Consider the following 72,089-nt stretch of genomic DNA (forward strand, 5'->3'; position numbering starts at 1 on the left):
CACTCTAAAATTCTCTTTCTTGGTCCAAGTTTTGGAGATTTGATGGTTTCATTGAAAAAATGCTGATGAAATCCCATTATGGTCTAACTGGTTTCTTATTATTTCCTCCAAAATTAAGCACCAAATGTTGCATAATAGTCTTGCTTATAGGACTCTATCCTTTCATTAAAGTCCCTAAACAAGAAAACGACACTACCTTACTAGAGGACAAAAATAAACATTTAAATTAATTGAGAGAAATAATATTTTAATGGATCGAGGGATTCAAACCTATTTCTTTGTTTTAATGAACATTAAGTGTTGCCTAACATTCCCTGAGGTAAACCTTGATTTTTGAGATTCGGATTGGTTAATATTTAGTTAATAACAATTAATTTATTCATTTACTGAACAATAAGCTTCTAGCAGAAAAAAATTCACAGTCCATTATAGCCAAATAAAAGTTTAAGACCAAGATGCATAAAATAATTTCAGGAATTGTGTGTATTGGAAAAGTGAGCAGATATTTGATTTCAAAAGACCACTAAAGCATTTTATTTAGTAAGAGAAAATAACCATATACAGAGACAAATTGCTTATATATGTGTTATATAAAGATAACTCCAGTTGCAGGGAAGTTTGCTTTAGTGAAGTAAATACTACAGAATTGAATCTAAGCAAGAAGATCATGTAATGCTACCAGAAGGTCCAACTGCAACATAGATAGATTAAAGATTTAAGTTGAAAAAATGTCAAAAGTCATGGGTAGGAATATTCAGGGAGTGAGAAGGGACATGAAGATAATTGATAGGCAAAAGATAGATGATGAAAGATGATAGATGATAGATAAATAGATGATAGATGATAGGTACACAGATACATAGATGATAGATACAGGTAGATGATAGATGTTACATAGATAGATGATAGATAGATGATGAAAGATGATAGATGATAGATGATAGATAGATGATAGATGATACACAGATACATAGATGATAGATACAGGTAGATGATAGATGATACATAGATGATAGATGATAGATAGATGATGATTGATATAGATAGATGATAGATGATAGATAGATAGATAGATAGATAGATAGATAGATGATAGATAGATAGATAGATAGATAGATGATAGATAGATATAGATAGATGATAGATAGATGATAGATAGATGATAGATGATAGAGAACAGATGATAAAAAGATAAATACACAGATACACATATACATAGACACATAGATGATAGGTATAGGTGGGTAGATAATATGTATTTGTATATTTTAACTTGGGATAACTCAGGAAAAAATTTAGAAAGAGAATGGGAGATCTGTAAATCACAGGAGATAAATCCATGGAAAAATATATGACAAACAAATGAAAACCTGAGACATAACATAGGAAATATCAGTATCTAGGATGTGATTGTGTAAGAAAAAGTTAGAAAAAGTGGGATAGAATGAAAAACAGGAGAGTTTTATCCAGAGTAAAGTAAGTAAAAAATTCCAGGGAGTTTTTATTTTATTTCACCATTAATATCATACTTAATGAAAATAGACTGAATCGTTTCCTCCTAAGATTTGAAAAAGACAAAGATATCTCTTCTCACCTATCCAACATTGTACCTGAGATGCTAACCAGGGTAATTCAGCAATGAAAAATAAATGAAAGGTATCCTAATTGCAAAAGAAGAGCATCGACTACCTTTATTGAAGATAACATAATCTTAAACATAGAAAATTACAAAAGGTTCAATAAAAAGCTAATAAATAATTTAAACAAGTTTGCAAAATACAAAATCAGTATATATAAACCAATAATTTCCAAACACTAATAGAAACACAACTTTGAAATAAAAATTAAGTGTGCAATATTTAAATAAAAAGTGTAGAAATAAATTTCACAAAAGATGTTTTGATGACAACTTGAAAACTGAACTATATAAAACATTGCAAAATGAAATTAAAGAAAACCTAAAAGCAAAAGGCTATTCAATGTTCATGGATAGAAAGAGTTAACGTTGTTAAATGGCAATATTTCCCAGAGCAATCTACAAAATCAACATAATCCCATCTGGCTTTTTAAGGGAATTGAAATAAATAAAATTTAAAATTTATTTGGAAATGAATACTACCCAAAGTAGCCAAACAATTTCATAAAAGAACAATCCCTGATTCCAAAAAATACTTCAAAGGTATAGTAGTTAAGAAAAAAAAAAAGATGTGATTCTGTCATAAGAATAGATATAAGGATCAATGAAACATAATTGCAAGTGTAGAAATAATCCCAAACATTTACGGTCAACTGACCTTTGGGTGAATAAAGCAATGAAAATTCAGTGGAACAAAGTATAGTTTTTTCAATAAAACAGTTGGGAAAACTAGGTTACAAATAAAAAATGATGAATTTAGAACTCCACCTCACTCTATAAAAATTGACATAAATTGGATCATATGTAAGATATTAAACAATAAAAATTTTAGAAGAAATATAGTAATGAATTTTCTAACTCTGGTGTGATGGTTAATTTTATCTGTCAACTTGATTGGGCCACAGTGCCCTAATTTGTATTTAAACATTGTTCTGGATGTTTCTGTGAAGGTGATTTTAGCTTAGATAAACATTTATATTGGGGAATTTTGAGAAAAGCAGATTATCCTTCCAAATGGTTGGACCTCATCCAATCATACATATCCATATACATGCATCTTGTTGATTATGTTTCTCTGAAGAAATATCTGCCCTGAAAGAGCCCCTTAACTACTGTATTTGGTGAACTGAGATTGCTGAAAACCAAGCTCAGAATCTCATTTATATGAATGGACAAATTATAACACAAGCTGAACTTCCAATGTTACATGAGCCTACTGTTAAATTGTGGACATTAATTAGGAAGAAATGATATCCTGAAAACTGCAATGAAGACATATGGGAAGACTCTGATGAAGCTCGGGTTCAGTGAGCCCCTAAATTCTGATGAATCTTCTTTGCCAGTAGAAGTAACCTTTCCATCCCTGTATAAGATTAACCCTGTCTTTCTTGAGGAAAAAGTAATGGCCTCTCTGAGGCAGTTGTTTTCAAAGATGTTGGTGATTCTCCCCAGGACTTTAGATATGTATCTTCAATATTTATGTGAATTGCATTTGTGTTAATTATATCAAAATTTTGACATAATAAATATGGAGAAAGAAGTGCATCTGCAGACAGTGAAGATCTAGATTACAAGAAAACATGCTACTAACAGTGGAAAATGCCAGCTTGGAGTTCTAAAAAATTGAATGACTCATTTTAAGGCTTACAATAGAAGTCATGATGTTTCTGGCACATCTATCTATCTACTATAATGTTATGTAAATAATTTGTACATTAGAAAAATACATCGATTATATATTTGCTTGGTAATAATCATATATTTTACTCAATCACCTACCTCTATACTTTGTATTTTATAGGGCATTTCTCTTGATTCAATATCCTTCTCAGCATATAAAGAAACACCTTTGTTCTTGTGTTTTACTTGGTAAATCACATGTTCAAAACCAATTGAAGGTTCCAAGGGCTCAATACCATAACTTACATTTTCAAACTGTAGTAAGCCCCTACAAATTTCAAAACATAAGTAAAAAAATAAGATAATGCATTTTAAAAGTCAATACAATAAATAAGAAAATGACACTGAATGAGTTTATTTTTAAATTGTGTGCAGATTATTTTGAGCGTTAGTCTGAGATGGTAATGTAGGAAAAAGTTACTGAATATCCACAGGCTTACAGAGTGGCACAGAATACTAACATTATTAGTATTCACTTAGCAATTCGTATTTCATAGTCTACAAATATATCAAAAATCTTAATTCAATATTGGGTAGGAGACATTACAAGAATTTGCATTCTATGCTTTTCCACCGAGAGTTTCCCACAATAAGTCATGCCTCACTTTAGAACTCCTGAATATAATTTTAAGAATACAAAAATTTCTGGGGTGTCTGAGTGGCTCAGTTGGTTAAGCAACCAACTCTTGGTTTTTGGCTCAGCTCATGATTTCAGGGTCATGAGATCAAGTCCTGTGTCAGGCTCCACTCTGAGCATGGAGCCTGCTTAGGATTCTTTCTCTTTCTCCCTCTGCCCCTTCCCACTTGTGCTCTCTTTCTCTCTCTCTCTCTCAAAAAAAAATTAATTAAAAAATTTCTAAAACACTATTCTACTTTGTAATCATAAAACGATTAACCTGAGTCCAGTACATGTGCTAACGATCACCATAGAAATTGGATAACCTTCAATATACCCTTGTTAGTGGCAAAAATTCTGAAAAATAAAGATAAATACATGTATCTCTATTAGAATAATTCATTAAAATAATTCATGTTAAAGAAACTATTTTCAAATATTTAAAACATATATCTTTATTTGTGTGTATGTGTCAAATGTTCATTGTTTCCAAAATAGATTTATAAGATTATTAAATGAACATTTGGCTCAATTCTCCAAAAATTTCCCTGAAGCGTCAAAAAGCATTATGTACTGATTTTGAAAACTTCAAAATTGCTCCCAAGTACCCTATTTTCAAAGGGTAATCATAAAATGTTAACTCTTGGTATTCAGAGAATGAAAACCTTTAAGTATTAAAAAAGAAAAGAATTATGTACATTTTCATATTTTTTCCTGTTAAAAACTAAAGATGACATTTGCATTCATTCAGATCAAAGTAAAAATCATTAACTTTTTTTTTTCCTCACACTCTCTTCACTTAATTTTGTAAGATAGAGGTTAAAAAAATGAATCCAGAAGAGAATTTTTTCTTCTCAGAAATACCTGAGTGTAATGGCAGAGTAGCTTGCGTTAACTCTCTCACTGATAACAAATATAAACTCTGGAAAAATAATTTTTAAACTATCACTACAAAGGCAGGAAAAGTAAAGCAGGGGGCAGGGAATCCAAACTAGAAGAAGAAAACTGCATTTTCTGGATTTGCATTTGTAATGGTTTTCACCTGAGGGCACTAAGGCAACTAATGTTCCAACAACAACAACAAAAAACAAAATTACTGAGTGTCTAGAAATTGAGATGCCATAGGAAAGGAGGAGGCACAAAGAGAGGCCTTAAAAATGGGTGCTATTAACTCAGGCGTAGGTTCTGTACTTACATCTACATTGAGACTATATGAAAGAAATCTCCAGTAGTTCAGCAGAAACTAAGACAAGAAAAACTGGAAGAACTAAGGAGAGATTTTGGGCTGTCTCCAAACACAAGAGAGTAGAATTTAGAAACTGGTTCCAGTCAAGTTAATTGTCTGCAGTAGTAAGAATAAAAACAGTTACAAGGTCCAATGTATCATTGAATATGGCCAGTATATGATTTTAAAATATTGTGTATATGAATAAAAGAAAAATGTGGCCCATAGTCAAGAGAAAAATCCAAAAGAGAACTGATCCTGAAACAACTCAGGATTTTGGAATTAGTAAAGAATAAAAAAGGCATTAAAACAGATATTAAAAATGTGATCAATAATATAAAGGAAAATTTGAGCACAATAGGAAAATTTAGCAGAGAAATAAAGGTTATAAAAAATGTCAACTCTAGGGATGCCTGGGTGGCTAAGTTGGTTTAGTGTCTGCCTTTGGCTCAGGTCATGATCCCAGGGTCCTGGGATCCAGTCCCCTATTGGGTTCCTTGCTCAGCAGGAAGCTACTTCTCCCTCTGCCTGCTACTCCCCCTGCTTGTGCTCTCTTTGTGTCTCTCTCTTACACACATAAATAAATTAAATATTTTTTAAAAATTAAAAAAAAATAAAATGAATATAATGGATAGGTCTTACTGCACATTAGAGAAGGTAATAGAAAGGGTTAAAAAAAGTGCCTAGAGTATGAACCTACAGATATCAAATCTGAAAGAAAGCTGAGAAAAAAAAAGAGTCTTTAAAAATTAAATATAGTTGCAGGATGTCTGGGTGGCTCAGTCAGTTAAGTGTCTGCCTTCAGTTCAGATCATGATCCCAGAGTCCTGGGATCAAGTCCCACATTGGGCTCCCTGTTCAGCAGGGAGTCTGCTTCTCCCTCTCCCTCTGCTGCTCTCTCCGTCAAATAAATAAACAAAACCTTTTAAAAAAATTAAATACAGTTGCAGCAATCAGTGAGACAGTGTTGTCTAATATATGTTTAATTGGAGTCTCAGAGAAATGGAACTCTCTTTGTTTCTTATATGTATACATTTGTATTTATTTGTATATACTAACCTTTTTCTTTTTCCTTCTTCCTGTTATTAGTTTTCCTACAAGTTGTTGGAAGTTAACTTCACAATTTACTCTCTAGTTAACATAGTATTAATTAATGGACACGATGGCTCTTGTGATTGTGTGTCTCCTCAATTGAGGGGAAGGGTGGGAATTTCTTCCCTTGTAAAAAGGGTAGCTGAATCTTGTTAAATAGAAATACAGGGTAATTATGTTGTTTTACCAGAGTTCAAATGTGTGCAAATGAAAGCTGACTAGTCAAAGTTGTAGACTTTATCGATTATTGATGTCTTGGCACTCAGCTCCTAATAAATCTTTTACCTGCTTTGTGAAAATAAATCTGGGCCCCTAAATTATTTTTTCCTTTGCCAAGTGGCTCTGAAGTCTTGCCAGTAGAGGGTGTTGAAGAGTGTGAGGCCAGAGCTTTGTTTCCTGGTTCCAGTGTGCTAGTTTGGAAGGCTCCTTTAATTGTTCTGCTCATTGCACCACCAGGATCCCTCAGTGCTTGACGTTTCTCCAGTACACAGATCCTTTAGTGTATCATGGTTACTAGCACCCATCAGCCAGCAGGTTCCTCCCATAATTCTGGTCTCTCTCCTTTTGTAGCAGAGTAGCTTTGTGAGATCCCTCTTCCTGAACAGCTTTCCTGACTACCCTAAACAGATTTCTGAGAAGTTCCAAAGGGAAACTCTATGGCTATACCTATTGGTACAGCACCATTGTGACTTCCTACTATTCAGAGATTCACAGCTGTGCCCCTTCTAACAAGGTTTGCATCTCAATCCTGGGATAATGAGATTGGCTTTTTCATTTCAGTCCTAGGATTGCTGGCTGCTTCTTGTATCCGGTATTCCTATGTTTTTTAGAGTTCTCTTTACTTATTTTTTATTCTAGTCACTGTTACAGCTAATAATTCTTTATATTACACTTTCCCTGTTCAAGTTGCTATATGGTTTCTTTATATTGATTAAACAAACTAAAACAGTATCTAGTCTTATTTTTTTTAATATTTCATTGGCATACCATCAATGAATTACTTTGTATTTTCTTTTTTTTGTGGGCCCATGTAGAGTTTCTGCTGTATGAATCATACTTTATAAGATCAAGATAAAATACCTGGACCTTTCCACCAGCTTTTGTCTACTTCCTTCCAAATGTGGTTTCTATTATTCAGATTGATAACATTTCAAATTCTTTGGAATAATCAATAAGTTATATCAGCATTATAAATAATGGAAAAAGTTGTAAATCAGTAAGCAAAAAATCATTTTTAAGTAAGCATAGGATAAAATTTTCATGGAGGAATCCAAAAGCTCATCATTATTATTATTAATCAATTTCCTTCTTTGGTTTTTCCTGTTCTTATCATTTCCATTTCTTGCACTGTTTTTCTCTATTACATCTTGTTCAATATTCTCCTTGCACTAAAAAGAATGCATATACTGTTGCTACTGTGTGTTATCTCCTATAAATGTTGATTAGATGAAGTGGATTGATAGTTCCACTCGAGGTCCAACAGATTTGCTGAGTTTCTTTCTACTTCATCTATCAGTTATTGAGAAAAGAATATTTAAATCTTCAGTTGTCTTAATAATTTATCTAGTTCTCTTTTCATTTCTGTCCATTTCTGCCTCTTACAATTTGAGGCCTGTTTTTATGTGCATACACATTTTGAATTATTATGCTGTCCTGGTGATTTTGCCTTTTAATCATGATGAATATTTATTTTTTTCTAGAGAGGTTGTAAAGTCCATGACAATAATGAACGGCTTATACTTGTCAGCTCTAGGGACTGGGAACAAATTCTTTCTATGTCTGGAGGGCTGATTTGTTCCTTTGTAGAGAAGTCTGTATTTACCAAGATAATATGACTTTAAAGGATAAAAGGATAATATGACTTTAAAGGATAAAAATAGATTGTAGACTTCATTAAAAACAAATTTACCTAGTTTTAATCTAATTTAATAACCTTCCTGATTTTTCCTGCACTGGAAGTAGGCTTGCAGCTTTGCAAATGTAAGTTACCTATATGGCACCATATACTGGCAGTTGAAGCCAACGTTAACAACCTACTTCATTCAGGTTATCAATAAAGCATTCTTTGCTTTAACAAAGCACATAACAAAGCACATAAAGATGTGCTTATTTTTTCTAAATTCATCAGCTGGCATGGGATTAAGTTTGGCTAATTACAATTATATTCCAAGTCCTAACAACATTCTGATATAATGCGTTAAGTAATTTTCTTTTACTTATCACTATTCTTTCCATCCTAAAATTCATGATGTTCTCTTCAAATATAGCTGAATATGAGGAATTCAAAAACAAGACATATTTATGTTTTGATAAAGATTAAAAAATAACAAAATTCATCTTTCATGAAATCCATGGATAAACAAATAAAAATCTGGTGCTACTGAGAAGGAGAAAGATGGGAGTATACACTACAGGTTCAACGTCTAGATATTTATTATATAGAGTTAAAGTTTTTTAAGGCATAAAATAAGAGACAAATGAATAGCCAGTAACTAGGAGAATCTAAAAATGCAAAATAATTACATTCTGGATTAATTATAAACAATAATGAGATCAAATACAGGTGATAGAATAATGTAGGTCGCCTACTTTTGCATCAGGTTCACCGTGTATGTTTTTCCTTCAATCATAATGTTGTAGGACACCTGGAAGAAGAGTATATTAAAAAGGCAAAGAAAAGTGAGAAGAATGTTAGAAAGGAAAACTATCTTTTTCTATTAATGATAATTACATTCAAAGCACATGAATACAATAAAAAGAGGAAAATTTATAATTTAATGTTGATTTATTTCAATGAAACTTGATATTTAAATATTGGCTTTCATAATAAAGATGGGTGGAAGAATATGATTTGTGTCATTTACTTGGTAATTTTCAAATATTAATAAAACTAATAACTAAAAGCTAATAAAACTTTTGAATCTGAAAAAGTGGTTTTCATCCAGTAACTACATTAGCTTAATAAAGACTGACGGCCACTTCAAAACTTATGCTTAAAAGGAAAGAGTATAAATTATTCAATACAAAATTCATATAGTAGAGCAAAGATTTAACAGCACATAATGTATATTTGCACATTTTATAAAATTCATTCCAAGTTTGTATCAAAACCCATCGATCTATTTTATTAATAGTAAGATTAAGAAATGAGGTCTCACAAATGGGCAATTTAGTCTTTAGAGATCAATTTGGGTAGTTTTGACGTCTTTACATTATTGGGCCTTCCAATCCAATAGCATGGAATATACTCCGTTTATTTTTATTTATACTCCTTTAATTCCTCTCATCTTGTTTTACTGTCTTCAGAGAGGAGGTTTGCTTATCTTTGTTAGATTTATTCAGATTTTGATTTTGAAGTAGTGTAAAATTTTTTAAAGTTTCATTTTATACTTTTGTTTTGCAGAATAGAAATACAATTGATTTTTATGTTTTGAACTTGTTTCTTTTTGTTTTGTTGTGTATTGATCTTGACTCTAAAGAATTTACTAAATTGTTATGTTATTTCTAATTTTCTCTAGATTTTTTTGGATTTTATTTTATATACAATCATTTAACCTATAAATAATGTTAGCATTATTTTTTCCAATTTGTATGGCTATTTTTAATTTTTGTTGTTTTCCTTTCTTATTGCGGTGGCTAATATTCCCAGGCAAGGATAAATAGAAAAGGTAATAGTGGACATCCTTATCTTTTTCTTGATCTCAGGAGAAAAGCTTTCAATATTTCAACTTTATGCATGATGTTTTTTCAAAGGCATTTGATCTTCTCTATATGCTATGATTATTTTTTTTAATGATTACATATTTTGACATATAAACATTACAACAAATTATATAAAATGCCTTGTTGCCAATGTCTTTGTTAAAAAATAAAAACATTACAAGTATTTGAAAACAATTTTAAGTACTCTCTCATCCCATGATAATACCCTCTCTTACACTGCAGCTAACCAACATCCGTAGTTTTGTGTTTATCATTCCCATATTTTTATATTTATACTAATTATGGATGTTTAAGTATTTTTTTGCATAAATTTTAGCTTTGCATAAATGTAATACTTCTACAAGTTATATATTTCATTGCTGATTACATCTCTGCTTGAAACACTATCTCATATAATAAAGCGCTATGCAAACATTTCCGATCATCATCATCATCAATACATGTAGCTTTATAATTTATTCTTTTTGATGGTAAGGTATCCCATTTCCTGAATATAGCACATTTGATTCATCTATGCTGTCAATGGATGTTTAGTTTTGTTTCACTATTTTAAGCAATGCCCCAATAAATAATCTTAGACATTTCCCTTTCTGCATATTTGTTAGATGTGTTAAACTAAACCTATGAGTGAACGAACTTCTTTTATTAAAAAGTACTTTGCAACTTCACTTCAAGTTTATTTATTTATTTATTTATTTATTTATTTTTTTTATGATTTTATTTATTTATTCGACAGGATAGAGACAGCCAGCGAGAGAGGGAACACAAGCAGGGGGAGTGGGAGAGGAAGAAGCAGGCTCATAGCGGAGGAGCCTGATGTGGGGCTCAATCCCATAACGCCGGGATCACGCCCTGAGCCGAAGGCAGACGCTTAACCGCTGTGCCACCCAGGCGCTCCTCACTTCAAGTTTAAAATTAATCTGCGGCTTTGTTGTACCAAGGTAGACATTCACAAAAAGTAAATAATATTATCCTTTTATCCATCTCCTCTAATTGCATTTTGTTTTGTTAGATTTAACTTTTGCCATTGATGTTGTGAAATAGTAACCTATTGTGTTTGCTTGGCAGTTCCCTATAAATATCCTGATTTGTATATATGTTTGATAATTATTATCCTTTCAAGTTTAACCGTTGTCATTCATAACTTTGTACATTTCTATTTTTTTTTATCTTATTGACTTGTATGAATTCTTGATATATTCGGGCTACCTTTTGTGTTTTACATGGTTTGCAAATATCTTCTGTGAGCCTGGAATATTTTTCACTTTGATTATGGTAGCTATTTATTTTTATCTTTAAATCTAGATATTTCTAAATCCTTCGCTTAAGAATTTGTGCTCCTTTTTCTATTTGGTATAATTCTTCCCTATTATAAGGTCTGAGAAATAATCTATCTTGTCTTCCAGATTTTTAGTATTTTACTCTCAGATGTATACATTTAAATGATCTTGAATCAATTTTGGTGTCTCAAGTAACATTAATATATACTTTATCATTATTCCCTATCATTAATCAACTGTGCCTTCACCATTTATTAACCAGTACATTCTTTATCCAATGATTTCATTGCCACCACTGAATTGAAAAAATTCATATGTGCATTGGTCTTTGGGAGGCTTCTACTCTGTTCTATTAATTTGTCTTTTAAAATACCACATTATATTAATTACTAAACTTTAAAATAGGTTTTGAAATGAAATAAGTGAATCACTGTTTTGTTCTTCAAAGTTAACAATTTTTTATGTTTTACCATTCCATATATATTTTAGAATCAATCTGCTAATTTCCATGAAATTTCTTATTGGAACAGCAGTCAATCTATAGATTTGGTGAAAACTGACCTAAGAAAATACTGAGTATTCTTGACTGCCAACATGATCTAGTTTTTATTTTTCCACTTTATTAGTGGTTGTAGTATGTTGTTTCTTTTTAAGATTTATGTATGTATGTATGTATGTATGTATGTACTTATTTATTTATTTATTTTAGAAAGAGACAGGGAGAGCACAAGCAGGAGGGGCCAGAGAGAGAGGGAAAGAGAATCTAATGTCTTTCAACAAAGATTGACTATATCCTAAAAAGTTTTTACCTTTTAAATAATACTATTAAGTAACTCATATTTTTGGCCTTAGTGTGAGTGTGTGTGTGTGTTGTACATATATGTGTGTGTATATATACTATAGACATATGTGTACAATACACACACTTTATCAAAGACATGCTATTAGCAATAATTATTAAATATATGTGTACATATATATGTGTGTGTTTTCCCTTATTTTTTATTCTATATTTCTACTTAATTTTAATATTTGAGCCTTATTCTTTATTCTTATTTTACTCCTATTTTATAATATCCACTAGAATGGAATTCTGATTTTGCTATGTCAAGGTGTTGTTAATACTGATTTTTATTTATTCTGTGTTGTCATACTTGCAACTGAAGATTCTCTTTTTTCTATAATTTGTCAGTTTTTATATGTCTAATATAGCCTCTTCCCCAGGTTTTTCCCGCCTTTCAGGAATTTCAGTTATTATATACTTAAGCATCTAATCCTATCTTCTTTCTCCCATAGTCATTTATATGTTGCATCTATCTCTTTAGCTGTGGTCTACCGTTAATTCTTGATTTTTTCCCCACTTTCATTATACTTTTCACATGTAGACATGCCGATCAGTATTTTTTAGAACTTCTAATTGAATATTCTCTTCTTATAATCTATATCGTTTATTTATTAATTATAACAGTTGTAAACATACACTATGTTATATTATGTTTACAGCATTTGTTAAACCAATAAGTACCACATAGCCTCACTGGTTCAAAAAATACTATGTATTCAGCACTATTCTCAACATGGGGGATAGAGACATTAACAAAGTAGTCAAACTTTTTCCCTCATGAATTTGACAGTTGAGGACAGGTGATTTTTTTGTACTTCTCTTATGAGAATTACTACCATAGAAGGTGGTGATGCCTGGTTGAAGATATTTCCTTCAAAGTAGATTCTGTATATATTTTCAAATATGAGCAAGCAATTCCATATTCATTTTGCATTAAAAACTAAAACTCTTTCAAAATACTGTTAAATACCTCACTTTTTTCTATTTAAATTATTTTAAGTTTTCATAAATATGCATTCCTTTTAAAATGATATATTGAAATTTTTAAGCTTGTAAATTAGGGTGACAAGTGGGTAGTTGCTAAGGAAATATTTGCACTCAAATTACCACAACATTTACTACCCAACCAAAAAGAAAATTAAGGTGTGATGTTTGAAAAAACACATTTCATATCTTGGAAATTATTCTAGAAATTAGTAAAAAAAACATTTTTCTTTCAAATTCAAAGAAAAGAAAACCTAATACCCTGGACCAAGATGAACTAAGATGGCATGAAAAAAAATCTTAATGATTAACATATTTGCAATCAAAATTACTCATATAAAACTTCATTAAATGAAATGATCATTATACAGTATAAGGAAGCCATAGGCTTACTTAACAAGGACAAAAAAACCCTCCAAAGATAGCCTAGTAAGCAAGTAAGAAGAGAGTCTCTAGATGAATCAGGTCAATGATTATTCAAAGACACTCAAGAGGAAAACAGATTTAAAACATGGGACTTGGGACTTTGACAATAAGCATCACTGCACCGTATTTCTATGGACTTTGACAATAAGCATCACTGCACCGTATCTCTATGAAGCACGGTTTATCTTGGTTCGTTGCCAAAAGGGCTTTTCCACTTAAGGAAAACTGGACATAAATATAAAATCCACCAAGTTTGCATGGATGAAAAGTCCAAGTTTACTTCTTATTAAAAAAATCCCCCTTATTTTAGAATGTGAAAAATGTTAGTGAGAATTACATGTGACTCAACTCCTCCACTTAATATTGACCGTATTTTCTCTGGTATTGTAATTTGCACACGTAGTCTTTCAGAATCTGCAAGGTACAAATGTTTTATTAGAGTAACACCATCACCTCATAGCTTCCTCCATTATTTCCTCATCTAAATTTGTAATCTTTCAAACGCCACCTTTTTTAAAACTGTCTTTTCAAATACACTCCATTTCCACCTCTTTCTAAGAATTACAAGACTTTAAAGAGAAATTCAGTACAAATAAAGTCAGGTCTTTTGGTTTTTCCAACTACAGACTCCACAGGTTGAAAACGCAGAGCAATATACGAAACTCTAACCTTGAGGTATTCACTCAACCATGGCATCTCTCATCTTTCATACCGCACCAAGACGAGGGGGAAAGTCCCCTCACATCCAGTGTGGATTTTGGTTGGGGAAGGTGATGCAGTTGTGGTCTCTGGCTTACAGAGTCGGAGCCCCTACAAGAAAGCCCTTTCCCAGGGATACCTGACCTCTCAGAAGAAAACGGAGACGAGACCTGACATTCCCAAAAGGTCAGAGGAAAGGTTTTTATACTTACTCCTGTCTGTCTGGACCCCGACGAGCCCAATGAGAAGAAGTAGTAAGCACAACATGGCTTCACGTCCTAGATGCCAGCCGGAATAACGGCAGTTGGCTTGCCGACAGGGCAGTTGGGAGCGCGAGGAGACCCCTCCTGGCCACGCACCTGGCAAGAGGCAGTTGGTTGTGAGAGCAGAGGTGGCTCGAGAGGGTGGATGCTGTGCACTGTTGAACGTAGGCTATCTTGGCCCCTAAGTCTGTGCAGACTTCGAGAATCAGTTTGACGCCACTTTGAGGCTAAAAAAAGCAGAATCACTTCCAAAACGCAGGGCTGAAGAAACAATGAACAGGAAGATTCATTCACACTTCTTACAGCACTTTTCATTGAAGATATCTATATATCTATATAGATACATTCTATAAACCATAGGCTAACAGTTCAATTAATATTCAAGTGAACAACCCAGTGTAATTAACACCTAGATTCAGATCAAGAAATAAAACATAGAACCACCAAACCCCCCAGAATGCCCCATGACAGTCATTACCGCCACCATCATAGATTAGTTTTGTCTGTTTTTGAACTTTATATAAATGGAACAAATCACCATGTACTCTTTTACATGTCAGTTTTTTTAATGTAATGATTACGAGACCCATCCATCCATCCATCCATCCATCCATCCATCCATCCTGTGAATAATGGATTTTTTCTTATTCTATGTTTTTTTCTATTTTATTGATTTTTGCTTTTGTGCTCCTTTTTTTACTTTGGGTGTAATTTTTCTACTTTTTCTGGCTTCTAAGAATGGAAGGTTATCTTGCTCATTTTAAACCATTCTTTTTATTATATATATTTAAAACTATAAATGTTCATCTATCATCACTTTAAATTTATCACCCAATTTATATGTATTATACTCAATACATTATATGTTGATATGCTTTATTTCCATTAATATTCATTTCAAAATATTTTCTAATTCACATCATGGTTTCCTCTTTGCCTCAATGTGCTATTTAAATTCCGTAAGTTTGAGGATTTTCCACTTACAGTTTTCTTATTAATATCTAATTTAATTGTGGTCACAGATCATACTCTGAATCATTTTTAGCCATTTTAATTCACTGAGATAAGATTCATTGTCCATTAGATGGTTCATTATGGATAGATGGCTCCATGTAAACTTCAAAAGAGTATGGATTATTCACTTGTGAGCTATATTATTCTATAAATGTCAATTAGGTTAACTTAGATGATAGAGTTTCCAACACTTCACAGCTTTGCTCATTCTTTTGCTTGCTTGTTTTTTTAGTATACTCAACTAAGATAGTAGATATTTCGATTACTCTTTTGTGTTCTATCAATTTTTTTATTCTTATATTTTCAAGACATGTTATTTTATACATGCCCATTTATGGATGTTTTGTCTTCTTGATGAATAGCCTTTAATTTTGAATATTACTCTTTACCTATTGTAATACTCCTAGTCATTTTCTATTTTGTCCCACACTTCCATACTCAGATTTTATTTTTTTCATGATTAGAATTTGTATGGAATATTTTTAAAAATTCTTTTCCTTTATAAGTGTGTCCTTATATTTACAGCGACGGGTAAACAGCACTGTGAATATACAAATAGCAATATCCAGACCAGGAGAAACTACAAGAAACTACAATTCAAACACTTGGGGCTTTTAACAAATAAATTATAAGGGGATAAAGTGAAAGGGATTGAGAGGTCCAAATTTCCAATTATTAAATTTTTTGAAAAAGTTAGAAGGGAAAGAGAGGATGGAGGGGAAACCTGCAAATTAAAAGAGACTTAATGTATTATGAATTGTTGAAAATGCAAAGGACGAGATTAAATCATAATGCCCAGGGATGCTTTTTGGCCAAAAGAACTATAAAGACATACAGATATAATTCTTATGAAATCAGTTGGAAGTCATTTTGGTGGGGGAGGCAGGTGTGACTGAGGGGAGCACAGGAAGGAGCTGCTGGGTGACAGGGATAGTTCTATTTTTTCATCCTCATGGTGGTTACAGGAATGGCATCTCATAAAATGCATTCATATGTTGGTTTTCTGTTTCTATGGGGTTTTTTTACATTAAAAGCAATTTCAAAATATTTTTAAAAGTGTATCCTTATTTTTAAAGTGTGTATGTATATTCATAAATAGCATATAGTTTTCTTTTAACTCTAGATTGACAATATTTAGCTTTAATTAAAGCAATATGTCTATTCCATTTACTGTTTATACAGGTTTGTTAAGTTTACTTCTTTCATCGTGCTAGAGGTTTTCTATTTTTTCCTGTTTTTTGTCTTTTCTTTCTTTCTTTTTTTTTTTTTTTTAAGATTTATTTATTTTAGAGAGAGAGAGAGAGAGCCGGGGGAAGGGCAAAGGGAGAGGGAATGAGAATTCAAGCAGACCCCCTTCTGAGTGCAGAGCCCAATGCAGGGCTTGATCCCATGATGCTGAGATCATGACCTGAGATGTAATCAAGAGTCAGATGCTTAAGTGACTGAACCACCCAGATGCCCTTTGTCTTTTTACTTGTTTACCCTTTTGAAAAATTGTTGTGAAGAGCACTTGATATTGTATGGAAGTGTCTAATCATTATATTGCACACCTGAAACTAATATTACACTGTAGGTTAACTAATTGGAATTTAAATAAGAACTAAAAAATAAATAAATAAATAAAATAACTATTACCTCCTCTCTGGTAACCATCACTTTCTTCTCTATAGTTTAGAGTCTGTTTCTTGGTTAGTTTCTCTCTTTCTTTTTTTCCCCCTTTGCTCCTTTGTTTTGTTTCTTCAATTCCACATATGAGTGAAATCATAAAGCATTTGTCTTTCTCTGACTGACTTATTTATATTAGCATAATACATTCTAGCTCCATCTACATCATTGCAAATGGCAAGATTTTATTATTCTTTATGGCTGAGTAATATTCTATTGGGTATATGTACTACCTCTTCTTGGTCCATTTATCAGTCAGCAGACACTTGGGTTACTTCCATGATTTGGCTATTGTACATTATGCAGCTATAAATACAGGGGGTGCCTGCCCTTTGAATTAGTATTTTCATATGCTTTGGGTAAATAGCTAGGAATACAATTGCTGAGTCATTGGGTTGTTTCTATTTTTAACTTTTTGAGGAAATTCCATACTGTTTTTCCCAGTGGCTGTACCAGTTTGCATTCCCACCAACAGGGCACCAGGTTCCCCTTTCTCCACATCCTCACCAACACCTGTTATTTCTTGTGTTGTTGATTTTAGCTATTCTCACAGGTGTGAGCACTTTTGATTTGTATTTCCCTGATGATGAGTGATATGGAGCATCTTTTCATGTGTCTGCTGGCCATCTGTATGTCTTGTATGGAAGAATGGTATTCATGTCTTCTCCCCTTTTTTTGATTGGATTCCTCATTTTTGGGGTGTGGAGAGGTATGAACTCTTTACAGATTTTGGATACTGACCTTTTATCAGATATGTAATTTGCAAATATCTTCTCCCATTTCATAGGTTGCCTTTTACTTTTGTTGTTTGTTTCCTTTGCTGTGCAGAAGCATTGTATTCTGATGAAGTCCCAATAGTTTATTTTTGCTTCTGTTTCCCTTGCCTCAGGCAACATAACTACAAAGAACTTGCTATGGCTGCGTTCAGAGGTTACTGTCTGTTACTGTTCTCCTCTAGGATTTTTATGGTTTCAGGTCTCACACGTAGGTCTTTCATCCTTTTTGAGTTTATTTTTGTATATGATGTAAGAAAGTGGTTCAGTTTCATTCTTTTGCATGTTGCTGTCCAGCTTTCCCAACACCATTTGGTGAAAAGAGTATCTTTTTCCCATTGGATATGCTATCCTGCTTTCTCAAATATTAATTGCCATATAATTGTGGGTTCATTTCTGGGTTTTCTGTTCTGTTCCATTGTTCAGTGTGTCTGTTTTTGTGCCAGCACCGTAATGTTCTGATTACTATAGCTTTGTAATATTACTTGAATTCTAGAATTATGATGCCAACAGCTTTGCTTTTCTTTTTCAAGATTGCTTTGGCCGTTTGGGGTCTTTCGTGATTCCATACAAATTTTAGAATTGTTTGTTCTACGTCTGTGAAAAATGCTGTTGGTGTTTTGATAGGGATTGCATTGAATATGTAGATTGCTTTGGGTCGTATAGACATTTTAACAATATTTGTTTTTTTCAATTCATGAACATGGAATATCTTTCCATTTCTTTGTGTCATCTTCTGTTTCTTTCATCAGTATCTTATAGTTTTCAGAGTACAGGTCTTTCACATCTTTGGTTAGGTTTATTCCTAGGTGTCTTATAGTTTTGGTGCAATTGTAGATGGGCTTGATTCCTTAATTTCTCTTTCTCCTGCTTCCTTATTGGTGTACAAGAATGCAGTAGATTTCCGTACATTGATATTGTATTCTGCGACTTCACTGAATTCATTTATCAGTTCTAGCAGTTTTTTGGTGGGCTGTTTTGGGTTTTCTATATAGAGTATCATATCATCTGCAAATATGGAAGTTTGACTTCTTCCTTGCCATTTTGGATGGCTTTTATGTCTTTTGATCTGGGATTGCTGAGGCCAGAACTTCCCATACTACGTTAAATTATAGTGGTGAGAGTGGATATCCTTGTCTTATTCCTGATCATAGAGGAGAAGTTCTCAGATTTTCCCCACTGAGGATGATACTAGCTGTGGGCTTTTCATAAATGGCCTTGATTATGCTGAGGTATATCCCCTCTAAACCTACTTTGTTGAGGGTTTTTATCAGGAATTGATGTTGTGCTTTGTCAGATGCTTTCTCTGCATTTATTGAAATCATAATATGATTCTTAGCCTTTCTTTTATTAATGTGGTGTATCATGTTGATTGATTTGCAAATACTGAACCACCCTTGTAACCTGGCAATAAATCCCACTTGATTCTGGTGAATAATTTTTTTTAATGTATTGTTGGATTCAATTTGCTAGTAATTCATGGAGAATCTTTGCACCCATATTCTTCAGCAATATTGGCATGTAGTTCTCCTTTTTAATGGTGTCTTTATGTGATTTGGGCATCAGGGTGGTCTCATAGAATGAATTTGGAATTTTTCCTTCATTTTCTATTTTTCTAGGATAGTTTCAGAAGAATAGGTATTGACTCTTTTTTCAATGTTTGGTAGAATTGCCTGTGAAGCCATCTAGACCTGGACTTTTGTTTGTTGAGATTTTTGATTACTGATTCAATTTCTTTGCTGGTTATTGGTACGTTTAAGTTTTCTACTTCCTGTTTCTATTTTGGTAGTTAATATTTTTCTAGGAATTTATCTGTTTCTTTCAGGTTGTCCAATTTGTTGGCATATAGTTTTTCATAATATTCCCTTATAATTGTTTGTATATCTATATGGCTTTGGTTGTTATTTTTCCTCTCCCATTTGTAATTATATTTATTTGGTTGCTTTCTCTTTTGTTTTTGATAAACCTGGCTAGAGGTTTATCAATTTTTTTCAAAGAACCAGCTCCTGGTTTCATTGATCTGTTCTATGGTTTTTGCAGTTTCTATATCATTTATTCCTGCTCTAATCTTTACTATTTTCTTCCTTCTGCTGGATATAGGCCTCATTTGTTGTTCTTTTTCTAGCTCCTTTAGGTGTAAGGGTAGTTTGTTTATTTGACGTTTTTCTTGCTTCTTAGGGCAGGCCAATATTGTTCTATATTTCCCATTTAGGACTGCTTTCACGACATCCCAAGGTTTTAGACTATTGCATTTTCATTTTCATTTGTTTCTGTGTATTTTTAAAAATTTCTTCTTTGATTTCCTCATTGACTCATTCATCGTTTAGTAGCATGTTTAACTTCCATTTATTTGTGGTATTTTTAAGTTTTTTCTTGTGCTTGACTTTTAGCTTCATGGTGTTGTGTTCAGAAAAGGTGTGGTCTGATTTCAATCTTTTTTATATTGGTTGAGGCCTGACTTGTGACCTAGTATGTGATCTGTCCTAGAATTATTCCATGTACACTTATAAAGAATGTGTATTCTGCTGTTTTAGGATGGAATGTTCTGAATATATCTGTTAAGTCTATCTGTTTCAGTGTGTCATTTAAAGACATTGTTTTTTGTTTGTTTGTTTTCTGTTTAGATTAACTGTCCATTGATATAAGTAGGGTGTTAAAGTCCCCTACTATTTTGTATTATTATCAATGAGTTATGTTTGTTAGTAATTGTTGGGTGCATAAATATTTACAATTATTATATCTTCTAGTTGGATTCTCCCCTTTATTATGATATAGTACCCTTCTTTATCTTGTGTTACAGTCTTTGTTCTAAAGTCTAATTTTTCTGATACAGGTAATGATACTCAGGCTTTATTTTGACATCCATGTGCCAGTTCAATGTTTCTCCATTCTCTCACTTTCAATCTACATGTGTCTTTAGTTTTGAAGTGAGTGTCTTGTAGGATGTTTTCCTATTTAGCACTTTTTAAAACGATTTTATTATTTATTTATTTATTTATTTATTTATTTATTTATTTATGAGAAAGGGAGAACACAAGCTGGGGGAGAGGCAGAGGGAGAGGGAGAAGCAAGCTCCCTGCTGAGCAGGGAACTTGACATGGGGCTCTATCCAAGGACCCAAGATCTCGACCTGACCCGAAAGCTGATGCTTAACTGACTGAGCCACCCAGGTGCCCCCCATTTAGCACTTTGAATATACCATGCCACTCCCTTCTAGCTTGCTAAATTTTGGTAGAGAAATATCTATCTTGCCGAATAAGTTTTCCTTAGTAAGTTAAAGACATCTTTGTCTTGCTGCTTCTAAGAGCTTTTCTTTATTACTATAATTTGTTAATTTAATTATGTCTTGATGTTGGCCTGCTTTTGTTGATTTCGATAGGAGTTCTCTGTGCCTCCTGGATCTAGATATCTGTTTCTTTCCAGTTAAGGAAGTTTTCTGCTATTATTTCTTCAAGTAAATTTTCTACTCTACTTTCTCTCTCTTCTTCTGGGGTTCCTATAATATGAATGTTACTGTGTTTGATGGAGTCACTGCATTCCTTAAGTCTATTCTTGTGTTTCATAATTCTTCTCTTTTGTTCACCTGCATTATTTTCCATCACTTTGTTTTCCAGGTCACCAATCATTCATGTGTTTGTTGCATCTAGGCTGCTTCCAATCTCATTTATTTCACACCTCATCTCTGATTGACTTTTTTAATTCTTTTTTTTTCCTGTGGTAAGGGTCTCACTAATGTCTTCTATTCTTTTCTCAAGCCCAGTGAGTATCCTTATGATTGTTGCTTTAAATCTCTATCATTCATGCTACTTACCTCTGTTTTGCTTAGATCTCTGGCATTGGCCTTATCTTGTTGTTGTTGTTGTTCTTGCTTTTCTGTTTGGGATAAATTCGTCCATTTTGCATTTTTTCTAAGTCTCTGCCTTCTTCTCTGTGTTAGCTACTCAGTTATGTCTCCTGCTCCTGAAAGTAATGACCTTATGTAAAAAGGTCATGTAGTACCCACAACCTGGCACTTCAGGCAGTGTTTCAGGTGCGTGCTGCATTAACTCTGCTGTTGTATTTTGCATGCTCTATCCTAGAGAGGCTCTCCTTGCCTGCTGTGGGCAGTATTTGGTGCCTGGCCTGCATGTGGTGAATTTTTGTTTGTTTGTTTGCCTGTTTTTACTTTTTTTTTTTAATTACGTTATGTTAGTCACCATACAGTACATCATTAGTTTTGATGTAGTGTTGCATGAATCATTGTTAGGATATAACACCCAGTGCTCCATTCAATACGTGTCCTCCTTAATACCCACCACCAGGCTAAACCATCCCCCTTCCCCCTCCCCCCTGAAACCCTCAGTTTGTTTCCTGAGTCCATAGTCTCTCATGGTTCATGTCCCCCTCTGATTTCCTCCCCTTCATTTTTCCCTTCCTTTTCCTAATGTCCTCCATGCTATTCCATATGTTCCACATGTGAGTGAAACCATATGATAATTATCTTTCTCTGTTTGACTTATTTCACTTAGCATAATCCCCTCCAGTTCCATTCATGTCAATGGAAATGGTGGGTATTCATTCTTTCTGATGCCTGAGTAATATTCTATTGTGTATATGGACCATATCTTCTTTATCCATTCATCTGCTGAAGGGCATCTCAGTTCCTCCCACAGATTGGCTATTGTGGACATTGCTGCTATGCCACTGGGGTACCTGTGCCCCTTCTTTTCACTACATCTATATTTTTGGGGTAAATACTAGTGCAACTGCTGGGCCATAGGGTAGCTCTATTGTTAACATCTTGAGGAACCTTCATACCGTTTTCCAGAGTGGCTGTACCAGCTTGCATTCCCACCAACAGTGTAAGAGCGTTCCCCTTTCTCCATGTCCTTGCCAACACTTGTTGTTTCCTGTCTTATTAATTTTTGCCATTCTAACTGGTTGTATGTGGTATCTCACTGTGATTTTGATTTGTATTTCCCTTATGACTAGTGATGCTGAGAATTTTTCATGTGTCTGTTAGCCATTTGTATGTCTTTTTTTGAGAAGTGTCTATTCATGTCTTCTGCCCATTTTTTGACTGGGTTATTAGTTTTTAGAGTGTTGAGTTTGAGAGTTTCTTCATAGATCTTGGATACCAGCCCTTTATCTGTAATGTCATTTGTATATATCTTCTCCTATTTCATGGGCTGCCTCTTAGTTCTGTTGACTGTTTCCTTTGTTGTGTAGAAGGTTTTTATCTTGATGAAGTCCCAAAAGTTCCTTTTTGCCTTTGTTTCACTTGCTTTGGAGAGATGTCTTGAAAGAAATTACTGTGACTGATGTCGAAGAGGTTACTGCCTATGTTCTTCTCTAGGATTGAATGTGGTGAGTTTTAACTAGATGTGCTCTCATCTGCTTGTGAAATGAGACCTGACACCACCTCCACCAAAACTGAAGTTCAGCAGAGCTCCTTGTTTGGGAGACATGGGCAAGGCATTGGTTTGTGTAGCTCTTCTGGTGGGGGGAGGGTCCTGCCACCCTGGGACTGAGGCAAGCTTGACTGAGAAGGGCAGTCCCACCAGAGTGCAGGGGTGTGGGGCTTGGTGTAGCAAGTTAAGCAGCCTGTGTTGGCACTGTGTTGCTTCCCAGTTTATGCTGAGGGGCATTGGAGTGGAGATATGTTCCCAACCAGCTCCATTGTCCCCAGAGAGGCATCTCTGTAAATGCTGTCTCAGGGAAGCACTCCAAGAAGAATGAATAGTCTCCCCACTGTGTATCCCAGGCATTCTTCAAATCCCTGTTTCCATGCTCTCTGCCTCCAGGTTGTTTGCCTGCTTTCTTTCCAGGAGCAGGAAAGTGAACACTAGGCTCTATCCCAGCCATGCTCATTGACCTTTAAAACTCCAGGATTTAATCCCTGCTGCTATAAGAACTCACAAAATTCAGCCCCTCTCATATTGTAAGCCAATGGCTTCTCCTTGTATGTTCCCCTGTGTGCTCCTCTCTCTCTCTCTCTCTCTCACCCATCTCTGTGACCATGGCTCCCCCCATTCCATAGCACCCATGACCCATTTCTCCCCTAAATGATGTCTTTGTACTTCCTACTTTCTTCAGTGTGGCCCCTTCTCTCCCTTAGTTGTGAAATGTGTTCTTTCAGTCTTCAGGTCAATTTCTGGGGTATTTAGGAAGATTTGATAGTTATATGATTGTATTCCTGGAAGAGACAAACCTAGGGTCCTCCTACTCCACTGCCATCTTCCTCCTCCAGACCGCAGGTTTTTGTTTTGTTTTGTTTTTAACATAAAACCAGCTAAGATCTCAGTAGGAAGACACTCCTGAGAGAATTTAAAAGATTGGGATCCAATACGTTATAACCAAGACTTCAGAAAGCAATTAATCAATTACCAAAAGGACAATACCCTCAGGAAAACAGATTCTGGATAACATTAGGAAGCTTAAACAAAAAGAGGGATCTCAAATCCAAGAAGATACTTTCCAAACCAAACGAAGACGACTACTCACAGAAACGGAGAGCACAAATGAGCTCAAATGTGTACATTAACTCCTCCGAGGTTCAGCTTATTTGCATTCCACTTCTAACACCCTGAAATGTCTTTTGAAAAGAGAAAGTTAACCAATTCAGCTGCATCCCATTGAAGTGGTGGTGGCTTCTTATTGGCTGAAGGCAAGGACAGCCTGGTCTTGCCAGACAAAGAAATATTCCTTCTTTTTGCTGGATAGTGCAAGGTGTGTTGAATGGTACATGCATGAAAGCCGTGACTCCAGGCCTCCTTCACACCAATTCACTTAGGTTTCCTTATCACAATATTGATCTAGAAATCCAGAGCCATTCCCAATAAAAATCCCATCAAGCTTCTGAGTGTGTATATGTGTGCATGTGTTAGAATTTAACAAGGTAATTATAAAAGTTTTATGGACCTAAAAGACTAAGAAACCAAAACAATTTTTAAAGAAGAAAAAGATATATAAGCATATTTCATTTTATTACACTTTGTTTTATTGCACTTGGCAGCTACTGCATTTTTTACAAATTGAAAGTGGGGCAACCCTCATGAGCAATTATATAGAGAGGATTTTTCCAACACCATTTGCTCACTTCGTTTCTGTGTCACATTTTGGTAATTCTCAAAGGGTTTCAAACTTTCTCATTATTATATTTGTTGTGGTATGCATTATGTACATCCGTACACATACAGATATGTACATTGCTTTTCTGGACATAATGCTATTGCTCTCTTAATAGACTACAGTATAGGGTAAACATAACTTTTATATGCACTGAAAAACCAAAAAAATTATCAACTTACTTTATTGCAATACTTGCTATATTACAGTGGCCTGGAACCAAATCTGAAATACCTCTACTAAGCTGCAGTAATTAGTGTCTTAATGGCTTCAAAGAGACACAGATTAGTGGAACAGAATACAGATTACAGAAACAGATTATCTTTTTCATCTCTCTGTCCCTCTCACAATATCTTTATATGCATAGAAATATATATTTATACATACATGCATATACATGTATATACATATATATATTTATATGTATAAATACACACACAGACACATATTGGTTTCTTTGTAACAAAGGTAACAAGATAGTTCCATGAGAAAAGCACTGTCAGGTCAACAAGTGCTTCTAGGAAAACTACATGTTTCTGTGAGGACAGGAACCCCAAACCCTTCATCATGCCACATGTAAATACTAAGCTGAAATGGATCATTGGGCCAAACATAATTAATAAGAGTAGAAAACTTCCATAAGAAGATATAGGGGAAAAAAGAAAATTTAAGGAAAGTCTTCATGAGCATATATACTGAAATTTTTTGAGATGGGTGCAAAAGTCACTAACAAGAAAAGAAAAAAAGAAAAGATAAATTGGACTTCATTGAAATTAACAACATCTGATTTTTGAAAGATAATGCCAAGTGAAATAAGTCAAGTAGAGAAAGGCAATTATCATATGTTTTCTCTCATCTATGGAACATAAGAACTAGGAAGATCGGTAGGAGAAGAAAGGGATAAAGAAAGGGGGTAATCAGAGGAATGAAGCGTGAGAGACTATAGACTCTGAGAAACAAACTGAGGGCTTCAGAGGGGAGGGGGGTAGGGAAATGGATAGGCTGGTGATGGGTAGTAAGGAGGGCACCTTTTGCATGGTGCACTGGGTGTTATACGCAACTAATGAATCATGGAACTTTACACCAAAAACCAGGGATGTACTGTATGGTGACTAACATAATAAAAAAATATTATTATAAAGAAAAATGAAAGGCACTGTTAGGAAAGTAAAAAGTCAAATCACAGGCTGGAAAGGAAATAGAAAATATGTATATATGATAAAAGATCTGCATCAGTAATTAAAAAATAGGCAAACTGTATTAGCAGACAGTTTCCAAAAGTAGATAAGCAAATGACACAGATGTCTAATAAGTGCATGAAAAGACAATATTTATCTTCAGGGAAACTCTATTTAAAACACAGTCCTATTTAAATCACTACTACACATCCATCATAATAGCTTATATTTCAAAGACTGACATTATTAAATATTGGCCAAGGTTTGGAGCAACTGGAACTCTCATGCATTGCTTGCAGATATACGAAATAATACAAACATTTTGAAAAACAGTTTATTAAATTTGTAAAGGTAAACATACTCTTACTATAAGACCTACACAAACCACTCCTAGGTATTTACCCTCAAAGAAATTATGTAGGTCCAAAACAAGGCTTCTACATAAATTTTTACAATAACTTTAGTCATAGTAGAAAGAAAGTGGAAAAAATGCCCAGATTTCCATTAGTTGAATACATAAGGAAATTCTGGTATTTTCAATAGGGGTATATTATCCAGCAATAAAAAGAATGAAATACTAGCAAACATAAAACATGCATGAAACTCAGAAACATTGTTCAGAGTTGAACAATGGGTGCATCCTGGATGCTGCTGTTGAGGTAAAATTATAGAACAGGTGAGAATGTAATACTAGAGATCAGACTGATAGTTCCCTAGGTCAAGAGAGGTGAAATTTACTGAAAAAGGACATAACAAATTATTTTGGGATGATGGAAACATTCTGTATCTTGACTGAGTTATTTATTACATAGATATAATAAGCGTGCAATATGTTATTATCTTACTTTGCAACTTAAAATGATATCATTGATATCATTTTGATATATCTTGATATATTTATTAAAACACACATTTATATATAATTTATACATCAGTAATATATAGTATTCTTTCATTCTCTGTTATATGGATATGTACTGTAAAAAGGTAAATTGAGGCACATTAATGTGGAAGAGTTTATTTGAGCAAACAATACTTCAAGTCAGGCAGCAACAGAACCCAAATAGTTAGGGGCACACAGTGGGGAGCTAGATCAGAGGTTCTTATACAGAAGTTGTAAAAGCAAAGCAATTATTTAATTGGCTACAGTTTAAATGGGTGCACTTTTTGAGGGAAATCTAGTTACTTGGATGTTTATAATTAGTTATTTCTTGAGTTTCATTTTCTAAGATATCAATGCGTTGACTCTGCCTTAGGCTTTGGTTTGCTTATGCAGACTGCCAAAGACACTAGAGCCTCTCCAGTTTAATGTCTTCCTTATTTAACTACTCTAACAGTATATATAGAGAGAGACTTACAACTTAAAATCAATAATCAGCTGAAATAGATATTCTGCTTAGATGGTTCTTCCCAAACCTTATCACAACTTAAATTTAATATATACATATATGTCTCACTTGTCTTCTTCTGTCATTAGATTAATACAATAACATAACTTAATGACATAGGAGTGAAGAAAAGAAAAGCAGCCCCTGATATGGAAGAGTTGGCTTGGTACTATTAGCCCGCTTCAGTGTTCTGTTGTTGAACATAAATACTTCGAAAAAAGAATCAACATCAAACACAGATGCTGTGGGGCAATTAAGGATCAAGACAAAAACATGACCATTTCTTAATCTTGTCCAAATACAAACAAAATATAAACATCTGAAACAAACCAGAAAAAAATGACCAAATATGTCCTTCTTGGGCTAACTTGGGAACCTGTTGTTTGTTTAACCAATTACAGCTTTAGGATAGTTCTAGCCTTCCCGTCTCCTGGATAAGATTTATTAGATACACAATCATAGAATCACCTCTACTTAATGGACTCTTTCGAAGCCAGAGCAAAGATCTGGTACTAAAACCTTCCCCAAATACCTTAAGCCACGATCTTATAAGGCATTTTAAACATCTTCTTGCTGAGATGCCTCATGGGTCTCCATGGTCTGTGTTTACTCTCACTGCAATGACTAATATACCTAAATTGTTTGACTACAGGTGGTTCACAATTGTCTTTGGCAGAAAGGCCAAATAGAAGGAAATAAACCCACAAAAACTGCTCTCCTCAACGAAGGACCTTCTTCCCAATGTTACACCAATAAAGGCACCATGGCTTCCATAAATATACATAGGCAAACCTTGGAAGGTTGGACACCATCTGCGTAATTCCTGTAATGTTCCCGTTTCCAAGCCATTGCTTTAGTGGAATATACAGCTATCATGGCAAATTGAAAGTGCATGAAAAAAGAATCTTTTATATGTCTAAAAAAACCCAAAATGGGATATTAAGGGATTAAAGGAAGAAGAGAGATAAAGGCGGTCCACTCTAATAAATAAAAGAACATTAGTGTACTCTATTACAGAATAAAATGGCTTCAGGAATTCCATATATAAAATGTAAAAAATGTAGACAGGTAGTGGACACTTCATGTAAAACTGTTTCATGTCCTATATAGTGGCCATATACTTTTTTTATATAATAATTTTTTATTAAATTATGTCACCATACAGTACATCCCTAGTTTTTGTTGTAAAGTTCCATGATTCATTACCTACGTATAACACCCACTGCACCATGCAATATGTGCCCTCCTTAATACCCATCACCAGCCTATCCCATGGAATAGGGATAGGCTCTATCCCTCCCCTCTGAAGCCCTCAGTTTGTTTCCCAGAGTCCATAGTCTCTCATGTTTCATTCCCCCTTCTGTTTACCCCCCTTTCTTCTTCCCTTTCTTCTACCGATCTTCCTACTTCTTATGTTCCATAAATGAGCCATATACTTTTTGACAGGCAATTTGAAGTTTGAATGGATCATTCAATGGCAATGTACAAACAGAAGTAAATCAGAAAAATAGAAGAAAATAAACTTTTATGCAAAGAATTTTCCAACCAAAGAAAGCTTAATTGTAAGGGATTACATTCATTACTGGTCTTTGATTTGTGATTACCATGAGGTTGGTATATAGCATCGTCTACATATAGCAGTCTACATTAAGTTGATAGTCACTTAAGTTTGAACGGATTCTTTCCTCCTCTCCTCCACATCTTAGGAATATGTTGTCACACTTTACCTCCTTTTATTTTGTGAGTGCCTTGACTGATTTTTACAGATATACATATTTTCACTGCTTTTGAGCTTTCTCTTTTCTTCACTCCTACTTATGGTCTTTCTTTTCCACTCAAAGAGTCCTCTTTAACATTTCCTGAACGAGTGGTTTAGTGGCCGTGAATTCCTTCAATTTTTTTTTTTTTTGGTCTGAGAATTTCTTTATCTCTCTTTCTATTTTGAATGATAGCATTGCTATACAGAGTATTCTTGGCTGCAGATTTTATTCCTTTCTGCACTTTGGATGTATCATGCCACTTTCTTTCAGCCTGCAAAATTTCTGCTGAAAAAATCAGTTAATAGCCTTATGGGGTTTCCCTTGTATGTAACTGTCTTCTTTTGCTGCTTTTAAGATTCTCTCTTTATCACTACTTTTTAATTAATTTTTATTTACGTATTTTAGAGAGACAGAGAGCCTGTGTGTGGGTGATTTGGGGGAAGGCAGAGGAAGTGGAAGAAAAAGAGAATCAAGAGAGAATCTGGGGCACCTGGGTGGCTCAGCCAGTTAAGCATCTTATCTCACCTCAGGTGATGATCTCAGGGTCCTGGGATTGGGACCTGCATCAGGCTATTCTGCTTGTCTATCTGCCCCTCTCCCCATACATGCTCTTTGTCTCTCTCTCTCTCTCTCTCTCTCTTCCCCTCAAATAAATAAAATCTTTTTAAAAAGAGAAGGAGAGAATCATCAAGCAGACTCCCAGCTAGCATGGAACCTAACACGGGGTTTGATCCCAGGGCTCTGAGATCATGACCTGAGCAGAAATCAAGGGTTGATGTTTAATCAACTGAGCCACCCAGGTGCCCCATCACTACTTTTATATTACTGTATGTTTTGGCGTGGATCTTTTTGGGTTGATTTTGTTCAGTTATCTCTGTAACTTTTGAATCTGGATTTCTGTTTACTTCTCCAGATTCAGACAGTTTTATTATTATTTCTTCAAATACATATTCTGTCCACTTTTCTCTTTTTTCTCTTTCTGGGATCCTTCTAATGTGAATGTTATTATGCTTGATGGGGTTGCTGAGTTCTCCAAGTCTTTTGCATAATTTTTTCTCTCATCTTCTCAGCTCGATTACTTCCCATTACTCTGTCCTCCTGGTCGCTGATTCAATTTTCTGCTTCATCTAGTCTACTATTTATTTTATGTAGTATATTTTTAATTGCATTTATTGTGTTCTTCATCTCTGATTGGTTCTTTTTTTTAATCTTTTTTAAGGGTCTCACTATTGTCTTCCACTCTTTTCTCAAGCCCAGTGAGTGTCTTTATGATCATCACTTTAAATTCTCTATCAGACATATTACTTATTTCTATTTTGCTTAGGGCTCTTGCTATGATTTTGTCCCATCTTTTTTTTTTCATTTTGGACATATTCCTCTGTCTCCTCATTTTTTCTGTCTGTTTCTCTGTATTGGGAGTCGATTACATCTCCTGCTCTTGAATGCAATGGTCTTATGAAATGCCCTGTAGTGCAATGTCCACTGTTCACTAGAACAGGGGTATCTGCTATGTATGTTGCACACACCCTACTATTGTGGCTGAGCTGGATTTCCCATCAGTTCAGTCATCTGCAGTGGCTTTCCTTGCCTGTTGTGGACAGTTTTTGGTCTCGATGGTGTTAGTGGGCCAGTCTGGGGCTGACTTGGGCTTGGGTTGAGTTAGAACAGGCATTTGCCAGAGATGTGGTAGCACCACACTTCACGGTACTTTCCCTGTGTTGCCTCCTGAAAAGCTTTCATTGGTGGGTGGAGCCTGCCATCAGCCCAGCTGTCTGCCCCTGGCGCAGTGCTAAGGATGCAGTCTGACCGGCGTGTGTGGTTATCTTTTCCTCACCCTGGGGAAGCGGCCACTTGTCCAGGCTGTTTGTCCACTGCCAGGCTTGTGATACTACCTTGAATGGGCTCTGGCCAAGAGCATATTTTATGGGGTGGATCCACTAAATTGCAGAGGGGTAAGATATCCATTGTTAGCTACAAGTTAGCTAATTAGTGTTGGTGCTGCACTGGTTTTAGTTAATGACCCTGTGTTTATGCTGCAGGGTAGGGGAGGGAAATGGCACCTGCCAGCTCCTTTGTTGGTAGAGGAGTCTCCCAAATGTCTCTGTCCCTGAAGTCATGCCATGAGATTAGTAAACACCTCTCCTTCCTGTATGCCCCATGTGTTTTTCACGCTGCTGCTTCTATGCTGTATTTCTGCAGGGCTACTTGTTGTGCTATCTCTTTAGGAGAAGGACTCAGTTTCCCCTTGCCTCCTGGCTCTCCCGGAGCTGAGTCTGATTTTTAAAACTCTAGCTTTTAAGTTCTGCTGGTTTTAAGAACTCACAAATTTCAACCCCTCTGGTTTCAAAGCCAAATGTTATGGAGATTTGGCTTGCCCATCAGGACTCCCCAATGTGATAGTCTGCTTCTCCATGCTTGCAGGCTCCTCCTTCCCTCTGACAGTCCCTTGAGACTCCCACCACATCTACACCATTCCTACCTCTTTCATGTGGTCTCTTCATTTAGTTGTGAAGTTTGTTCTATCAGTCTTTGGGTTGTTTTCTGGGTTAGTTACACTGATGTTAGTCTTATCTAGTGGTATCTGTGGGATGAGGTGAGATTAGAGTCATCACACTTGCCATCTTCCCAGCAATCTTCACCCTTGACCCTTGATTCAGAGAGTGGATACCTTGGCTGACATCCTCAGCCCTGGCCTGGGGGTTAGGGAGATAGAGAAGACGGAATCAGCAGTGGATTAGAAAGGGAGAGCTAGGGTTCCCAGAGCTACAGGAAACTCTCTCCAGGAAGAGTCTGGCCCTACCTGGAGATAAAAAGGGGAGGTTGAGGCACCAGTAGTCTTGCCCAGGTGGGTCTGCAGTTTTCCAAGCTCAGAGAGCAGTGCAAAGAAAAGGAACTAGGCTGGGCCAAAGCAAAGCCAGCATGGCAGGGCTAAAGGCCATTGGAAAGCTATGAGGCTTGAAGGTAGGAGTACTCAGGAGTCCACCATACTGTCCTCAGCCCTGTGAGTAAGGACAACATTTGCATTCAGTTCATGCTGGCTCACATGTAGGGCTCCCAACTGGCTGGAAACCCGTTGAGGAAGAGAAAGCACCAGAAACAAGCTTTTGCCTTTGCATACAACTTATTTGTTCTGGCTAAAGTTACATGATTAAACCCTTCATTAGTGACATAGAGGTAAATGAGCATGATTTGCTTTTCTGGTGAAGTTCTTAGTAATTTTGGTTCTCCATGTCATGGTTTTCTGGCATGTTTTATTTGGTGTGGTGGAAGAGTTAGGGGAAAATAGAAATGTTAACAACTTGTACAAGACATTTTCTATTTAAATGCTACTACAGAGTTAATTTATTATCTTTGCAAATAAGGAAAAATCAAGAATATTGATCTTGATCTGGGATAAGACCATCAAAAAGCACATTTCTTCACGTGTGTGCCTATTCTTACAGTATTAGATTGTAATCAGCTGGAGAAAGGCAAAGGAAACCTAAGTGTTTTGTTAACAGTTACTCTAAGCACTAGCAGGGAAGCTGTAGATGTGGGAAAGACAGCAAGACAAATAGGAAATGTGTCCCAGGTGCACAAGAGCATGTAACTGTCTTTGAATGTTCTAAGAGAAATCTTAAACCACACATACCCAAAACCTAACTCAACTTCTACCCATCTCTCAGCTATACCTTCTTTTATCCCAGTATAACCTATTGCAAGGATGAATTGTATGAACAGGTGCAACGTTAAACTCCAGTGAGGCTTAAAACTTGGACCTGCTAGTAGTACACTGGCATTCTCAGAAATTCTTATTAAATGAGGCAGGCCAGTGATCATAATGACCTAAAATTAGTTAGCGGCAATGAGGGTGAGGTATGGTAGAATCATCCTGATAGTGTATTTTTTTCACACAATTCACCCACTAAAGTGTATAGATGAATGATTTTAGGATTTTTCATATATTCACAGATGTGTGCTATCACCACCCCTCATCCCTGGCTCCTTAGCCCCCTCCTAAACAACCCAGCCCTACACAATCTCTAAACTTTGTCTCTATAGATGCACCTGTTCTGGATATTTTATACCAACAAATAACATATGGGTTTTATGACTGGCTTTATTCACTTAGCACAATGATTTCAAAGGTTCACCCAATTTGTAGAGGTGTCAGGATTTCATTCTTTTTTATGGCTGAGTCATATTCATTGTGCATAGATCACTATCCATACAATATTTATCCATTCATCAGTTGATGGACATTTGGAAAAGGAATCTCTTGGTTTCTGTGGTGAGGTACTCCCACCCCTGAATCAGGAGCAAAGAATCTTTGTTTATTGATGGAGACTCTGTAGGTTCTCATTAGACTCCAGCTAGGTTGATGGTTCCCTTATCCCACAATGCCTTGAGGGATGCAGAAGTGCACTCATCTCAGTAACAGGGAGATAGGGAGGCAGGCACTGGGGCAAGAAATTCTTACCCAGAAAAGTTCAGCTCTGTGAAAAAGGACTAACAAGTCTGGGTTCACCAAAGGACAAAGATATATCCTAGATCTCAGTTTACCCGAGGCCAAGGAAGTATCACCTGGAGACACAACAGTTATCTATGACCAGGAACTCAGTTCAAGCAATTCCTGAACATAGAATCATGTTAGTGACTACCTGAGGGTTCTGGGGCTGACCTTACCTAGCAACACTTCCTCTCAATATCCCAAAGCCTGGAATGGATAGAGGACAGAACCATGAGCTACTGGAAAGGTGTGACCTGTGGGTGTCTTTTCCTGCAAAGGGAGCAGTTAGCATGGCCCTGGGCATCTGAGGGTGGGCATCAGCAGTGAACAATGGAATGCTTACAGCTTGGGATGTTTTGAACCAGTTTCCTTGGTTCAAAAGAGGCAATGTTGCTTTTCCCCATAAAGGATCACAGCAGGTAGAAGAATCAATAGACACGGGCCTATATATTTCACTCTCAGGATTTAATTTTGTTTGTGAAATTGAAAGCCTTAAGCCATAACAAAAGGAGAGTCTAGCAGAGTTTTGTTTTTTCATTCTTGAAACAGGTCAGTTAATGGTGAATGTCTTGGTAACAGTCTTTCTCCAACCTATGGATTTTTGACATCGTTTAGTCACTGTTGTAAAACAAATAGAGAAAAAAAGAAATGTTAAATTTTAATCATTAATAAAAGCTCCTAATTTTACCGTGCAACTACTGCTGTAGCAAGTAATTAGCTTATAGAACACTGCTTATAGTGTCACAGTCTATGCCTGTGCTCCATGAAATTCTTAAACCCAGCTTTCCTTTTTGTTAATTGTCTGTGAATTCCCAGTAAAGGACAATATTATAAAGTGGTATGCACACACATTTCATTTACACAGTTTCAACAATTCACGTGGGTGAAAGAAAATCACCAGCAAGGAAACAGAGGGAAAGAACAATACAAATATGTGAAGAAATAAATAATAACTATTAACTTGTCTATTTTTATCTTTAGAAGAAGAGTATTTCCAGAAGACCTCTGTACATATCCAACAGGTGTCCACATACATACACATGTTCAAAACCAAACTCATTCTTCACCCCCTCCATGTCATCACTCCAACACAAGCTGGTCCTGACCCAGATAAAAAATATGTCATTAGTAAAAGGTGTCATCATCCATTGTATCAGAAATGGTTAAGTCTTTGTACTTCTCTTGTATTCTAACTCAAATACAGCCATCCAGTCACCCCTTCAATTGAGTCTACCTCTGTTATATCTCCCAAAACTTTCTTGTTCTTTTCCTCTTACTTAATCCTGCCTCATCCTGCATTTCTGTGTATTCCGTAGTCTCATAGCTGTCTCACTAGCCTGTTGTTCTTACTGAGTTTGACTGACTTTTTCCCTACTTTATCCCAATAAAAATTTAAGAATTAAAAACAAAAAACAAAAAACCATGTCATGCTGAATCTTTTCCTTACCACTTTAAAAATACTTTATATGACACATACTTTCTCACAGATGAGAAAACAAACTACTTTTCACGACATACAAGACCTTTCGGCTCTCCATTACCTGTGTAGATTTTCTATCACAATGCTCATAAATTTTAATGTAAATTTTAAAATGTATTAAGAGCACAAATTTGAAAACAAGTCTGGGTTTACATTTAACCTTGATTATCTTACTGCTTTATCAGTAAACATTATTTAAGCACTTTTTCTTACACTTTATATTCAAACTATCAATCCATTCTGTTGGGCACCTTCAAAATTTACTTCTAAAACCATCTTTACTACCCTGGTGGCAGGTACCGTCCCTTTCCTCCTAGATTATTGCAGTAGTTTCTCTGCTAGCTGGTTTCTCCACTTCTACTCTTGCCATTATACAGACTATTTTCAACAAAACAGCTTTTTATTTTATTTAATTTTTTTAACAAATCAGCCTTTTCAAGTAGAAGTCATATGCTTGAAATGAATTCTTCAGAGATTTCCCCCTTTTACTGAGAACAAAACACAGATGGCCCCCAAGACTTCCCACAGCCTACAGGAGTTTTACTGTCTGACCTACTCACTACCACAGCCCTCTTGCTAACTCTACTCCAGCTAAACTGACATCACTTTTATTCATCAAACATTCCTGACTCATTTTTTCATGGGACCATCCAAGCGCTTGGAAAGCCGTTGCCTAGATATAAGCGTGGATACCTCTGCCAGCTCTACACCTGTATCAGACAGATTGATTTACAGTTGGAATGGAAAAGCTCTATCTTTATCTCTGGGAAAACCTGGTTGCCTGGTTTCACTTTTTGCCAAGACAATGGCAGTGGGATCTGTAATGGGCTGTTTAAAATTTAAAATAAGGAACCTTGAGGCCTTGTGCATGAGGTGTCTCTGTGGTGCACATTGCTTGCCTGCACTCTCTTTGCTGCACTGTATCCTTTACATTTAAATAAAAGCTTCCCATGAGTTGACCCTGGGAAGTCAAGTACCTCCTTTCAAATATCTCAACTGGGGAAATACTTGCACCTCCTCCAGCTCTTTGTTTACATATCCCTTGCTGAATAGGGCTCACTCACTCAATCATATTCAAAATCTCTATCTAGTTCCTTCCTCACCACCAACTCTCCCATTTACACATACTGACAAATAAGACCATTTGACATTAATGGTAGTATTTAGAAATGTTTTCTTCGGTGGCAGATGGTAAACAGAGATCCATTGACTTAACTCTCCATCGATGTAAAGTATGGAGGAATGGCAAATTAGTAACTGGATGAACTCTTGATTTCACTCATGGTTGAATTCTTAGTTTTTCCACTCACTGCCAGTGATAGGTGAAATGTGTCAAATATTAGGATTTCTTTATGTATATGACTTATAAATTTGAATATATAGGTACATGAATGTATATATGTACATATACAGACAATTTATGGTTATCTATTCTGAATATATACAAATGCCAACTTTATCCCCTTTTAGAATAGAGAATTTAGAATTTTCTATTAGAATTTTCTATTAGAATTTAGAATAGAGAATTTTCTTTCTAACCTGGAGCACATTTATCATTTTGCCTTGCATCTACTAGATCCTCAATAAATGCAAATTCCATTTTCCATCACTATGTATATATCAGGCTATATGAGTCAAAATTGTGAAGTTCTTAAGAGTTCAACCCTGGGTGGAAATGAGAGTGAATCTGGCAGAAATTAAGAATGCTATGGATCAAATGCAGTCTAAACTGGATGCTCTGATAGCCAGGGTAAAAGAGGAGGAAGGATGAATTAGTGAATTGGCAGATGGAATGATAGAAAGAAGAAAAAAATGGGAACTTGGCTGAAAAAAAATTCAATCTCAAGAATGGTGATTACGGGAGATTACTGACTCAAGGAAATGTTCCAATGTCAGAATCATTGGTATCCCCGAGGGGTGGAGAAAGAGAGAGGTCTAGATAGATATTTGAACAATCGTAGCTGAGAACTTCCCTAATCTGGTTAAGGAAACAATCATTCGTGTCCAAGAGGCAGAGAGGACACCTCCCACGATCAGTGAGAACAGACCAATACCATGTCACATAATAGATCTTAGATCCAAGGAAAAAATCTTGAAATGGGCCAGGGGGAAGGGAATCCTCACCTATAGAGGGAGGAACATCTGAATAACATCAGCACTGTCTACAAAGACCTGGCAAGCCAGAAAAAACTGGCAAGACATATTCAGAGCACTAAGTGAGAAGAACATGCAGCCAAGGATTCTTTATCCAGCAAGGGTGTCATTCAGAATGGATGGAGAGACAAGAACCGGCAGAAACTGAAAGACTATGTGACCACCAAGCTAGCCCTACAAGAAATATTAAGCGGGGTTCTCTAAAAGTTAAAAAACCCAAGAGTGATACACAACAGAAATTTATAATCTACAGAAACTTCAAGGCAGCATGACATCATTAAATTATACCTCTCAATAATCACTCTCAATGTGAATGGCCTAAATGGTCCCATAATGCCACAGGGTTGCAGATTGGATAAAAAGACATGACCCATCCATATGCTGCTTAAAGAGACTCATTTTGAACCTAAAGATACATCCAGACTGAAAGTGAAGGGATAAAGAACCATTTTTCATGCCAACGGTCTTCAAAAGAAAGCTGGGGTAGCAATTCTCATACCAGACAGATTAGATTTTAAGCTAAAGACTGTAGTTAGAGATACAGGAGGACACTATATTATTCCTCAAGGGTGTATCCAACAAGAGGATCTAACAAGTATAAATATCTATGCCCCCGACAGGGGAGGAGCTAGATACACAAGCCAACTCTCACCCAGAATAAAGAGACATATAGATAATAATATAATAATAGTAGGGAACCTAAACACTCCACTCTCAGCAATAGACAGATCACCTAAGCAGAAAATCAACAATGAAACAAGAGCTTTAAATGACATACTGGACCAGATGGACCTCATAGATATATATAGAACTCTACAGCCCAGAAAACAGAGTATTCATTCTTTTTGAATGCACATGGAACTTTCTTCAGAATAGACCACATACTGGGTCACAAAACAGGTCTCCAAAGATACCAAAAGACTGAGATTATTCCCTGCATATTCTCAGACCACAATGCTTTGAAACTGGAACTCAATCACAAGGAAAAATTTGGAAGAAGCTCAAGCACTTGGAAACTAAGAACCATCCTGCTTAGGAATGATTGGGTAAACCAGGGAATTAAAGAAGAACAAAATCAATTTATGGAAACTAATGAAAATGAAAACACATCAGTCTAAAACCTATGGGACACTGCAAAGGCAGTCCTAAGGGGAAAACACATAGCCATCCAAGCCTCACTCAAAAGAATAGAGAAATCTAAAATGCAGTTTTTATATTCTCACCTCAAGAAGCTGGAGCTGGAACAGAAGAACAGAACTAACGCACGCACGAGAAGGCAGGTGATCAAGATTAGAGCACAGATTTAATGAATTAGAAACCAGGAGCACAGTAGAACAGATCAACAGAACTAGAAGCTGGTTCTTTGAAAGAATAAATAAGATCCATAAGCCACTGGCCAGACTTATTCAAAAGAATAGAGAAAGGACCCAAATTAATAAAATTATGAATGAAAGGACAGAGATAATGACTGACACCAATGAAATAGGAAGGATCATTAGAAACTTTTATCAACAGCTTTATGCCAATAAATTAAACAACCTGGAAGAAAGGATGCCTTCCTGGAAACCTATAAACTACCAAGACTGAAACAGGAAGAAATTGATTATTTAAACAGACTGATGAATTATGAAGAGTTTGGAGCAGTGATCAAAAACCTCCCAAAAAATAAGACTCCAGGGCCTGATGGATTCCCTGGGGAATTCTACCAAACATTCAAAGAAGAAATAATACCTATTCTCCTGAAGCTGTTTCAAAAAATAGAAACAGAAGGACAACTACCAAACTCATTCTATGAGGCCAGTAGTACCTTGATCCCCAACCCAGGCAAAGAACCCATCAAAAAGGAGAATTACAGACCGATATCCCTGATGAATATGGACACCAGAATTCTCAACAAGATCCTAGCTAATAGGATCCAATAGTACATTAAAAGGATTATCCATCCTGACCAAGTGGGATTCTTCCCTGGGATGCAAGGGTGGTTCAACATTTGCAAATCGATCAGTGTGATAGATCCCATTCATATGAGAAGAGACAAGAACTATATGATCCTTTCAATTGATGCAGAAAAAGCATTTGACAAAATACAGCATCCTTTCCTGAATAAAACTCTTCAGTGTAGGGATAAAGGGAACATTCCTCAATTTAAAAAAAACCATCTATGGGGACACCTGGGTAGCGTAGTCGTTAAGGGTCTGCCTTCAGCTCAGGGCGTGATCCCACCATTCCGGGATCGAGTCCCACATCGGGCTCCTCCACTGGGAGCCTGCTTCTTCCTCTCCCACTACCATGCTGTGTTCCCTCTCTTGCTGGCTGTCTCTCTGTCAAATAAATAAATAAAATCTAAAAAAAAAAAACCATCTATGAAAAGCCTACAGCAAATATCATTCTTATGATAGGGAACATGACAAGGATGCCCACTGTCACCATTATTGTTCAACAAAGTATTAGAAGTCCTAGAAACATCAATCAGAAAACAAAAAAGAATAAATGTATTCAAACTGGCAAAGAAGAAGTCAAACGCTCTCTCTCCGCAGATGACATGGTACTTTATATGGAAAACCCAAAAGACTCCACCGCAAATTACTAGAACTCATAGAACAATTCAGTAATGTGACTGGATATAAAATCAATGCTCAGAAATCAGTTGCATTTCTATACATGATCAACGATACTGAAGAAAAAGAAATTAGGGTATAGATACTATTTACAATAGCAACAAAAATCATAAGATATCTCGGAATAAACTTAACCAGAGAGGTAAAGGGTCTATACTCTAGAAACTACAGAACACTGATGAAAGACATTGAAGAAGACACTAAAAGATGGAAAAACATTCCATGCTCATGGATCGGAGGAACAAGCATATTTAAAATGTCTATGCTACCCAGAGCAATCTACACTTTCAACGCCATCCCAATCAAAATAACGATGACATTTTTCAAAGAGTAGAACAATCCTGAAATTTGTGTGGAACCATAAAAGACCCCAAATTGCCAAGTACATGTTGAAAAAGAAAACCAAAGCTGGGGGTATCACGTTGCCTGATTTCAAGCTATACTACAAAGCTCTGATCACCAAGACAACATGGTGTTGGCACAAAAACAGACACGTAGTCAAATGAAACAGAATCAAGAACCCAGAAATGGACCCTCGGCTCTTTGGGCAACTAATCTTTGACAAAGCAGGAAAAAACATCCAGTGGGAAAAGACAGTCTCTTCTTTAAATGGTGCTGGGAAAATGGGACAGCTATATACAAAAGAATCAATCTTGACCTCTCTCTCACACCATACACAAAAATAAACTCGAAGTGGATGAGACCTCTATGTGAGACAGGAATCCATGAAAATCATACAGGAGAACATAGGCTGTAACCTCTTCGACATCGGTCGGCCACAGCAACTTCTTTCATGACATGTCTCCAAAGGCAAGAGAAACAAAAGAAAAAACGAACTTTTGGGATTCCATCAAGATCAAAAGTTTCTGCACAGAGAAGGAAACAGTCATCAAAACAAAGAGGCAACCCGCGGAATGGGAGAAAATATTTGCAAATGAAACTACAGATTAAAGGCTGGTATCCAAGATCTATAAAGAACTTCTCAAACTCAATACATGAGAAACAAATAATCAAATCAAAAAAATGGGCAGAAGATATGAACAGACACTTTTCCAATGATTACATATAAATGGCTAACAGACACATGAAAAAATGTTCAAAATCATTAGCCATCAGGGAATATTCAAATCAAAACCACATTGAGATACGACCTTACTCCAGTTAGAATGGCAAAAATGGACAAGGCAAGAAACAACAAATGTTGGAGAGCATGTGGAGAAAGGGGATCCCTCTTACACTGTTGGTGGGAATGTGAGTTGGTTCAGCCACTTTGGAAAAGAGAGTGGAGGTCCCTGAAAATGTTAAAAATAGAGCTACCCTATGACCCAGCAATTGCATTACTGGGTATTTACACCAAAGACACAGAAGTTTTGAAGAGAAGGGCCATATGCACCCCAATGTTCATAGCTGCATTGTCCACAAGAGCTAAACTGTAGAAGGAGTCAAGATGCCCTTCAACAAATGAATGGAGAAAGAAGATATGGTCCATATATACAATGGAATATTACTCAGCCATCAGAAAGAACAATTACCCAACATTTGCAGCAACATGGACGGGACTGGAGGAGATTATGTCAAGTGAAATAAGCCAAGCAGAGAAAGACAATTATCTTATGGTTTCATTCATTTATGGAACATAAGGAATAGCAGGAAGATTGGTAGGAGAAGGAAGGGAGGAATTAAGGGGGGGGTAAACAGAAGGGGGAATGAACCACGAGAGACTATGGACTCTGGGAAACAAACTGGGCTTCAGAGGGGAGGGGAGTGGAGGATTGGTATAGGCCAGTGATGGGTATTAAGGAGGGCACATATTGCATGGAGCACTGGGTGTTATATGCAAACAATGAATCAGGGAACACTACATCAAAAAGTAATGATGGTGACTAATATAATAAAAAATTTTAAGAAAAAAGAAAAAAAGAAAGAACAGGCGTTGAGGAGAGAGAATTGAGGGAGCCAATGTGGAAAGTTTTGGGGGTGAGGAGTAAGGGCAGGAAGTTAGGGACCAGGAGGGAGAAGAGGCTATAGCACAGAATTTTTACAGATAAGTATTTAATTATGCTAAGTGAAATAACTCAATCAGAGAAAGAAATTATCATATGGTTTCACTCATATGTGGAATATAAGAGAGAGCACAGAGGATCATAAGGGAATGGAGGGAAGACTGGGAAGAAATCAGAGAGAGAGACAAACCACGAGAGACTCTTAACTATGGAAGCATACGGAGGGTTGCTGGAGGGGAGGTGGGTGGGGTAATGGGGGACTGAGCATTAAGGAAGGTACATGATGTGATGAGCACTGGCTGTTATGTTCAACTGATGAATCATTGAACACTACATCTGAAACTAATGATGTACTATATGTGGCCTAATTGTATTTAAATAAAAAGAAAGAAAAAACAAAACAACAACAAAGAGTTAAACCCTGGAATGTGTTTGTTTTAAATGAAATTCCAGTTCCAAGACTTAGTAAAATTTTGTACACACAGATAATTTTTTAAGTTTTTTATGTCTGTTGCCTCATTTCAAAAATAAGGATAACCATAACCATGGAGGCTTAGTGAGGAAGAAATTAAATGTTGTGAGTTTAATCTGTGTAAATCTACCAAATTAGAAACTTAAATGTGGAAGCAGGATGCACGATTGTTCATAAATACTTTAGGAACGTATTTAGAATCTCTTTAAAGTCATTTCTTATCATAATTTTTCTGTTGGTTAATAAATCTCTGGCTAATTTTAGCTAACATTAAATATTTGTAAATTAATGTAAAACAAAATTATCAAATTCTTTGTTTTACTCTTTGTCTTAGTATATGATATTGATAAATAGGAATCAAGATGATGGAATATGGAATAATAGCATTTTTACACTAAGGTATTGTTAAAATTTTTAAACTACTTTATGAATTATATCATTTTCATTTTGATTCCTCAATTTACCTTTAACTTGATGACTGGTTGCTGTTACTACTGCCGTCTTCTGATACAAATCTGTAAAAAAGAAATGGCATTACTTTAGAGTTAGAAAACATTGTAATTTTATTTTTTGTTTTGTGTATAGTTGATGCACAATGTTATACTAGTTTTAGGTATACAGCTTAATTATTTGACAAGCTTATGCATTATGCTATATTCACCACAAGTGTACCTACCACGTGTTCAATTATAGCACTATTACAATGCCATTCGCTGTATTCTCTATGCTGTACCTTTTATTGCCTCGTCTTATTCATTTCATTACTAGAAACCTACATCTTCCTCTCCTTTTCATCCATTTTACCTAACCCTCCACCACACTCCCCTCTGACAACCAGCAATTTGTTCTCTACATTTATAGATCTGATTCTGCTTTCTGAGTGTTTATTCATTATTTTTTCCATTCATAAATGGAATCATATGGTTTTTGTCTGTCTCAGTCTGACTTATTTCATTTAGCATAATACTCTCCAGGCATTTTAAAAATTGTTGAGAAACCTCCATACTGTTTTCCACAATAGCTGCACCAATTTACATTCCCACCACCAGTGCACAAAATTTTTGTTTTGTTTCATTTTCCTTCACATCTTTGCCAACACTTGTTATTTCTTGTTTTTTGGATTCTAGCCATTATGACAGGTGTAAGTTCATATCTCACTGTGGTTTTGAGTTGCATTTCCCTAATGATTAGTGATGTTGAGCATCTTTTCACGTGTCTGTTTCCTATTTGTATATCTTCTTTGGAAAAATGTCTATTCAGGTCCCTTGCCCAAATTTAAATCAGATTATTTATGGGGGTTTTTGGTGTTGAATTGTATAAATTCTTTATATACTTTAGATATTAACCCCTTATCTAACATAACATTTGCAAATCTCTTCTCACATGCAGATTTCCTTTTTGTTTTCTTCATGGCTTACTTCACTATGCATAAGTTTATTTTGGTGTAGTCCTAATATTTTATTTTTGCTTTTATCTCTTTTGTCTGAGGAGACATATCTAGAAAAATGTTTCTACCACCAATGTCAAAGAAATTACTGCCTGTGTTTTCTTGTAGGATTTTTATTGTTTCAGGTCTCACATTTAGGTCTTTCATCCATTTTGAATTTATTTTTGTGTATGGTGTAAAGAAGTGGTCGTTTTATTTTATTTATTTTATTTTATATTATATTTTATTTATTTTATTTTATTTGCATGTAGCTGTCCAGTTTCCCCAGCATCATTTATTGAAGCGACTGTCTTTTTCTCATTGCATGTTCTTGCCTCCTTTGTCACAAATTAATTGACCATATAGTTTTGGGTCCATTTCTGGGTCTCTTCCATTGATTGATGTGTCTATTTTGGTGCCAGGACCATACTCTTTTGATTACTACAACTTTGTACTTATATCTTGAAATCTTGGATACCTCTAGCTTTGTTCTTTTTCAAGATTGCTGTGACTCTTTGGGGTCTTTTGTGGTTCTATAAAAACTTTAGGATTATTTGTTCTAGTTCTGCAAAAAATGCCACTGGTAGTTTGAGGGAGATTATATTTAATCTGTAGACAGTTTTAGGTAGTATGGATACTAACAATATAATTAATATTAACAATATTAATTCTTCCAATCCCTGAGCATGAAGTATCTTTCCATTTGTGTCATCTTCAATTTCTTTCATCAATGTCTTATCGTTTTCTGAGTAAAGGTCTCTTGCTTCATTGGTTAAGTTTATTCCTAGGTATTTTATTCTTTTTGTTCCAATTGTATATGGAATAGTTTTCTTGACTTCTCTGATACTTCATTGGGAGTGTATAGAACCACAACTGATTTCCGTGTATTAATTTTGTATATTTCAACATGCTGAATTCATTTATTAGTTCTAACAGTGGAGTCTTTACATTTTCCTATGCAAACTATCCTGTCATCTACAAATAGTGACAGTTTTACTTCTTCCTTACCAATTTTTATTTCTTTCTGTTTCCTAATTGCTATGGCTAAGACTTTCATTACTATGTTGAAAAGAGTGGCAAGAGTAGACATCCTTGTCTTGTTCCTGATCTGCAAGGAAGAGTTTTCTCTTTGAGAGAAACATCTTTAAGTATGATGTTAGCTATGGGTTTTTCAGATATGGTCTTTTTTATGTTGAGGTATGTTCCTCTTAAGTCCACGTTCTTGAGAGTTTTTTTGATGGAAGCTTTATTTCATTACGTTATCTTTATTTGCACAAGTGAGAAACAGAGAGATTTTCCTTTAGCATAGAAAATGAGAGCCATTTATTTATCCTTACTTCCACATTCTCTTTTCCCTAAATATCCCTGACTAAGCAAAATTGTGACTTGTATGGTGATATGGTAAAAAAAAAAAAAAAAGCTGTATCTAAGTGAAATGAGTTAGATAAAGAAAGACAACTAGCATATTATCTCACTTATGTGTGGGATCTAATATTTTTTAAGATTTTATTTATTCATTTGACAGAGAGGGAGAACACAAACAGGGGGGAACAGGCAGAGGGAGAAGCAGGCTCCCTGCCAAGCAGGGAGCCCAATGTGGGGCTCGATCCCAGGACCCTGGGATCATGACCTGAGCAGAAGGCAGACCCTCAACTGATGAGCCACTTAGGCACCCCTCTAAATTTTTTTAAAACAAAAATAAGCTCATAGATACAGAGAATAAGTTGATGGTTACCAGAGGTGGGGTTGTGGGGTGAGTGAAATTAATGAAGGAGGTCAAAGATACAAACTTCCAGTTATAAAACAATTAAGTAATGAGTATTTAATGTATAACATGGTCAGTATAATTAATACTAAAACACTGCATATTTGAAACTTGCTAAGACAATAGATTTTAAAAGTCCTCATCACAAGAAAATAAAATTTTGTAACTATCTATGGAGACAGATGATAACTAGACTTTTTGTGGTGCCCATTTTAAGTAGCTTAATTCTAATTTTAGAAACATATGAGCAATGTTAATTAAGTGTAAAATGGGCATTGTCCTATCTGTATTCTCCCTTTGTATCATATGAGGGTTTTTTTTTTTAACATTTTTCTCACCTTCTACATATTCTATTCACAAAATTTGTTTCCTTATCTCTATTAATCTCCATAGTACAACTGAATGTGAATGCAAAAAAAAAAAAAAAAATGAGGTTGCTTAGGTGGTAGACAGAGCCTGCTGATGCAATTGCACCCAGCATGGCTTTCAGTTTGAAAGGCACTGTGAATTTACTAATTAATTTCAGTTATTTCTGGACGTATAAGAACAAGAAAGATAACTTCTACATGAAATCTGAAAAAAAATAGTATATATCAAGACTCAATATTTCTAAATAGTAACCCAATTCATCCAAGATCCAAACTCATCACTGTTAAGTCCTGCTTACAATATTCTGAATTACATTTTAGTTCTTCATCAATTGGATTTTAATATTAATTTTAAAAATAATAAATTTACTTACTCTCCACTTATTGTTCCCTCTCTGTTCCAAAATCTTATTTTATCCCATTTAAGAGCGATGATGGCAGTTAAAATAAGGATGGGTAGAAAAATGTAGAAACTGATCAAGAGGCCATTTTTTTGAGGAGCAGCATATCGTTTTCTAAGAAAGCTTTCACCTTTAGCTGAAAACATGAAAGTACATTTTAAATTCATCAAAAATGATATTCAAAGCTTATTAGTTTAACTTGAAATGTAAAAATTTGTGATTCAAATAATACAGTCATAGAATAAACTTATGTTTTAAAAAGTTTTCAAAAAATAAACAAAAATTTTTTAAAATCTAAAAAATTAAAAATGTTCCAATATTCTGTGACTATACCCCAAAGAACATTATATATTTGTCAACTCGATATATAATTAATATAAATTTATAATCATTATATGTATATTTAATCTTTATGTGTTATATTCTATTTTTCTATGATATTCCCTTTTATGAACTGCTACTTAAACTATATTAAACTGATATTATTCTTTAATCAGTTTTTCATTTAAAAAATAGAGTAGGTGTAAAAGAGGGACTCTAGGGTGGGAGGAAGATGACAGAGGAGTAGGGGACCCGAGTTTCATCTGGTCCCAGGAATTCAGTTAGTTAGCTATCAAATCATTCTGAACACCTGTAAAATCAACCAGAGATCTAAGAAAAGAATTGCTGCAATTCTACAAATAGAAAAAGGGAGCACTTTCTGCAAGGTAGGAGGTGCAGAGAAGTGAATCCCAGGCATTATACTGGAAGAGAAGCTGCAGGAGGTGGGAGCCTCAATCAGCTGGCTGCCAGAAAGTGATATAGCAGTGGTGTGCAAAATCAGAACTTTAACAAGTCTGCACCAGTGAGGGACATCCTTCCTGAAAGGTGCTCAGGTGGCAAAGCAGAACACAATCCTAGGTGGGACAGTATGGTCTCAGGATCCCTGGGTTCACAGAAAGAACAAGGGATTTTAACTGCAGCAGAGTTCCCTGCATCAACACTGGAAGCTGGCTGCAATTAGCAAGCCCAGGCAGGAGTGGGCTTTCACGTCAGTGTTGCCATAAACCTTGAACTGCAGCATGATCAGGTGACTGCAATCCAAGCAGGGACATGGCAAGTAGCAGAACCATGGTGAGACCCTCTCTGCACCACAGGAGCATGGAGGGTGCTCAGGTGGCATGGATCCTTTAGGCAAAGAGGTCCCAAAAGTAAATTGAAGAGAAAGGAACAGAGACAATATACAGAAACAGTGACTTTACAGGTAATACAAATGGCACTAAATTCATATCTTTCAACTTTACTCTGAATGTAAATGGGCTAAATGTTCCAATCCAAAGACATAGGGTATCAGATTAGATAAAATAGCAAGATCCATCAATATGGTGTCTAAAAGACACTCATTTAGACTCAAAGACACCTCCAGATTGACAGTGAGGGGTTGGAGAACCATTTATTATGCTAATGGACATCAAAAGAAAGCTGGGGTGGCAATCCTTATATCAGAAAAATTATATTTTAAACCAAAGACTGAAATAAGAGATGAAGAGGGACACTATATCATACTTAAAGAGTTTATCCAACAAGAAGATCTAACAATTGTAAATATTTATGCCCCATAACTTGGCAGCAGCCAATTATACAAACCAATTAATAACAAAATTAAAGAAACACATTGATAATAATAAAATAATAGTAGGGGACTTTAACTCCCCACTCACAGCAAAGGGCAGACCATCCAAGCAGAGATTAACAAGGAAACAAGGGCGTGGGATGACATACCAGAGCAGATGGACTTCACATATATATTCAGAGTATTCCATCCTGAAGCTACAGAATATACATTCTTCGCAAATGCACATGGAACTTTCTCCAGAATAGGCACAAACTGTGTCTTTTTCAGACGCAAACTGTCTCCAGACACAACTTTATCCAGACACAAACTGTGTCACAAATCAGGTCACAAACCAGTACCAAAAGACTAAGATTATTCCTTGAATGTTTTCAGACTACAAGTCTTTGAAACGTGAACTCAATCACAAGAGGAAAGGTGGAAAGAACTCAAATACACGGTGTCTAAAGAGCATCCAAATAAAGAATGAATGGGTCAACCAGGAAGTTAAAGAAGAATTTTTAAAAATTCATGGAAACAAGTGAAAATGAAAACACAACTGTTCCAAACCTTGGGATGCAGCAAAGGCAGTCTTCAGAGGGAAGTATATAACAATGCAAGCCTTTCTCAAGGTCTCAAATACACAAGCTAACTTTACACCTAATGGAGTTGGAGGAAGAGCAGCAAATAAAGCCTAAACCCAGCAGGAGAAGAGAATTAGTAAAGATTAGAGCAGAAATTCATGAACTAGAAACCAATAGAACAGTAGAACAGATCAATGAAACCAAGAGCTGGTTAATTGAAAGAATTAATAAAATTGATAAACCCCTGGCCAGACTTATCAAAAAGAAAAGAGAAAGAACCCAAATAAGTAAAATCATAAGTAAAAGGGGAGAGATCACAACCAACAACAAAGAAATACAAACAATTATAAGAATATATAATGAGCAACTATACGTCAACAAATTAGACAATCTGGAAGAGATGAATGCATTCCTAGAGATGTATGAACTACCAAAACTGAACCAGGAAGAAATACAAAACCTGAATAGACCCATAACCAGCAAGGAAATTGAAGCAGTAATCAAAAATCGCAACACACACACACACACACACACACAACACCCCCCCACACACAAAACAAAACAAAACAAAACAAACAAACAAACAAACAAACAAAGCCAAAACTAGAGTCCAGGGCCAGAAGGCTTCAGAGGAATATTCTACCAAACATTTAAGGAAAAATTAATACCTAGTCTTCTAAACCTGTTTCAAAAAATAGAAATGGAAGGAAAGATTCTAAACTCTATGAGGCCGGCATTACTTTGATCCCAAAACCAGACAAAGGCCCCACCAAAAAGGAGAATTACAGATCAATATTCTTAATGAATATGGATGCAAAAATTTTCACCAAAATACTAGCCAATAGGATCCAACAGTACATTAAAAGGATTATTCACCATGACTAAGTGGAATTTATTCCTTGGCTTCAAGGGTGGTCCAACAGCTGCAAATCAATCAACATGACACTCCACATTAATAAAAGAAAGGACAAGAACTATATGATCCTCTCAATAGATGCAGAAAAAGCATTTGACAAATTACAGCATCCATTCTTGATTAAAAGTCTGCACAGTGTAGGTGGAGAAGGAATATATCATAAAAGCCATATATGAAAAGCACATGGCAGGGGTGCCTGGGTGTCTCAGTCGTTAAGCGTGTGCCTTTTGCTCAGGGCATGATCCCGGCATTCTGGGATCGAGCCCCACATCAGGCTCCTTCGCTGGAAGCCTGCTTCTTCCTCTCCCACTCCCCCTGCTTGTGTTCCCTCTCTCACTGGCTGTCTCTATCTCTGTCAAATAAATAAATAAATAAACTTTTAAAAAAGGGAAGAAAAGCACAAGGCAAATAACATTCTCACAGAGAAAACTGAGAGCTTTTACCCTAAGGTCAGGAACACAACAGGGATGTCCACTCTCACCACTGTTGTTCAACATAGTAATAGAAATGCTAGCCTCAGCAGACAGCAAAAAGAAATAAAAGGCATCAAATAAGCAAAAAAGAAAACAAACACTCAGTCTTCACAGATGACATGATACTCTGTGTGAAAAAACCAAAAGGCTCCAACTGAAAATTGTTAGAATTCATACAGGAATTTGGCAAAGTGACAAGATATAAAATCGATGCACAGAAATCAGTTGCATTTCTATACACAAACAATGAGACAGAAGAAAGAGAAGTTAAGGACTAGATCCCGTTTACAATTGCACCAAAAACCATAAGATACCTAGGAATAAACCTTACCAAAGAGGCAAAGGATCTGTACTCAGAAAACTTTAGAACACTCATGAAAGAAATTGAGGAAGACAAAAGAAATGGAAAAATATTTCATGCTCAAGGATTGGTAAAACAAATAATTGTTGAAATCTATGCCACCTAGAGCAATCAACACATTCAGTGCAATCCTTATCAAAATACCATTAACATTTTTCTCAGAGAGGGAAAAAATAATCTTAAAATTTGTATGGAAACAGAAAAGACCCCAAATAGCCAAAAGAAAATTGAAAAAGAAAACCACAGCTGGTGGCATCACAATTCCAGATTTCAAGCTATGTTAAAAAGCTGTAATCATCAAGATGGTATGGTACTGGCACAAAAACAGACATATAGACCAATGGAACAGAATACAGAACCAAGAAATGGACCTTCACCTCTATGCTCAACTAATGTTTGACAAAGCAGGAAAGACTATCCAATGGAAAAAAGACAGTCTCTGCAATAAATGGTGTTGGGAAAATTGGAAGGCCACATGCAGAAGAATGAAACTGGACCATTTCCTTACACCGTACAGAAAAATAGACTCAACATGGATGAAAGATGTAAATGGGAGACAGTAATCCATCAAAATCCTAGAAGAGAACACAGGCAGCAACCTCTTTGACCTTGGCTACAGCAACATCTGGGTAGACATGACTCCAAAGGCAAGGGAAACAAAGGCAAAAATGAGCCATTGGGACTTCATCGAGATAAAAAGCTTTTGCACAGCATAGGAAACATTCAGCAAAACCCAAAGACAACCTACAGAATGGGAGAAGAATTTTGTAATATTTTATCAGATAAATGGTTAATATCCAAAATCTATCAAGAACTTATCAAACTCAATACCCCAAAAGCAAATAATCCAGTCAAGAAATGGGCAGAAGACATGAACAGACATTTCTCCAAAGAAGACATACAAGTGGCCAACATACACATGAAACAATGTTCAACATCACTCAACATCAGGGAAATACAAATCAAAATCCCAGTGAGATATTATCTCATGCCAGTCAGAACAGCTGACTCTATTAAACTCTGGTTCTCTTTTAAAGGCCAAAGCAATATTCTCCAATGTAAAATCAGTCACATTACCTCACAGACTTATCTTGCTTGTTTAAAAGAGACTTCCCACTGACATTAAACACTTACTCTGTACTTCCTCCTGATTCAATTGTCCTCTTATACCCTGTTACAGAAGCCCAGGATGGAAAATCCTAGAGCACACCATTTTACACAGGGTAAATTGCAGTCTTGAAAGCTTTGGGATTTTTATCTGCCTCTGCCTGACACAGGATTTTGAAGTGATCACTGGATGACTAGAATGGAATTTGCCATCAATGAATACTCAGGGGTACTATTACGAGTTTTCCATTTCAATGAATTTCCTGTTATTAATCTCCGTCATTTAGCAATTTAATAAGTAGACAATAAAACCAGCAGCCTCCAAATAGAGACAGAGTTCCAAACCTTTGGCAATTAGCAGGACATCAGTTTGTTCTGCCACTGTACTAACCACTGCAACATCCACCAGAGAGTCGAAGTCCACTGACAAATGAAACCTCACCCATGAATCCTAAATGAACTGCTATCAATCCACGGGCTCCCAGAATGCCCAGCAGGCGGCCTGGAACTCAATAAGCTTCCAGAAATATCTGACTCAACACCTCATTTGTCTTTTCTGCTGTTTCAGGAAAATTCAAAGCAAGAAATTACAATCCGTTCTTAACAGATTGGCCACATAAGATAACTTCTTTACATAAGGCAAAAATATCAAGATGTTTGTACCAGTGGGTTTTCAATCTCCCAAAAGCAGCTGTGACTACCTAAAGCAAAAACAATAGTAATGCATTGTGGAACTGATAACATGCAGGAATAAAACATACAAAAGACTGGAAGGAAGAAGACGGAAGTTGGAAAGATTCCTATATTATGCAGGCAGTGGTATAACATTATTTGACGATGTACTGTACTAAAGATGTATTCTCTAAATGCTTGACAAACAGTTAAAATAAAGTGACATGGCTAATAAGGTAATTCTGGAGATGAAATAAGACATTTTCTTTAAAAGCTCAGTGATAGGCTGGTCGGTGAAGGGTATTAAGGATGGCACATATGGCATGGTGCGCTGGGTGTTATACACAAGTAATGAATCATAGAAAAGCACATCAAAAACTAGGGAGGTACTGTATGGTGATTAACATAATAAAAAATACTATAAAAAATAATCTAAAAAAGCTCAGTGAATCCAAATGATAAATAGAAACATAAAAGAAAATGAGAATAGAAAACAAATCGCAAAATGGTAGTTTTATTTATTTTTTTAATGATTTTTTATTATATTATGTTAGTCACCATACAGTACATCCCCGGTTTCCAATGTAAAGTTCGATGATTCATTAGTGCACCATGCAATACGTGCCCCCCTTACTACCCATCACCAGTCTATCCATTCCCCCAACCCTCTCCCCTCTGAGGCCCTCAGTTTGTTTCTCATAGTCCATAGTCTCTCATGTTTCATTCAAAATGGTAGTTTTAAACCAAACCCCATCGATAATCACATTAAATGTATATGGTCTACCTTGTTCCCCAAATAGATAAAGAACTCTTACAACTCAATAAAAAGACAACCCAACTTAAGAATAGGCAAAGGACTCTAACAGACATTGTTCCAAAGAAGATAGAGAAATGGCCAGTAAACCCATGAAAAACTTCAACATTAGTAGCCTTCAGGGAAATGCAAAGCAAAGCCACAAGATACCACTTCACATGCTCTAGGATAACTGTAATCAAAAAGACAGAAAATGACAAGTGTCAGAAAGGATGTGGAGAAATTAGAACCCTCAATAATTATTGGTAGGAAGATAAAATGAGGAAGGCATTTTGGCAAAAAAAAAAAAAATGGCAGCTCTTCAAAATGTTAAAGACACAAGTTATCGTAATCCAGCAGAGCCACTCCTATACTGAAAAGAGAGCTGAAAACATATGTTAGGAGCGCCTGGGTGGCTCAGTCTGTTCAGCATCAGACTCTTGATTTTGGCTCAGGTCATGACCTCAGGGTTGTGAGATCCAGTCCCACATCAGGCTCTGCACTGAGTGTGGAGCGTGCTTAAGATTCTTTCCCATACAGCCACTCTGGAAAACAGTATGGAGGTTCGTCAGAAAGTTAAAAATAGACCTACCCTACAACCCAGCAATTGCACTACTAGGTATTTACCCAGAGGATACAAATATACTGATCCGAAGGAGCACCTGCACCCCAATGTTTATAGCAGCAATGTCCACAATAGCCAAACTATGGAGAGAGCCCAGATGTCCATCAACAAATGAATGCATAAAGATGTGGTACAGGGTGCTTGGGTGGCTCCGTCGGTTAGGTGTCTGCCTTGGGTTCAGGTCATGATCCCAGGGTCTGGCGCGGGGATGAAGCCCCACATCAGGCTCCCTGCTCAGCAGGGAGTCTGCTTCTCCTTCTCCCTCTGCCCCTCCCTCCACTCGTTCTCTCTCTCTTTTAAATAAACAAATGAAATCTTCAGAAAATAAAATTTAAAAAAATATGTGGTATAGATATGCAATGGAATGTTATTCAGTCATGAAAGAAAACGAAATTTCACCATTTGCAATGACGTGGATGGAACTAGAGGGTATTAGGCTAAGTGAAATAAGTCAATCACAGAAAGACAATTCTATGAGTTCACTCATATGTGGAATTCAAGAAACAAAACAGAAGATCATAGAGGAAGGAAAGGAAAAATAAAATAACATGAAATCAGAGAGGGAGACAAACCAAAGAAACTTTTAACTATAGGAAGCAAACCGAAGGTTGCTGGAGGGGAGGTCAGTGGGGGGATGGGGTAACTGGCGATGGGCATTAAGGAGGGTACTTGATGGAATGAGCACTGGGTGTTGTATGCAACTGATGAATCACTAAACTCTACCTCTGAAACTAATATTACACTATATGTTCATTAATTGATAAACTATAAATATAATATAAATTAATTTATAAAATAAATAAAATAAAATTTAAAAATAAAAATAATTAAAAAAAAGATTCTTCCTTACCCTCTCTCTCAGCCTCTCCCCCCCGACTCACACTCTCTCTCTCAAAGAAAAAGGAAAGTATATGTCCACACAAAAATTTGTACATATTCGTGGCAGCATAGTTCATACGATCCAAAAAGTGGAAAAAACCAACAAGTCTATCCATTGACAAATGGTTAAACCAAAGTGGCATGTCCATAAAGTGGAATACTGTTCAGTAATACAAAGGAATGAGATAGCGACACATGATACAACATGTATCCACCTCTGCAGTGAAGATGAAGAGACCGTGAGGTTTGATGATATTGAGGAGAAAACGATATGGAGGCAGCAAGTGTCCCAGGCCCTGGCGGAGTTCCATCGTTGCAGGAGAGTAAACATACGGCAGACTATAGCCATGATAGATGTTACACGCTCCAAATCATGAAAAACAGTCTCGCATTTATGAATGGAGAAAAAGGAATTCAGATATGGAGGGGAAGGAAAAAGAAAGGAGGAAGAGGGAGATGTTGATGATTTCATGGGGAGTAGCCAGCCAGAATGCCTTGGAATACACTCAACAGAATCTACGAAATGGTCTATGTACATCTCATCAAATTTCTGTAAACAAACACCTATAGTGTTTATAGTTACAGATGTGTTTATATAGTTACAGATGTATTAAAAAAAAATCTCCAGTCAAGAACCTAACTTTCCAGTACAGGAAGAGTGAAGTAAAAAGAGCAAACTAGGGGCGCCTGGTAGCGCAGTCATTAGGCATCTGTCTTCAGCTCAGGGCCTGATCCCGGCATTCCGGGATCGAGTCCCACATCAGGCTCCTTCACTGGGAGCCTGCTTCTTCCTCTCCCACTCCCCCTGCTTGTGTTCCCTCTCTCACCGGCTGTCTATGTCTGTCAAATAAATAAATAAATAATCTTAAAAAAAAAGAGCAAACTAAAGTTAAAACAAGCATAAGGGGGCGAAAACAAGCATAAGGAAGGAAATAACAGAGTAAACATAAGTGAAATAGTATAAAACAAAAGAGATGAGCAAACAAAACCAAAAGTTGGTTCTTTGTAAAAATCAACAAAAATGACAAACCTTTCACTAGACTGACCAAGAAGGAAGAGAGAGAACATTAAAATGATTAAATTTTGGAATGGGAGCATTACTGCCCACCTTACGAAAATAAAAAGGATTATAAGGGAATGTTATGAACAGCCAGCAAAGTAGGTCACCTATATGAAATGGACATATTTCTAAGAAGACACAAACTACCAAACCTGACTCAAGTGGAAACAGATAATCTGAACAGACCTGTAACAAGGGAAAAGATCAAGTGAGCAATAAAAAGAGTATATCCCAGGCTTGGAGCTCCCCGGCCAGCGGCCTCACCTGACCCTCAGCACCATGGCTGCGGTGACAGCGACAGGGATGGCCTGGCTCTCATGGGCCCAGGGCGCTAGGCCGGCCTCCCACAGGCAGTGGCACCAGGGGGCGGCCCGGGCGCAGGTGGCGGGTCCCCATGGGGCCGCTGGGCCACGGCGCGCCTGGAGGGCCGGGAGGTGTTGGAGTACCTGAGGAAGACGCGCTGGGTGACCAGCCCGCACAACTCCTTGCAGGCCTCGGTTGACGTGAGCACCTGCCCTTGAGCTTCATCTCGCGGAGCACCTCGAGATCTTCACACCCTCCCTCCCTCCACCCCCACTGGGCAGTGGCAGCGGTGGCCATGGCTGGGCGCCCCAGAGCGTTCCAGGCCAGCCCAGGCCCGATGCCAGCAGCGACTTCTACCTGCGCTGCCCCGGTGAGAACGGATGTTTGCCCTGTTGGTGGACGCCGTGTTCCAGAGGCGCAGGGCACCACCGGATAACGGCCGCGCGTGTGCACCTCCAGGTTCCCGAGCACAAATCTCAGGATCCCGTTCACTGCCCCGTCCGGTGAGAAGACGGAGAAGTAGGAGGCTCCCAGGTCCCGGGTGAAGCCTGTGCAGGCCCACATCTTGGCCCTGACCATCCACATTCCAAACGCCATGGCCCCCTTCCCTCATCAGCCCCCTTCCTTCCCCCACCAGAACCCAGTGCTGCCAACTCCTGCCCATCCAGCCCCCGGGGAGCAGGGTGATACCAGCTGACCTCAAGTGAATGGCCGACAACTGGCAGCCAGAAAATGAAAAGGAAGCTTCTGGTGGAGACAGCCCCAAGAAGGATTCAAAGCACCTTATTCCTATGCAGAATTCATAGGACAGAAAACTACAATGGCTCCTGAGAAGCAACTTACCCTAAATGGAATTTATACTCACATCGCTAAAAATTATCCATACTACAAGACAGCAGACAAGAGCTGGCCGAATCCAATTCACCACAATCTCTCTCTGAATCCTTATTTCATCATAGTAACACGTTCCCAGGAAGAACCAGGCAAAAGGGCTCATTCTGGAGGATAGATCCTGCCTCTGAAAGCAAATTCATAGAGCAGGCTTTTAGGAAAAGATGGTCCATGGGCATGCCTTGCTTTAGAAACCCTCTGGGACCCCTCTTCTCCAGAAGTGGCCCAGCCTCTCCCAATCATGCTGGAGTGCTGTCTGCACTCGCCAGTGGTGCCCAGACCCCCAAGAGCCTGTCAAGGGAAGTTTCACTGGCCCCCCTGGAGCCTGAGCCCAGTGCCTCACAGCCTAAACTGGCCATCATCCAGGAGGCACGGTTTGCCCAGGGTGCACCAGGCTCCCCTCTGTCTCGTCAGCCTGTTTTAATGGCCGGGCAGTGGCAGCTGCCACCAACGATCGATCGATCCCATCACCTACACGGTCGCTGCTCCCGTGACCACCTCAACCTCCCAGCAGCCTGTAGTGCAGACGGCGCACGTCGCCCAACAGATCCCCGCAGTGTCTGTCACCAGTATGGCAGGCCTGGCCCCAGGAAGCACGTACACTGTTGCCATCCAGGCTCTGGTCACTCAGGCGGCCGTGCTGGCCCCTCCTAAGGCAGAGTCGCAAGACAATAGAGATCACAAAGAAGTAAAAGTGAAAGTGGAACCTATTCCTGCCATTAACCATGCCACAGCGGGCGCTGCCAGCTGGATCATTCAGGAGCCACAGACCACCCCTGTCCACACGGTCACCACAGTGCAGCAGGCACCTCTAGGTCAGCACCAGCAACCAACAAAAACTGTCCCACGAAACGGGACTCACCTGATGCCAATCCCTGCCGCTGGCCGTAACCAGGTGAACAATGTGGCGAGTCCTCTGGACACGATGGCAACACGTGCATCGTTGTCGACCTCCCTGCCCACAAAGCGCCAGAACGGCGACAAGACAGAACAGCAGGAGCTGAAGAAGGTCCAGACGGAAGACGGCGGCGACAACATCATCATCACCCTGCGTGTGGCAGCCGGCAGGGAGAAAGGTGTCCAAAACCAGCGACTGCGACAGCTTTTCTTACTTTAATATTCAACTCCGTGGTGCCAAAAGGAGACACCACCTCCCACCGACACTCGGAGCACGTTGTCTCGGTGGGTAGAGGGTCCGGCCGCTGGACTTCACCTCAGCACTGAAAACACACAACTGAGGTGGCCTCAAAACTCCTAAAAGACAGAAGTCACACCTGAACAAAACCTCAGACAAAAAAACCTGGTTTGGCAGTGTCTCCCCATCCCCAGCTCAGCTTGTCACTCCACAGCAAGATGCTGGGACAGGCAGGGACAGTCCCCACCACCCTCCCAGGACCCTTGGGGCTGGCACGGGTAGATGAGACAGTTCGTGGTTCACACATGCAATTAGAATATTTTGAGGTGTACTTTCTTTACAAAATAACGGGGTCTTTGACATCTGCAGGTTTTCTGTGTTACCAGATGCATCTAGGATGGACAGACAGACTGGACAGATGGACCCCCACGCTGGGCCCCAGGTTAACCATGACTGAAAGAACTGCTGGACTCGGGAATCTGCTCTTAACTGGGTCTCTTTCCTGCTACTTTTTGTTGGTTGTTCTTCTGTGTTGACTTTGCTCCTTTGTGTTGACTTCATAAAATAAAACAAGCCTCCTAAAAAATACTACTAATAATATATTTTTAAAGTATATCCCAGCAAGAAAAACGCAGACCCAGATGCCTTCACAGTGCATTACACTAAACACTTAAAGAATCAATTCCAATCCCACACAAACTCTTCTAAAAAGCAAAACAGAAGGTAATGCTTTCCATCTTAATGATTATGAATCCTGAGGACACTCATGATACTGCCCAAAACTAATTCTCCTAAAACTTCACAGTCTCTTCCTCTTTATTCCCCTTCCCTGACTTTCTCTCTTTGCTTGGGCATCTCATAAAGTCCCATTTCCAGACCTTTCCCTCTTCCCTTGATCGCTTAGCAGTACCTATATCTCCGGTAGTCATTTCAAAGATAAAGCTCTGGGGAAGTAGGTAAGCCATTTCTTTTTAAATCACTATCTCCTCTGACAGGGCTCTGTACATGATCATACAGGTGTGCACTGCCCAACCCCAGGAGAACTATTCACATCACACACCTACAGATGTGGATCCCCGTTCCGATTTTTCACCTAATGGTAGTAAAGCAACATTATTTCCCAAAAATCAGTAATTGCAACCATATCATAACCAATTGTAATTCATATAAAAGTGCCACAATGACCCTGATTTTGATATTCCTAGTGAGTGAGGGCTAAGAAGGAAACTAATGATCTCTTAATAGAAAAAATTTGATGCTCTATACTCAAGACGTATGATTATTATGAAACAAGCCAAATCTAACTTATCCTTTTCACACGAAATCTCTCTTTCTGACCTTCCCCTCTATAATTGTTTCCAACAATCACGTAGATTTTAAGTCTCAGGCTAACTCACTCACCCCTCTGATCTATTATTCTACATAGCAGAGTAAAATTCATCTGCCCCTGGGACATAATAACTGGCACAAGAAAGGGGTTGGTGACATTTGCTGACTGCAGATAGGATGGGTACCATGTACACAGTGGAAGCTTGAGGACAGCCTCTTGGGCTGACCAGCTTCCCGTAAACGCAAGGATTTTTTACTTTTGCTCCAGGAATCTATGTGAAAGCAACATGTACAAATTCTAGAACCATCTTTCAACTGTCTGTCATTTCATGTTGAGCCTTTTTGAATTAAAGACATCATTCTCAGGGTTCTTTTTTTCATTTTTCTTCTGGAATTCACCTTTAAATACTACACATTGCTCTCCTGAGTGTGACTAAGCTTTGGGATTCTCCGCCTCCTGGATACGTTTTGTGTTCATAGCTTGGTTCATTGGCCACATTGATTCATTTACATAAGTTAATCACATTGTAACCACAACAGTTTTCAGAAGGTTCACTGGAATATCCAACATGCCTTTGTTAACTACTTATCCTTACCACAGAGAAACATTTAGCAATAGAGTAATCAGTGAGACAAGACTTATCATGGCTCTCTAGAGACAACCTCTGGTCTTTATGTGATATTGGCATGAGCAAGAGGACCATTAAAAAGTTGAATTCTCCTCTGGGTCATCTTAAGAAGTGGTCCATATGGACCTGTAATTTGTCCAAAGTAACCAAAATCTAGGCTTCTTCCATTCCTGAACTTTGTGCATGTTTGGATTACAAACACCTAACCTCTTGCGTGTCATTTGACCCAGCAGAGCAGAAGCAAATTAATACCCTACCACCCTATTCCTTTGTGCACAGCTCCCTTCATTATGAAGAGAAAACACAGTGTGCACAGAGAATTTTTAATCTATGTTACAGCTGAATACTTCACCAGGGCCCTGGAAGGGTAGTTCGTCCATACAATTCACTTACTCTCTTCATTTCCAGCTGAAAAGGTCTGTCATCTGATGTCTAATTAGGGAGGAGATTCAAGATAATAAATTCTTATCATCTCAGAAATTTGGAGCTAGAAGAACCCATAGTACCTGTTTTGTCCATTCATTTTGCAGGAGAGAAAGCAGATGCTGCAGAAAGATACACAACTTGTTTATGGTCACACAGAAAGTGTGTGACCGAGCCCGGTCTAGACTCTGGTCTCCCGGAACAGTGTTCTCCAAACAAAAACTGGAAGAGCATCTGCTACCTGAAGACACATCAGGAAAAGAATCAAGAGATTGCTTTCATTTAGCATAATCTCCTCCAGTCCCGTCCATGTTGCTGCAAATGTTGGGTAATCGTTCTTTCTGATGGCTGCGTAATATTCCACAGTATATATAGACCACATCTTCTTAAGTGAAATAAGTCAAGCAGAGAAAGACAATTATCATACGGTTTCACTCATTTATGGAACATAAGAAGTAGGAAGATTGGTAGAAGAAGAAAGGCGGGTAAACAGAAGGGGGAATGAACCATGAGAGACTATGGACTCTGGGAAACAAACTGAGGGTTTCAGAGGGGAGAGGGGTGGGGGAATGGGATAGGCTGGTGATGGGTATTAAGGAGGGCACGTATTGCATGGGCCACTGGGTATTATATGCAAGTAATGAATCATGGAACTTTACATCAAAAACTAGGGAGGTACTGTATGGTGACTAACATAACATAATAAAAAATATTATTATTTATAAATGGACGGCACTGGAGGAGATAATGCTAAGTGAAATAAGTCAAGCAGAGAAAGACAATTATCATATGGTTTCTCTCATCTATGGAACATAAGAACTAGGAAGATCGGTAGGAGAAGAAAGGGATAAAGAAAGCGGGGGTAATCAGAAGGGGGAATAAAGCATGAGAGGCTATGGACTCTGAGAAACAAACTGAGGGCTTCAGAGGGGAGGCAGGTGGGGGAATGGAATAGGCTGATGATGGGTAGTAAGGAGGGCACGTATTGCATGGTGCACTGGGTGTTATATGCAACTAATGAATCATCGAACTTTACATCAAAAACCAGGGATGCACTGTATGGTGATTAACATAATAAAAAATATTATTATAAAAAAAAGAAAAAAAAATTTCTCACTTGACTACATCTAGTTACAAGAGAGTCTGGAGAAGGAAGATTTGCTTTGTTTTACTAATTTAAAATGACTTTGTAAAAATAATCCAATGTGCTTTGTTCCTTATTTTTTCTTTTTATAATAAAAAATTTCAAACATAACAAACAAAAAAATGACCAGAGGGACACCTGGCTGGCTCAGTCAGTCGGGTATATGGCTGTTGATCTCAGGGACATGAGTTTGGGTCCCACAACGGGAACAGAGTTTTCTTGAAGAACAAAACAAAAGTACATACAAATGACCAAAGTCACTTAGGCTCTAACAATTGAGCTGGTCAGTGGTGGGATGGATGCTCTCACCTGTTCATTCAGCCACTGGGCCCTGAGGACTCAGTGCCAATGCCGCTAAGCCAACCAGGTCCTCCCTCGAGGAGCTCAGGGTCTAGAGGGGAAGATGGACAAAACATGAAAGAAAAACGTGAATGAAAAGAGCAATTGTTCCATAGAAAAAGAGCAAAGTGCGACAACTGGGTCCTGAACTCCCGCCAGGTGAGGGGTCCGAAAAGGCTGTGCTGAGGCCACAGTGAGATTTCCTGCAGAGGAGAAGGAGGAGCCAGCCCTGCACCAATCCCAGTCTACGTAGCCCGGCAGAGGGCACCGTGGTGCAGAAGACTGTTGGAGGCAGAGCTTGACGTTGCCTGAGTGGAGGTTAGACAGGAGGCAAGGGTGGCTGGAGGAAGCTGAGGAGGAGAATGGGGGTGGGGTGTCAGAGGGGCAGGGCCAGGGCAGCTGAACAGTCACAGTGCCCTGCTCCTCCTGCTGTGAGACCCCATTTGCCCCACACTCAGTGCCTTAACCTAGAAACCCTTATTGTCTCACAGTCTAAGGGAACCAGGAAGAAAGAAGTGCTCAGCTGGGTGCTCCTGCCAGAGCCTCTCAGGAGGTTGGGGCTGTTGTCAATTACAAAACATGATCTACTTCACTTAAAACCTCAGCTCACTCAGTGGTGTTGGTAGGATTCAGTCCCCATCGAAGGCCTGAGTTCTCCTCTGTCTGTTGTCCCTCAGGGCCAGGTCACACGCATGTGTCTATGTCATGGTTCCACGGATGGGCTTGTTCCTTCTGGGCATCTGAGCGAGGACAGGAGTCAGAGTGATTCACAGATAGGCACTGAGCTACTAGAACCAAATCTCAGAAGGGGCTTTCGATCAAGCTGCCATCTTTTGTGTGATGGAAGTAAACCACTAAGTACAGACTACACTTAACGGGAGGGTTTACACAAGGAGTGTACGCTTGAGATGGGGATCACAGGGAGCCACTAGGGAGAGAAGGGGAAGTCCCCAGGAGGGCCCGTGCCTTGCCCAGAATCACAGACTAGTAAGAAGGCAGAACCAGGCCTGAACCCAGTTCTCCGAGTGTCCTCAAAGGTGGGGCCATGGCTGAACCTAGCTACTCACTGGGAGCTCGGGAAGAGGTGGTGTTCTGGAACTGGCTGTAGACCTGGAGATGGTATGGGGGTGGGAAGAAGCATCGACATCCCAGGCAGGAGGCATCCCAGCACGTACCTGTCTGAGGAGGAGCCCAGGCCAGGGCAACCCACTGACGGCACCCCTGTCCACATGACACCCAGAGGAAAGGAGGGATGGCTCGTGACACACGACTGGCAGCGTCTAGGGGTAAGGGTGGGCTCAGCCCCTCTAAGCCAAGGCTCCAATAGCTTCTGCAGGGTTTGCCTTGGAAATTAGAAAGCCTAAGACCTGGGAAAGCTATTTCCCATCCACCCCTAGGTGGGACTGGGCCTGCACAATAGGAGTACTGGGGCACACACATGTGCACAGACACACACACAACACTAGGGACTGTGGGTGGGATCGGAGGAGCTACAGACTCAGAGAAGGTGAGAAAGGAAGAAAATGTGGTGGCAGGTATTCCCTACGTGCGACACCACTCCCCCAATTTCTTAGATGGTATCCCACCTATGCCTGTGGACTTCTGCAAGAAGTACACGCTGGAATAATCCCTATCGCACAGGCAAGACACAGACCATCCCTGACAGGCACAACGGCTTCTCCGGGGTCCAAAACAGGGAAGATGGAGAGTTGCATCAGAGCCCAGGGGTGTTTCCAAGCTGGGGCCCTGGCTGCACCCAGACCTTCCCTGGGGCCTGTGGAGAGGGTTGTGTTGGTGTCACTGGGTACACATTTGGCATGGCATGCAGAAAGGGGATGAGCAGTCGGCAGCCCAGAGCACTGTCTGTGCAGGTGCTAGTCCAGGTGTGGACTCAGGGAGGGGATCCCAGGAAGTGAAGTCACTTCCCTGATAACCGACCCCAACGGAACTCGGAACCCCGGTCACCAGGCACCCACATTCTAGTGCGGTCCCGTATCAGGCTCACTTGGCCGGAGACATTCGATAGTGAAAGATGTTCTCTTGCTGCGTGCCCATTTTCCGGGGCTCTGGCTTCCAGAATCCCCGGGGTGAGGGACGTTTCACATGCTGCAGACACTGGCTCAACCCGCGCCCCCGACACCTCAGGGCCTTTGCCAGGAGGTGCCGGAAGGTAATACCGAGCGACCTAGGCCAGGCCAGGCCACCTCTCCGAGCCATCCCTGGGCAGCCCCATTCCCCCAGTTTCAGGGAAAGAGGGGTATGTGGGGGAGGTCCCGCCCTGGGCTGGAGGAGGTTGCAGGGCAGTGGATACCCTGGTGATGCCTTCATGTTCACACCGATGCCACGGGGGGGTGGGGGGGGGCAGGGTGGAAAGAGGATTCCCGAGGTGCCTCTCACCAGGGCCAGAGTGAATCCAAGGCCCTCGAGCTGTGTCACTTTTCTCTCCATGGTGGAGCTGCGTGCATCCTGGGGTGTGGTGTGTCTGGAAGGGAGTCCCCTGGGGCTGAGGACCAGCCAAGGCAGCCAGACAGACCTCTGAGGCCTCCCGCCTGGCTGCCGGGCACTGTCTTTACAGAGCTCCACACAGGAGACGGGGCAGGAGCTGAACGATGGGATCCCCTGCCCCACCTCCTTGAAGGACAGGAAGGAGTCCCCTACTGCCAACAAAGTCCAGCGCTGGCTCAGGGTGAGTGGAGGTGCCGGAGGGACCCAGCACCCAGGGCACCGATGTGGCACAAAGGGACCCAGATCCCAGAAACCAGCCTCTGGGCTCCTCGGGGCTCCGTCCTAGACTCCTGCTCCCATGTGAACCCGGATCCCCATCCCCTCCCCAAACCAGCCCTCAGGGCCCTGCCACGGCCTTGGCCCGATGCACAGTCCCTATCCACATATCTGTACGAATATCAGAAAAGCGACCTTAAACCACCTCTCATCCCTTGCTCGAGATCCTGGTGAGTTGGGAGACTTTTCCCCAAAGGGGCATGGGGCTCACGGTACTATGCCTATTGCTCTGCCCTTTGGTTGTAAAGGAGCACATCCCTGGGGCCCCTCCAGGGTCCGGAGCAGGCGCCTCCTTGTGCTGCACAACATTCCAGAAGGCCCATCAGTTACCGCAGCCATTGAGCCCTTCACAGATGCAGGACGTTCATGTGATTCCCTTCTGTTGCCACCTCACAGTGCTGCACGGAACATCCTACGTACCCTAAAATGCTGAGCACCCCCACCCATGAAACAGTCTCTGTGTTCTCAAGCGTGGGATACATCGTCAGAAATCACAGGGACGATGCCCTTAGTGCAGGGAGAGGCTGTCAATACTCAGCTAACGATCTGACCTGAGATACCAACGTCCATTCACACACCCCCCACCTCACATCCTCCTATTGTTGCCATTCTCCCTTTTCCCTAAAAGGATTGCATGAGGTATTTTTTTGAGACACAGACAGAGATAGAGACAGAGACAGAGACGGGGGTGGGAGACACAGAGGCAGAGACAGGATCCTCAAGCAGACCCCGCCCTAAGTGCGAAGCCTGAGGATGGACTCGATCTCAGGACGCGCGCATCATGACCTCAGCCGAAACCAAGAGGCGGACCCCGAACCCACGGAACCAGCCAGGCACCTTGCTCCTTTTGTCTACTGTGGGCCCTCCTGTCCCACCTCTTTGCCTACGTCACCGAGAGCCTGGGGGTTTGCTCTGGGCTCCAACCCCCAACCCTCCTGGTGACTGCAGTGAAGACCGCATGTCTCCCCTGTCCCACCTCAGGCTAGAAAGGCCTCAACCGGGAAGAGCAATGGGACCTGCGTGGTGTGGCCCCAACGGGCAGAGCTGCTGAAGAAGCGAGTAGAACACCTGCTGCCCGCCTTCCTAGCCAGAGACCTCAGCTACGTCTCCACGTTCCTGGCCACATACAGAGCTTTTGCTACCACCCAGGAGGTGCTGGACCAGCTGTTGACAAGGTGAGCACCCTGCCCCTCCACAGCCCAGTGGGATTTGCCCACCTCGTGCTTGGGAGTCTGGGGAATGCCACCCAACTTCCCGGAGCCTCAGTTGGCTCCTCGGACTGGGGCAGAGTTATTACAGGGACTCAGTGGGGTCCTGTAGGCTAAGGACACCTGGGTGCCTGGCCCTGTGGAAAGGTCCGCTACAGGGGCTGTGGTCGTGCTCGTGGACCATCGTCCCGCTCCCCATGAAGAAGCCTCTGCCTCAGCCCTCACCGTCACCACGGTCTTGAGCTGGGCTCTTTTCCCCTTGGAAAAGGACATCTGACACTCCATCTGGGCTCTGTGTCCTGGGTGAGACCAGAGCAGGCATGCCCGGGGATGAGCAGGGGGCCCCAGGCCCACTCAGCTCTCTGGGATGGGGCTGGTGGGGGCCCTGCCATTCATCGAGCATAAAGGATGGATGCCCTTCTAGGTGCAGACCTGCAGACGCTTCCCTGGGCGCTGACTGTGATCCCACGCACACAGCAGACAGCACCCGGGAGCACCCCAGGGCTCCATTCTAGTCGGCAGTCAGACAGTGACACTAGATATGATGAGAGGGAGGGTTCACAGGACATTTCATGCGATCCCCCCACCACCCCTCCGGCCTCCTCTAGCTACGGATGCGTCCTCTCTTCCTGGGACGAGATCGGCGGAGCCCAGGAGCAGCGGGGCATGTGAGTGAGCTTTGGCTAATGCACAGGGCCCTTCCTTCTTTGAGAGGGCAGCGACGGGACTGTGATCTGGGGGCTGCTGGACCCTCATCCCACACATCTGCAATTCCTGTTGGAGGGTCCAGGTCTCAGGGCTTCTTCTGCAGAAGAGGAAAGGGGTCCTGGAGAGCCCTGGGTGGGGTGTGGGCACTGTGGGAGAGCAGAGGGCCTGGAGGGCAGCCTCAGCCCCTAACAGTGTCATTCCCCATCACCGCCGCCTCCCAGCCCTGTCTCTACCCCAATCCTGGGACCCAGAACAAAGGGCATGGCTTCCACACATCTGGTGGAACGTCGACACTGGGTGCTCAGCAGGTACTCAGAGGAGACCCAGGGAGGGCTCGGGGACTGGACGTCCCCCACCCAGTGGGAGATTGGTGTCCACGGAAGGACACCCTCTCCTGGCACCTACTGAACGAGGCAGCACGTAGGCACAGGAGGGGAAGTGGGAGGTATCGGGAGGGTCCTGGGAAGGCCAGGGATGGGACAGAGTCCCTTTGCTCCCTCCTTGGTTGGATAGACACAGAGCACTAGTGTGCACTGAGGGCAATGACCACGCCAGACACGCCACCCCTCCCTGCCCACGTGCAGTGGAAGTCACGCGGCAAGTGGGCCGGGAGACTGAGCAGGGCGTCCAGTTTCCACGACGAGGACAGAAATGGTCACACCAGGGGTCAAGGGCTCCCACTCACAGAGGCTTTGGGCCAGCCCCTCCTCAGTGACCAGGTCTGCCTCAGGCAGGACTGCCACATCACAGGTGGACATGGAGTAGGAATGGGCTCTGACAGCCAGGAGCCGGGGTCCCAGGGGCCCAGGTTCCCACAGGGGTTCCCTGGGGCATCCGTGTGGGAGGTGCCCCGTCCTCTGACTCCTCTGCCCACCTGTCTGTCCCCAGGGCCATCTCCTCCATCCTGGGCACCTGGCTGGGCCACTACCCTGAAGATTTCTTCCAGCCCCCAGAATTTCCCTGCCTAAAGACACTACTGGCGTACGCAAGGCTCAATGTGCCAGGCTCAGACCTGGAGCAACGTGCCTGGCTCCTCCTCTCTCGGCTGCGACATCTCGAGCCCGCTGGGCCAGAGGCTGGGGGTGAGGAGGACTGGGGGTGACTGATGGAGGCCTGTGGAGGGGAGAGAATGGGCCACACAGAGCAAGCCTCCGCAGACTGCAGTGTGGCTGGGAGCAAGGAGTGGTCTCAGATCACTGTCCCCATGGGCTACAATATGGGGAGACCACCCAGGGACGGGTTCTTAGACTCAGACAATATTGAGTGGTGGGCAAAGTTGCCTTCATTTGGAAGGGACATGGAAAGACAATCATCATGACCACACTTTCTCTTCTTGGAGCCACAGCAGCGGCCCCAGAGCGAGATCCGGAACCGTGCCGAAAGCTAGTCCCAGCTCCCACTGTGCTGCCTGCTGCAGCTTCAGAGCCTGAGCTGGAAAACCCCATCACTGCTGCTGGAGCTCAGCAACTCAAAAGAGCAGGGACGTCACCTGCCGTGTCGGGCCCAGTGCAGCTGGTGGTCAGAGCTCTGATCCACCGTGAGGATGTGCAAGAGTCACCTGCGCCTTTGGAAAGCCAGGAGCCAGAGCAGGCCCCAGCACTAGCTAGAGAGGTCCCTGAAGGGCCCCTGATGCCACCTGCCCTGTCGGAGTCGGCGCAGGACAGACTCACAGCTCTAAGTCCCTGTCAGAAGCTCCAAGAGCCACCTGTGCCCTTGGCAGCCCCAGAGCCAAAGCAGGCTCCAGTCCTAGCTATGGAGGTCCCTGAAGAGCCCCTTAGGCCACATGCCATGTCAGAGCCAGCGGAGGATATACTCACAGCTCTGACTCTCTGTCAGGAGCTAGAAGAGTCACCTGCAGCTTTGGAAAGCCAGGAGCCCGAGCAGGCTCCAGCAACCACCTCTCTCAGTGGAGCAACCGGCCTCGGCCCCGGAGCAGCAGTTCCTGCTCGCTGAATCCCCAAAGGATGGCTTCCCCTCCCCTGTCCTTCCAGTGTTTCTAATTTTTGCGTTGTTCATGCACCTATTTCATTGCTTAATATATTCTGGTCTATAAATAAAGGACAAATTGAGTTTTCATGGAATTTTACTCTGATCCTTTTACATTGTACTTCCAGGTGTCATTAGGTACAGAGTGTTTCACAGCCTTGTCCTTCTACAGTATTTCCCTCCCAGAGACTCCCGTGCCACTCGTCAGATACTGTTCATTCCCTCAGCCCAGTCCCTGCAGCCACGGCTCCCCTCTCCGCCTCTGTGAGTTGCTTCTTCTGGGTTTTCATGTGTGTGGGATCAGACAGTGTGCCCTTTTTGTATCTAGCTACGTAACCTATGAGTGATTCATATTTTTTTTTCAGGTTTTTTTCTCTTAAAAAACAAACAAAACCAAAAACAGAAACAAACAAACAAACAAAAAAACCCCATTTTACTACAAAGGAATATTCCTGATACAATACTGCGCATGTGAAGCCCCAAAATGAAATGTTTTCATGATCTGGGATAGGCTTCCCTTTTGTAAGTGTGACCCAAGAGCCAGAAATATCTGGGTTCATGAGACACCTTCAAAATCTTTCATTTTCCTGGATAGGCCAGGTTTCAATGATTCTAATGTGCATATTAGAAAAATATTAAGACTGCATATTAAATCTTCCTCTTTATTACAAACATATCAGGTAATTAAAAAGTTCTCTAAGGTTTTAGCCAGATTACGTTTTGTTAGTAAAACAGTGATGTAAATATGAAGAAAGGAAGACACATTCCTTCTACCTTCTATCACGATAGCCCATAACACATGGCGGCCCTCTTCCAGTCCTTTCCCTTGGAGTGTATGGGTGAGTGTGTGGGGGGAGGGGGTTTGCCTGTGTGTGGGATAGGGTGGGGCAGGGAGGGTTCCACAGCTGGGCTCTTGTGCGGCCTGAGGTCCCCACAGGGGACAGGCACTGCTCCTCCTGTCCCCTTCTGCATTCTCAGGGGCTACACATCATTTACTCAGCAGCACCACCTGCCGAACAATTGAGACATCTCCAATTCTTGGAGTCTCATCCTTAAAGTGAAGAGTACAATGTGCCCTAAATCTCTTTTGCTTTAGGACTGTTTCCTAAAAGCACAATTTCTGGAACACACTTTAGTCCCATTGTGGGAGTATTGGCTTCAGGGTCCTCTACCTATACTCTCTTTCTTTCCGTGGAGCCTTGCTCGGGAAAGGAGGGTCCCCGGAGAGTAGAGATGAACCCTGAAATCATGAGGAAGAAAAGCCCACAGTGAGGCCATCAGGCTACCTGGGCGGGACCCGTGGAGCAGGGAAGAGCCTCTCCATACCGTCCTCACGGATCCTCCCTCCACAAGCATCCCTGCCCCACCACACACACACACACACACACACACACACACACACACACACACACCCGTCCTGGAACACCCCTCATCCAGACCCCATCCCGGGACACACCCCAGCCACTCCAGCCCCTCCTGCTCTAGAACTCAGCTTCTAAGTAGAGCAACCGGGTCCTGCTTCCAGGCCAGCAGAGGGGCGTCGGCCAGGCCACACTTGTCTGCTTGCTCCGGGTCCATCCTTTTTGGGCCTTGTCCTCCCAGGAAGGAACCAAGCTCTCATGGCAGCTCAGGTCAGTGAGTCACAGACATGATCTGAATGTGTTCATCCATATGTCCACTAGGTGGCAACAGCAAGAACTGCTTGAACCTCTGTGAACAGGGGGGACCTTTACTGAGGAGGGAAGAGAAGGCTAGCTGAGGACAAAGCCGGAATTGACACCCCACACACACCCCCACCATGGGGTGTACGTGACATTCCTCAGGCACTCCTGGCTGCCCTAAAGGGCAAAGAAATAGTTAACCTATAGACACCACAATCCTGCAAGACTTAAGTCTCCCTCAGTTTCCCAATGTCTTAGCAGTTTACAAGAACCAAGCATTTCTATCAATAACTTAGCTTCCTGAAGGGAAAGTAGATACAATGAAATGTCCTTATACTCTGCAGCCTCCAGGAAGTTCCCAACCGTCTTAATGTTCATGCCTTGCTAGAGGGCAAAACCACCTTCCCGAGACAATGGCAAGGCCTCTGTACCTTGTGAGTCTTCTTTCACATATGCAAGTATTATCTCAACCTCCCTTTTTCCTTACCTTCTCCCAACCCCATAGTCTACCATCAGCCACCCCTCACAAGCCAGGGCAGCATCTCTTTCTGCCATGGGTCCTGTCATAAACCACCAATTTTGCACCAAAGACGTCTCAAGAATTCTTTCCTGGTCGTCGGCTCCAGATTCCACCCTCACTGAACCTCACCTGTATTCCACAACCTCCTCATTTCCAAAGCACACTGGGTGCTCATGGAAGCTGCAGGATGGACAGAGCCTCAACCGGCAGCTTTGGCACTGGGCATAGCCCCTCCACACCCCTCAGGCTCCTCCAGCAGTGACCCCCTGCCCCTGCCAGCCCCAATTCTTGATAACCCTGCAGTTCAGTTGTTGTGAGAGCGGTGCCTACGCTTCCTGCTCCAGACACAAGTGAGGAGAAGGGAGAGATCCCTCTCCTTGCACAAAGTCGGTTGACGGGGAGTCCACTTGATCGGAAGCTCTCCACCTGGGAGCCCTGCAAAGGACAGAAACGCTGTGACCCTCCGCCTTCCCCAAGGAGCTTTGGTGTGGGGAGCACCGCAGAAGTCTACAGAACTTGGTGCACAACAGCATCACACCTCTGCGCCTACAGATGAGGGCGGCCGTTTTTATTCTCACCCTTTCAAGAGGCAGGGAAAGCCCTCTGGGAACACAAGGCACACAGAGCAACCAGCTGACCCTGAGCCCCACCGGGCCCCCTGGCAAGGGGCAGTGCATCCCCGTCCAGGCAAAAACACCTGAGAATCAGCGCACTAGGCCCCCGCCCCCCGAAAACGAGGTGAAAGAACAAGTGAACAGTAAGTTTACAGACCAAAGAGGATGGCCAAACTCCAGCGCTAGGGGAAAATAGCACCTAGAGCTTGAGGCTTTTTCTCATGATTCATTTCTCTCTCCATTCAAAATTTTCCATTTATTTTTTTCCCTCTTTTTTTCCCTTTCCAACTACTTTTTTTTTTAATTTTAGCAACTCTTCATTTTTCAATCTTTTCTGAACTGTCATTTTTTACATGGACATTTTATACATATATTCTTCATTTTTGTTTTCTTGTTTTTTTTTAAAGAGAGTCTTTTTTCTTATATATATACATTTTATTTATTAATTCGACAGAGATAGAGACAGCCAGCGAGAGAGGGAACACAAGCAGGGGGAGTGGGAGAGGAAGAAGCAGGCTCATAGCAGAAGAGCCTGATGTGGGGCTCGATCCCAGATTGCCGGGATCACGCCCTGAGCCGAAGGCAGACGCTTAACCGCTGTGCCACCCAGGCGCTCCTATATTCCTCATTTTCGGATTCCTTTCGCTATATATATATGAGTTTGGCTTTCTTTACAATTTTGGGATTTAGTGACTTCCAACACACAGACCAAAAGACAATCGGGACCAAGTGGATCACCCAGTTTTGTCCACCCTTTGAGATCCCAATCTCTCTCTCCCCCATCCATTCTTCTCTGGGAAAAGTGACTAGAGGGAGGGATTCACAGCA

At 39.6% G+C, this 72,089-nt stretch overlaps 1 long non-coding RNA gene and 1 pseudogene across 1 annotated transcript; one reads left to right on the forward strand and one right to left on the reverse strand.

Moving 5' to 3' along the window:
- Positions 1 to 34,325: 34,325 nt before the first annotated feature.
- On the reverse strand, positions 34,326 to 46,659 carry LOC148107612 (uncharacterized). Its single transcript, XR_015721944.1, has 3 exons — positions 46,503 to 46,659; positions 43,034 to 43,084; positions 34,326 to 34,460 (listed from the first exon to the last, which is right to left on the reverse strand). It is a non-coding gene; the product is annotated as an uncharacterized LOC148107612 (long non-coding RNA).
- Positions 46,660 to 54,652: 7,993 nt separating this feature from the next.
- On the forward strand, positions 54,653 to 57,901 carry LOC148107613 (forkhead box protein K2 pseudogene; annotated as a pseudogene).
- The last annotated feature ends 14,188 nt before the right edge of the window (positions 57,902 to 72,089 follow it).

This window comes from Ursus americanus, chromosome 27 (genome assembly GCF_024610735.1).
Source record: "Ursus americanus isolate L20-20 chromosome 27, mUrsAme1.1.p, whole genome shotgun sequence".
Lineage (NCBI taxonomy): Eukaryota > Metazoa > Chordata > Mammalia > Carnivora > Ursidae > Ursus > Ursus americanus.